The following is a 72,089-nucleotide window of genomic DNA, read 5'->3' on the forward strand; positions in this document are numbered from 1 at the left end:
TCTCCAACATTTATTGTTTCTTGCCTTGCCAATTTTTGTCATTCTAACTGGCATAAGGTGGAATCTCAAGGTGGTTTTGATTTGAATTTCCCTGATGGCTAATGATTTTGAACATTTTTTTCATGTGTCTGTTAGCCATTGATATGTCTTCATTGGAAAAGTGTCTGTTCATATCTTCTGCCCATTTTTTGACTTGATTATTTGTTTCTCATGTATTGAGTTTGAGAAGTTCTTTATACATCTTGGATATCAGCCTTTTATCTCTAGTTTCATTTGCAAATATCTTCTCCCACTCTCTGGGTTGTCTCTTTGTTTTCCTTTGTCTTTCCTTTGACTGTTTCCTTGGCTGTGCAGAAAATTTTAATCTTGATGAAGTCCCACAAGTTCATTTTTTCTTTTGTTTCTCTTGCCTTTGAGACATGTCATGAAAGAAGATGCTGTGGCTGATGTCAAAGAGGTTACAGCCTATGTTCTCCTCTATGATTTTGATGCATTCCTGTCTCACATCGAGGTCTTTCTTCCACTTGGAGTTTATCTTTGTGTGAGAGTGGAAAAGTTTCACTCTTTTGTAAATAGCTGTCCAATTTTCCCAGCACCAGTTATTGAAGAGACTATCTTTTTTCCCCTGGATGTTTTTTCCTGCTTTGTCAAAGATGAGTTGACCATAGGGCCGAGGGCCCATTTCTGGAGTCTCTATTCTGTTCCATTGGTCTATGTGTCTGTTTTTGGGCCAGCACCATGCTGTCTTTGTGATCACAGCTTTGTAGTATAGCTTGCAATCAGGCAACGTGATGCCCCCAGCTTTGTTTTTCTTTTCCAACATTTCCTTGGTGATGCGGGGTCTTTTCTGGTTCCACACGATTTTAGGATTGTTTGTTCCAGCGCTTTGAAAAATGTCATTGGTATTTTGAATGGGATGGCATTGAAAGTATAGTTTGCTCTGGGCAGCATAGACATTTTAACTATCTTTATTCTTCCGACCCATGAGCATGGACTGTTTTTCCATCTTTTCGTGTCTTCTTCCATGTCTTTCAGCAGTGTTCTGTAGTTTCTGGAGTATAGATCCTTCATCTCTCTGGTTAAGTTTATTCTGAGATATCTTATGATTTTTGGTGCTATTGTAAATGGAATCAATTCCCTACTTTCTCTTTCTTCAGTCTCATTGTTCGTGTATAGAAATGCAACTGATTTCTGAACATTGATTTTTGTATCCTGCCACATTACTGAATTGTTCTATGAGTTCTAGTAATTTGGGGGTGGAGTCTTTTGGGTTTTCCACATAAAGTATCATGTCATCTGTGAAGAAAGAGCGTTTGACTTCTTCTTTGCTAATTGGAATACATTTTATTCTTTTTTGTGGTCTGATTGCTGTTGCCAGGACTTCTAGTACTATGTTGAACAAAAATGGCGAGAGTGGGCATCCTTGTCGTGCTCCTGCTCTTAAAGGAAATGCTTTCAACTTTTCCCCATTGAGAACGATATTTGCTGTAGGCTTTTCATAGATGTTTTTATGAAATTGAGGAATGTACCCTCTATCCCTACACCCTGAAGGGTTTTAATCAGGAAAGGATGCTGTATTTTGTCAAATGCTTTTTCTGCATCAGTTGAACGGATCATATGGTTCTTGTCTCTTCTCTTCTTAGTGTGATCTATCACACTGATTGATTTGTGAATGTTGAACCACCCTTGCATCCCAGGGATGAATCCCACTTGGTCTCGATGGATAAATCTTTTAATGTACTGTTGGATCCTATTAGCTAGGATCTTCTTGAGAATTTTGGCATCCATATTCCTCAGGGATATCGATCTGTAATTCTCCTTTTTCATGGGGTCTTTGTCTGGTTTTGGGATCAAGGTAATAGTGGCCTCATAAAATGAGTTTGTTAGTTTTCCATCTGTTTCTATTTTTTGAAACAGCTTCAGGAGAATAGGTATTATTTGTTCTTTGAATGTTTGCTAGAACTCCCAGGGGAATCCGTCAGTCCCTGGACACTCGTTTTTGATCACTGCTTCATTCTCTTCATGATGAATCGGTCTGTTTAGATAATCAATGTCTTCCTGTTTCAGTCTTGGTAGTTTATAGGTTTCTAGGAAGGCATCCATTTCATCCAGGTTGTTTAATTTATTGGCGTGTAGTTGTTGATAATAGTTTCTAATGATTGTTTCTATTTCCTTGGTGTTGGTCGTGTTCTCTCCCATTTTAATCATAATTTTATTTATTTGGGTCCCTTTTCTATTCTTTTGAATAAGTATGGACAGTGGCTTATCAATCTTTAATATATATATATTATGTTAGTCACCATACAGTACATCCCTAGTTTTTGATGTAAAGTTCCATAATTCATTACTTGCGTATAACACCCAATGCAACATGCAATACATGCCCTCCTTACTACCCATCTCCACCCTATCCCATTCCCCCACCCTCTCCCCTCTGAAGCCCTCAGAGTTTGTTTCCCAGAGTCCATAGTCTCTCATGGTTCATTCCCCCTTCTGATTACCCCCCCTTTCTTCTGCCCCTTCTTCTCCTACTGATCTTCCTACTTCTTATATACCACAAATGAATGAAACCTATGGTAATTGTCCTTCTCTGCTTGACTTATTTCGCTAAGCATTATCTCCTCCAGTCCCGTCCATGTTTCAGCAAATGTTGAGAAATCGTTCTTTTTGATAGATGAGTAATATTCCATTCTATATATGGACCACATCTTCTTAATCCAGTCATCTGTTGAAGGGCATCTCAGCTCCTTCCACGATTTAGCTATTGTGGACAATGCTGCTGTGAACACTGAGGTGCATAACGCCCTTCTCTTCCCTATGTCTGTATCCTTAGGTTAAATCCCTAGTAGTGCAATTGCTGGATCATAGGGTAGCTCAATTTTTAACTTTTTTAGGGGACCTCCACACTGTTTTCCAAAGTGGCTGTACCAACTTGCATTCCCACCAACAATGTAAGAGGGATCCCCTTTCTCCACAGCCTCTCCAACATTTGCTGTTTCCTGCCTTGTCCATTTTTGCCATTCTAACTGGTGTAAGGTGTTATCTCATTGTGGTTTTGATTTGAATTTCCCTGATGGCTAAAGATTTTGAACATTTTTTCATGTGTCTGTTAGCCATTTGTATGTCCTCATTGCAAAAGTGTCTGTTCATATCTTCTGCCCATTTTATGATTTGTTTATTTGTTTCTTGTGTATTGACTTTGAGAAGTTCTTTGTAGATCTTGGATACCAGTGTTTTATCTGTAGTGTCATTTGCAAATATCTTCTCCCATTCCATGGGCTGCCTCTTAGTTTTTTTTGACGGTTTCCTTGGCTGTGCAGAAGATTTTTATCTTGATGAAGTCCCACAGTGCATTTTTTCTTTTGTTTCTCTTGCCTTTGGAGATGTGTCATGAAAGAAGTTGCTGTGGCCGATGTCGTAGAGGTTGCTGCCTATGTTCTCCTCTAGGATTTTGATGGATTCCTGTCTCACATCAGGGTCTTTCATCCATTTGGCGTTTATCTTTGTGTATGGTGTGAGAGAGTGCTCAAGTTTCATTCTTTTGCATGTAGCTGCCCAATGTTCCCAGCACCATTTATTGAAGAAACTCTCTTTTTTCCACTGGATTTTTTTTTTCTGTTTCGTCAAAGATTAGTTGTCCAAAGAGCCGAGGGTCCATTTCTGGGTTTCCTATTCTGTTCCATTGGTCTATGTGTCTGTTTTTGTGCCAGTACCATGCTGTCTTTGTGATCACAGCTTTGTAGTATAGCTTGAAATCTGGCAACATGATGCCCCCAGCTTTGTTTTTCCTTTTCAACAATTCCTTGGTAATTCGGGGCCTTTTCTGGTTCCACACAAATTTAAGGGCTGTTTGTTCCAGTTCCTTGAAAAATGTCCTTGGTATTTTGATCAGGATGGCATTGAAAGTGTAGATTGCTCTGGGTAGCATAGACATTTTAACTATGTTAATTCTTCTGATCCATGAGCACGGAATATTTTTCCATCTTTTTGTGTCTTCTTCAATGTCTTTCAAGAGTGATCTGTAGTTTCTAGAATATAGGTCCTTTACCTCTCTGGTTAAGTTAATTCGGAGATAACATATGATTTTTGGTGCTACTCTAAATGGAATGGATTCCCTAATCTCTCTTTCTTCAGCCTCATTGTTCATGTATAGAAATGCCACTGATTTCTGAGCATTGGATTTGTATCCCGCCACATTACTGAATTGCTCTATAACTTCTAGTAGTTTGGGGTGGATCCTTTTGGGTTTTCCATATAAAGTATCATGTCATCTGTGAGGAGAGACAGTTTGACTTCTTCTTTGCCAATTTGGAGACCTTTTGTCCCTTTTTCTTGTCTGATTGCTGTTGCAAGGACTTCTAGTACTATGTTAAATGATAATGGAGAGAGTGGGCATCCTTGTCGTGTTCCTGATCTTAAGGGAAAGGCTTCCAGCTTTTCCCCTTTGAGAATGGTATTCACTCTAGGCTTTTCATAGATGGTTTTTATGAGATTGAGGAATGTCCCCTCTATCCCTACACTCTGAAGGCTTTTAATCAGGAAAGGATGCTGTATTTTGTCGAATGCTTTTTCTGCAACTATTGAGAGGATCCTATGGTTCTTGACACTTTTCTTGTTGGTATGATGTATCACACTGATAGATTTGTGAATGTTGAACCATCCTTGCATCCCAAGGATGAATCCCACTTGGTTCTGACGGATAATCCTTTTAATGTGCTGTTGGATTCTATTAGCCAGGATCTTGTCGAGGATTTTGGCGTCCATATTCATTAGGGAAATCGGTCTGTAATTCTCCTTTTTGAGGGGGTCTTTGCCTGGTTTGGGGATCAAGGTAATACTGGCCTCATAGAATGAGTTTTGTAGTTGTCCTTCTGTTTCTATTTTTTGAAACAGCTTCAGTAGAATAGGTATTATTTCTTCTTTGAATGTTTGGTAGAATTCCCCAGGGAATCCATCAGGCCCTGGAGTCTTGTTTTTCGGGAGGTTTTTGATCACTGCTTCAATTTCTTCATAATTAATTGGTCTGTTTAAATCATCAATTTCTTCCTGTTTCAGTTTTGGTAGTTTATAGGTTTCCAGGAAGGCATCCTTTTCTTTCAGATTATTTAATTTATTGGCATAAAGCTGTTGATAAAAGCTTCTAATGATCCTTCCTATTTCATTGGTGTTGGTTGTGACCTCTCCTTTTTCATTCATAAGTTTGTTAATTGCGGTCGTTTCTCTTTCTCTATTCTTTTGAATAAGTCTTGCCAGTGGCTTATCGATCTTATCTAATCTTTCAAAGAACCAGCTTCTGGTTCTGTTGATCTGCTCTACTGTGCTCCTGGTTTCTTATTCATTGATCTCTGCTCTAATCTTAATCAACTGCTTTATCGTGCATGGATTAGGCCTAATCTTCTATTCCTGTTCCAGCTTCTTGAGGTGAGAATATAAAAACTGCATTTTAGATTTTTCTATTCTTTTGAGGGAGCCTTGGAGGGCTATGTATTTTCCCCTTAGGACTGCCTTTGTAGTGTCCCTTAGGGTTTGGACCATTGTGTTTTCATTCTCGTTGGTCTCCATAAATTGTTTAAAATAATTTTTGATTTCCTGGTTTATCGAATCATTCTTGAGCAGTATGGTTCTCAGTTTCCAAGTGTTTGAGTTTCTTCCAAATTTTTCCTTGTGATTGAGTTCCAATTTCAATGCATTGTGGTCTGAGAATATGCAGGGAATGATTTCAGTCTTTTGGTATCAGTCGAGACCTGTTTTGTGGCCCACCATGTGATCTATTCTGGAGAACGTTCCATGTGCATTCGAATAGAATGAGTATTCTTTTGTTCTGGGGTGTAGTGTTCTATATATATCTATGAAGTCCATCTGGTCTAGTATGGCATCCACGCTCTTGTTTCTTTGTCGCTTTTCTGCATAGGTGATCTGTCTATTGCTGCTAGTGGAGTGTTGAGGTCCCCTACTATTAACGTATTTTTATCTATTTGTCTCTTTATTCCGGTTAAGAGCTGTCTCGTGTATCTTGCTGCTCCCCTGTTAGGGGCGCAGATATTTATAATTGTCATATCCACTTGTTGGATACATCCTTTAAGAATAATATAGTGTCCTTCTGCACCTCTAACTATAGTCTTTAGTTTAAAATCCAATCTGTCTGATATGAGAATTGCTACCCCAGCTTTCTTTTGAGGTCCGTTGGCATGAAAAATGGTTTACCATCCCTTCACTTTCAGTCTGGATGTATCTTTAGGTTCAAAATGAGTCTCTTGTAGACAGCATATGGATGGGTCATGTCTTTTTATCCCACCTACAACCCTGTGGCATCTTATGGGAGCATTTAGGCTATTCACATTGAGACTGATTATTGAAAAATATGATTTTAATGATGTCATGTTGCCTGTAAAGTCTTTGTTTCTATAGATTGTAACTTTCTGTTCTGTATCACTCTTGGGGCCTTCTTACTTTTATGGAACCCCCCCTGAATATCTCCTGTAAGGCTGGTTTCGTGGTTACAAAATTGGTCAGTGACTGGTGATTCTGGCAGGTCCTTATCTCTCCATCAATTCTGAATGACAGCCTTGCTGGATAAAGGATCCTTGGCTGCATGTTTTTCTCTGAAAGAGCATTAAAAATGCCCCCCAACCCTTTCTCTCATTCCAGGTCTGTGTAGACAGGTCTGACGTAATCCTAATATTTTTGCCTTTGTACGTGAGAAATTTCCTTGCCCTGGCCAATTTCAATACTGTATTCTTGGATCTAATATTTGTGACTTGCACTATGACGTGACGTGACGTGGTGTAGGTTTGTCATGGTTGAATTTGGGAGGGGTCCTCTCTGCCTCTTGGACACGAATGCTTGTTTCCTTTGCTAGAATGGGGAAGTTTTCAGCTACAATTTGTTCAAATATCTCTTCTAAACCTCTCTCTTTCTCCACCCCCTCAGGGATGCCGATGATTCTGACATTGTAACATTTCATTGAGTCAGTAATCTCCCGTAACCTACATTCTTGAGATTGGATTTTTTTGAGCCAAGTTTCTGTTTTACCTTTCTCTTCTACCATCCCATCTTCCAATTCACTAATTTGTTCTTCTGCCTCATTTACCTGGCCGTCAGAACGTCTAGTTTTGACTGCATTTGATTCATAGCATTTTTAATTTCTGCCAGATTCGCTCTCATTTCCACCCTTAGAGATTCTATATTCTCCTTAATATTTTCGTTAATACCTTTTTCAAGCCTACACATCATCTTGACCATTGTTACTCTGCACTCCATTTCTGACCTTTTGGTTATATCCATATCCATATCCATCAGTTCTGTGGCACAGGCCACAGACTTATTATCTTTTCTTGCTGGGGGGGATTTCTCCTTCTTGTCATCCTGATGAGGAGAGGTTACAGGGATACCCAGAGCCCAAATTATTGACCAGGACCCAGGCAGTGTGCACTTGTTTTTTAGGGATGTTAGGGATGTGGGCTTCTTGATTTTTCAGCCTGCCTTCTGGGGGAGGGGCCTGCCATGCTGGTACTCAGGCAACCCTGTTTGGGTAGAGTCTCCCTGTCCCCTGCGAGGGGGGATGGGGATGGGCACAATGTGAGCTGGTATTTCCGGGCTTTTGTTCTCTGGCAGCTTTCCCTGGCGGTTTTCTGTGACTGTACTGAGAGTCAGAGCAGCAATGGCCGTATCTTAGCGTCTGTCTCAGAACAGAGAGATTGCAGTCCACTCTCCACTGAACTCATCTGGCCTCTTTAACTCTGTTTCTGTTGGTGCTGCTAAAAACCCTGCAGCCGGCTTCCCAGACCTCACTTCCAGGGCCGGCAAGTCTCTGCTTTGTGTTTCTAACACCGCCAGCTACCAGCCACCCCTGCACGGGCTCCGGAGCCTGCTGTTTCAGTTTGGTTCACAGGCACTCTGGAGCACAGGTTTTTAGTCTGGTCGCTGGTGCACTCCTGAGCTCTTGGTCTCAGTCCGATTCCAGTGAGCACACTAGAGCGCCGGTTTTCAGTTTGGACGCGCACGCTTTCCCAGGTTCACAGTCTCCTGTTCTCTCGTGCGTGCCCGTCCACAAGTCCGGCTGCTCCCCAGTGCAGGTGGCTGTCGCTTCCCAGCGCCCGAGCGCAGAGGCTCCCTCCCCCTTCTGTTTCTCTTCCGATATCTGTGCGCAGATTCACGGCTCCCCGCTTTCTACCTCAATAATCAGTGCTGAAGATGTTCAGTTGTAGAGATCCAGATGTATCTTTCTGCGTCTCAGGCTGATTCCGTGGGTTTTCTGGATGGTCTGGTACCTATCCAGCTCAGCTCAGGGGACCAGCTGAAAAAGGGGACCCCTAATCCTCCACCATCTTAAGCGGCTTATCGATCTTCTTTGTTCTTTCAAAGAACCTGCTTCTAGTGTTGTTGATCTGCTCTACTGTGCTCCTGGTTTCTAATTCATTGATCTCTGCTCTAATCTTGATCAATTGCCTTCTCGTGCGTGGGTTAGGCCTGTTCTTCTGTTCCAACTCAGCTTCTTAAGGTGAGAAGATAAGGACTGCATTTTAGATGGTTCTATTCTTTTGAGTGAGGCTTGGATGGCTATGTATTTTCCCCTTAGGACCACCTTTGCAGACCGCCCATAGGTTTTGGACTGATGTGTTTTCATCATCATTGGTTTCCATAAATTGCTTAAATTCTTCTTTAATTTCCTGTTTTACCCAATCATTCTTAAGCAGGATAGTTCTTAGTTTCCAGGTGCTTGGGTTTCTTAAAAATGAGTTTCTTCTTCTTTCCTTGTGATTGAGTTCCAGTTTCAAAGCATTGTGGTCTGAGAATATGCAGGGAATAATCTCAGTCTTTTGGTATCTGTTGAGACCTGTTTTGTGACCCAGTATATGGTCTCTTCTAGAGGAAGTTCCATGTGCATTCAAAAAGAATGCATATTCTGTTGTTCTGGGGTGTAGTGTTCTGTATATATCTATGAGGTCCATCTGGTCCAGGATGTCATTCAAAACTCTTGTTTCTTTGTTGATTTACTGCTTAGATGATCTGTCTATTGCTGAGAGCGGTGTTGAGGTCCCCTACTATTAACGTATTATTATCTGTATGTCTCTTTATTCTGGTTAAGAGTTGGCTTGTGTATCAAGCTGCTCCCCTGTTGGGGGCATAGATATTTATAATTGTCATATCCTCCTGTTGGATACACCCTTTAAGAATAATATAGTGTCCTTCTGTATCTCTAAGTACAGTCTTTAGCTTAAAGTCTAATCTGTCTGATATGAGAATTGCTACCCCAGCTTTCCTTTGAGGTCCATCGGCATGGAAAATGGTTTTCTATCCCTTCACTTTCAGTCTGGATGTATCTTTAGGTTCAAAATGAGTCTCTTGTAGACAGCATATAGATGGATCATGTCTTTTTATCCCACCTGCAACCCTGTGGCATTTTATGGGAGCATTTAGGACATTCATGTTGAGAGTGATTATTAAGAGATATGATTTTAATGATGTCATGCTGCCTGTGAAGTCTCTGTTTGTTTAGGTTGTAAATTTCTGTTCCGTATCACTCTTGGGGTCTTTTTACTTTTATAGAGCACCCCTTAATATGTCTCATAGGGCTGGCTTGGTGGTCACGTATTCTTTCAGTTTCTGCGTGTCTTGGAAGGTCCTTGTCTCTCCATCCATTCTGAATGACAGCCTTGCTGGAAAAAGGATCCTTGGCTGCATGTTCTTCTCACTTAGTGCTCTGAATATGCCTTGCCAAGTTTACCTGGCTTGCCAGGTCTCTGTAGGTAGGCTGATGTTATTCTGATGTTCCTCCCTCTGTACGTGAGGATTCTCTCCCCCCGGCCTCTTTCAAGACTTTTTCCTTGGACCTAAGATTTGAGAATTGTACTATTATGTGACGTGGTGTTGGTCTGTTCTCATTGATCTTGGGAGGGGTCCTCTCTGCCTCTTGGTTGCGAAAGCTTGTTTCCTTCGCTAGATTAGGGAAGTTCCCTGGTAGAATTTGTTCAAATATCTCTTCTAGACCTCTCTCTTTCTCCACCCCCTCGGGGACGTGGGTGATTCTAACATGGGAAGGTCTAATTGAGTCAGTAATCTCCCATATTCTTATTTCTTGAAATTGGAGTTTTTTAAGCCATGTTCCCTCTTTGTTCTTCTTTTCTATCATCTCATCTTGCAACTCACTAATTCCTTCTTCTGCCTCATTTACCCTGGCCATCAGAGCATCCATTTTAGTCTGCATTTGATTCATAGCATTCTTAATTTCCACCAGATTAGCCCTCATTTCCGCCCTTAGAGATTCTATATTCTTGTTAATATTTTTGTTAATTTTTTTTTCAAGCCTACACATCATCTTGACCATTGTTACTCTGAACTCCATTTCTGACAATTTGGTTATATCCATATCCATTCAGTTCTGTGGCACAGGCCACAGTCTCTGTTTCTTTTCTTTGTTGGGGGTGCCTCCTCCTTGTCATTTTGATGAAGTGTGGTTGCAGCAATGTACAGAGCCCAAATTATTGACCAGGACCCAAGCAAGGTGCACTTGTTCTATAAGGGCCTTAGGGATGTGGGCTTCTTGACTCTTCAGCCTGCCTTCTGGGGGAGGGGCCTGCTGCACTGATACTCAGGCAACACTGTTTGGGTAGAATTGCCCTGTCCCCTGTTGGGGGGTGGTGGGAATAGGCACAGTGCAAATTGGTTTTTCTGGGCTTTTGTTCTCTGGTGGCTTTCCCTGGTGGCTTTCTGTGACTCTTCTGAGAGTCAGAGCAGCAGTGGCCAGTATCCTAGCCTCTGTCTCAGAAGAGAGAGATCGCAGTCTGCTCTTCACTGAGCTCTCCTGGCCACTCCAACTCCATCTCTGTCAGTGTTGCTAAAAACTCCGCAGCATCCCGGGTTGTCCGTCCCACAGCCATTCTCCCAGTCCTCGCTTCCAGCACCAGCATGTCTCTGCTCTTTGTGCTTCTAACACCACCAGCCTCCCCCCGGTTCCCGTGCGCGCTCCCAAGCTCCCGGTTTCAGTCTGGTTTGAGTGTGCGCACTCCAGAGCTTTGGTTTTCAGTCTGGTCGTGCGTGTGCTCCCCAGCTCCCGGTTTCAGACTTGTTCGGGTGTGTGCTCAGAACTCCCAGTTTTAGTCTGGTTTCGCCACTGCTACCGGTCCTCAAGCCGGCCGGCTCCCCAGCACAGGAGGCTACTGCTTCCCGGTACCCGAGGCTACTGCTTCCCGGTACCCTCCCCCTTCTGTTTATCTTCCAATATCTGCGCAGATTCACAGCTCCCTGCTTCATACCTCAATACCAAGTGCCGGAGATGTTTGTTTGTAGAGATCCACATGTATCTTCCTATGTCTCAGGCTGATTTTGTGGGTGTTTAGGATGGTCTGCTAGATATCCATCTCAATTCAGGGGACCATCAGTCTCACAGTGTTTCTAACTTTACCATCACTATTATATTTGTTATGGTGCTCTGTGATGACAGATTATGACTTGCTGAAAGCTTAGATGATGGTTAGCATTTTTCAGCAATGAAATAATCTTTTATTAAAATATACAAATTTTTTTAGACATAAAGCTATCGCACACTTAGAAGACTACAGTAGAAAGTAAATCTAACTTTTATAGCTGTGAGGGAACCAAAAAATTCATTTGACTCACTTTATTGCAATATTGGTTTTATGGCAGTTGTTCAGATCCTAACCTGCAATATCTCCAAGGCATTCCTGTAGACTTCCTTATGTAATTTTGTCCACCTTCAGTAATTCTATGCCTCTTTACATGTGATATCAAAACCTGATCATAGTCCTAATTCCTCTTTCCTATGTCTGGGGTCGTTGTTGTCATTTCACTTTTACATATGTCATAAACACATAGTACATTGTGACTATCTTTGCTTTAAATAGTTATTATTAAAGAAAATATTATAATACCTCACATTTCGTCTTATTTATTTCATTTCTAGTGTCCTTCATTTCTTTCTGTAGATTCAAGTTTCCACCCAGCATGACATTCTTTTCTCTGAAGAAGTTTGTACAACTTTGTGCATGTATTTTTTGTACATTTTGATGGACTGATACCGATTCCCTTAGTTTTTCTTCCTTTAGAAAATTAAAATATCTCCTACCTTTGAAGGATGTTTTCAGTGGATATAGAATTGTGGCTTGACAGTTGTTTTTTTTTTTTTTCAACGCTTTAAAAATATCATCCATTGTCTTCCTGGTTGCACAGTTTCTGGCAAGGTTATTGGTATAATTCTTATCTTTATTCCTCTGTCTATAATCTCCCCCCTCCCCAATTACTGTGGCTGCCTTCAAGACTGTCTCCTTGTTATTGTTTTCATTCAGTTTGAATATGACTTGCCAAGGTGTTGGGGGTTTTGTTGGTTCATTGGTTTGTTTTGTATTTTTTTTTCTGTTTGATATTTTCTGAACATCATGAATCCCCTTTTGGTATATATCACTAATTTCAGAGAACTTTCTAAAATTATTTCTTCAGATGTTTCCTCTGCCCTGTTCTCTTTGTTTTCTTTCTGGGAATCCAATTATGCATATGTCATATCATTTAATGTTGCCTTATCGCTCTTTGATGCTCTATTCTGTTTTTATTTTCCACTCTTTGTTTGTCCTCTTTGTGTTTGGATTGCGTGTTTTGTATTGACCTATTTTTGTGGTCACTGACTTTCCTTGGCTGTATCACATGTACTATGAAGCCCAACAATGACATTTTCTGTAGACTCTGTTTCTAGTTATCTGGGTCTGTCCTACAGTTTTCATCTCTCCTGAAATGACACATGTATCTTGCATGTTTTTGACATTTTTTTATCAAAGCCTTTAATATACTAATCACAGCTATTCTAAAGTCCTTGTCTGAAAGCTCTAACATTTGTTTTGTTTCTAAGTCTGGCTGTGATGAGTACTTTGTCAGTTCGGGTTGGTTTTTTTTTTTTAATGCCTTTTGATATGCCTTATCGTTTTTTGTTGACTCCCTGACATTTTATATGACAATAGATACTGCACTATGATAAGTAGATACTAACTGTCCTTTTCATGTTTCTTGGTAAGCACACACTTTCTTCTGTTAGGCCTTTACTATGGGGATTTGTGTTAATCCAGTCAGGATTTGACATGGGTTTCTTATTGCTCTGGTTACCAAAGTTAGAGTATGTTAATGTTATGGGTTCCAGAGACTTCCAATACCTCTGCTAGAGGTTTTCTCTACCTCACACAGTTAGCAAGTTGGGCTTGATAACTTTTTGTTGTAAATTCTTTCTTGCACTCCTCACTGTGGGCTATTTAAAGGCAACTCTGGCCTCTACCCACTAGATGCCAATAATATCCCTCAAATTGTGACAACCAAAATTGTCTCTATATTTAGAGTACCAAATTTCCCTGGTTGACTCTGGGTAGCCCTCAGTTGAGAAGCACTACTTTAAAGATATTGGCTCTGGATCCTCTCTTTGTGCCGCTTTCCAAAGAGACTCTATCTCTTTCATCTCTCCATCTGTATTGCCTTCTACATCTATGATCCTAAGGTGCCTTTGCACACTTATTTTCGGTCACGTTTGGTTTTTTAGTGGCTAATTAAAATGACTTTATCTTCATACCAACATACATGGCGTGTAGTAGAATCTGCTCTAGATACACATGCACAGGTCCTTTTTCCTCTGTAAAGTGTACCTGCCTCTATGCAGAATCTATCTTAGTTGTTTGACTTGCTACCTCAATTCTCTAATGGTTTCAACACACGTCATTAATGTTTAGTTTGTCTAGCATTTTTCTTGCAGTAGGGGGGCAGCAACAATCTTTCCAGCTTTCCACATTTCTGAACTGAAATGGGAAGACCCCATTATCTTTATCATGTCCCTACATATCCCCCAAATATCCTTATTGGCTGTTAATTTTTTTCAGTCTGGGGGTGGGTCAAGGATGGCCCATTCTGGTGAATTTTCATACTTTACTCACCTATCATGTATAATCATTTCAAACCATTTTCTCCTAAGAAGCTAGGATTATCTGAATAGCCCAGGATTATTGTTTCACATAATATCTCCTAAATGTATTTGTCTAACATTCCTTCATGTTTACTTGCCAATTAAATGTTTCTGGGAGGGATGCTACAGATGTGCTGTTTTGTCCTTAAGTGGTCTACATCTATGAATGTATGAGATCCATGGCCACAGTTTGGTTACTTGGTTAATGTGTCAGCCAAATAATTGCCTTGTAAAGGTACTTTTTTCTCTTTCACATTTAGGAACCAGTATGTGGGGTACAACTTTGTTGGTATATGAATACTCTCTTCCCAAAAGTTTTTATCTTAGTTATTTTAGCATCTATTGATGATTATTGCTTGATTCAGTTAGTGTGACGGTGTCTTTTAAAGTGGTTATTTTCTACCTTCCCTTTTAGGTCTCTCCAGGAAAGGTAAGTCATGTTTAATGGCATTCTTGCGAATCTAGAAGGTTTTTCCCATCCCCTTGTTAGCCTCAGAGTATTGGCTACTATCCTGAGGCTTTGAGATCATAAAATAGCTATGCAAATGGGCACTGTATCCAAGTAATGTCCAGAAATAACAAGAACAACAACAACAACAAACACAAAACAGATTTCTCTTCCATCTTTCTTCTACAGCAAGAAATATTTTTATAGACTCTCCTAGGAGTCTTTGTTTCTTATTCCACTGGTCAGAATTGGAGAACATACCTTATGCTAGCCAATCAGAGAGAGGAAAAGAAAGGAAAGCTGTGATAATTTTGGATCAAATACGGCCCCCTGCTTATGGCTAGGGGTGAGCCAGAACCTCTGATGTAGAAAAGACAACATGGTTGACAAATCCTGAATTTCTAATGGGAACTGAGAAGCAGGGCTACAGGGCATGGCTGGAATACAACCATGCCAGGCTATCAGTCTGGAGGACTCTCCTTCTGCCTCACCATCTTATTCCCAGCACCACCTATGCTACTATTGTGCATGTGTGTATTAATGAGAGATGGCTTAACTCAATTCACTTTCCTTTTCCTTTTATTTCCTCAGAAACATGGATTCTACTTTTGTGCAGAATGTCCCCAGTGAGCTTATCTGCTACATCTGCAAGGACTATTTCACAGACCCTCTCACCCTTAGCTGTGGGCACAACTTTTGCACTCCTTGTCTCTGCCTCTTGTGGGACGATGCTCAGCATCCTACTCGCTGCCCTGTGTGCAGGGCAGTATCTCCACAAATAGACTTCGAAAGCATTATTTTTGCTGTGAAACAAGTTCATGCTTCCAAAGAATCAGTTGCCTGTCAGTTACCAAACTCTGCCAAGCGAGTCTGTAGGATACACCTAGTAGTAAAGGACCTCTTCTGTCCAAGTGACAAGAGCCCGCTGTGTTTGCACTGCTCCAATTCCCAAAGGCATGCCACTCACAGACACTCACCAATATTGCAGGCTGCTGAGCAGTGCAGGGTAAGTACTGCCACTGTGAAATGTGGAAGACTCTGTGTCTTATCAGGCAATGAGCAAAAGTTGATTTTTATTTTTCTTCTCTTATGCTTCAAGCAAATAGAATTTCAGAATACCATGTGCCAAGGCACTGTTCTGAAAACTAGGGATACAACACTGAAGAAACTAGACAAACATCTTTGCTCCCCTAAAGTTTAAATTCTTTTGGGCTGAGGGAGAGGAATGATGATGAGTTGAGGAGGGTGTCAGTATTTCAGTGTAACTAACAGGGTGGGTAATCTCTAGAGGCAGGGACAGTCATTGGCTACTTCTACCATGATGACAATGAGCATCTTCTAGTCATAGCAGATTTAGAAACAATGTATTCTAATCATGCCATAGAAAAAGTGAAGGCCATCATTTCAAAATTATATATGAATCAAGATTCACTTCTGAAAATTGTCCATGTTACATGTAATGTAAGTACTAGATTCCTCAGATAATCGATTGCATTTTCCAAATTTAGGAACTCCATTTTGGGTCAATCTCCCAGAGTTGACTATTAGTGTTCCCAGGAAAAACCATTGACGTATCTGCTTTCTTTACTTTTTATTTTTCTCATGTCTATCCCCTTATCACTTTTCAAGGTATCTGAAATATGCTGTATTTGGTTTTCTAGTGCTCAAATTTGTAGTTCTTTTACAGGAGAAACTTCTGATGCAAATGAAGTCTATTTGGAAAAGCAGACAGAGAAATCAGAAAAATCTAAACAAAGAGTACAACTTATTTAGAGTATGGCAGGTAAGCGGTAGGCCCTGTTTCCCTTGGAGCCATCTTGGGGCAGATACCATGGTAACTGACAGTGGAAGAATTTAAATTAAATCATAATGTACCCTGAGCAGGTAACAGAAAAAGAGCTACATATGTTTCTCTACAGGAAAACATCACCTTCAGTGCAGGATTTCACACTGAGCCCATCATGTAACTAAAAGACTTTTCCTGATTTTTCTGGATAAAGCAATATCTACCACTAATACATCATCAGGGATAAGAAACTGCACTATCCCATGACAGAATGCAGTGATCACGGGGATGGAGGTAAATACAGAGTTCTGTAGGAACTTAGCAAACTTTGAATGTTAAGAAAAGCTTCTCAAACAAGTAAAACTGAATGTGATGCTTGTATGTTAGTAGAATTTGTAATTTCCTGGGTATTGATGGCAGAGAGATCTGAGGGACAAGAAAAGTAAAGATGAGACAAACCAGACAACCCATGAAATTGTTCAAGACCTGCTCGCCGCTCCTACTGATTAGGGCATGGGGTACGAGGCAGATGGTGATTAGAGGTGTGGCTAGAAATGTCATTATGCCCAGGTCAAGAATACAAATGCCTAGCTATGGATTTTGGATTGTGTCATTTGTTGATTCATGAAGAGGAACTGAAAACCTGAATCTGAAGATGAAAACTACACCTTTCTTTTCAAAGAACTGGAGCAATACTGAAGGAGACATATAAAAAGATAATATTAGAGAATAAAAAGTCATTAAACAGTTATCTGTGCATGGTGCTATGAAAATGCCAAAGGGGAAGAAGAACATTATGTTGATCATTTAGGATGGATTTCTTTTATTTTTTTAAAGATTTATTTATTTTAGAGAGAGAGAGAGCACGGGGGCAGGGTTGGGGAGTGGTAGGGAAGGGCAGAGGGAGAGAGAGAATCTCAAGCAGACTTCATGCTGAGCACACAGCCTGAGACAGGGCTTGATCTCATAACTCTGAGATCATGACCTGAGCCAAAATCAAGAGTCCCACACTCAACTGACGGAGCCACCCAAGAACCCCTAGGGTGGATTTCTAATGAATCATTCATTCATATGAGGACCTGTGATGTGCTGCTCACTGTTCTAGGCCAACAAAAAGATGCAGGAATGGGTAAAAAGAGAAACAAATCACTGACCCCAGGAGTTTATAATCAGTAAAAGAACTTGATCCAGATATTTAAGAAGTAAAATTTATGATATATCACATTTATGAAGTGCTTGGGTAAAATGAAAGCAGAAAATGGATATAAAGAGTGCAGGCTTGGGGAACGTATGCTGGTGATGGAAGACTCATGGCCAAGGTTATATCTGGGCAGAGATCTGAAGGAGCTGGTCAGGGGTGGGGGAGATGGGGGATGAGCACCTCTCTGAGAACACAGCTTTCTGGAGCAGGAGACAGAAAGGATTAGTAACAGAAATGAGTAGGAAATAATGTCAAATGTGGAAAGAGGGTGCAGTAGTATAAGGATGAATCATATCATTTGGATTTAGTAAAAATCGGCCCTTGGCATGTTGGAATGTGTAGTTCAGGAAAGAGTGGGGAACAGAAGCAAGGAGTCATTGCTTGGATGAATAACTGAAAATTTCACCCATGGGTACAGTGGGTTTGATCACATTTGGTCAATAAGTCTGGCTTTTATGGCAATAAAAGTGCTAGCATAGAAGATAGATAAAAATAATTTTAACAAGGATGTTTAGTGTTGGTACTTCCAAAATAATTTGGTAACTCTGCATATGTTTAAAGGCTGTGTGAAAAGAAGGCGAGAGAGTGAGAAAAAGTGGCCGAATGAGTGAACTGGAGACAGACCCACAGAACAAGGGGGACAGAGACACGGAGATGTAGGAGACAGAGGAGAGGCAAGAACAAGTATGTAGGGTTGTAATCTAGACGATAATGTCTCTAAGGAGACAAGACAGGGTGGACCAGTCAAGAGGAGGTAGGTGTGGTCCTGAGGCAGGCAGAGCCAGGCTCTGGTGAAACAAGAGTGTTTTGGAAATGAAAGTAATTTAGAAAGATCGTGTGTGATGTCCTCTGTTTGCCTGAGGAAGTCAAGTGTTGCTTTTTGCTGAGAGCAGATAGTCAGTTTATGAGTATGAGCACTGAAAAAAAGGGATTATGATTTTGATATTATGAATTATATGGAACAATAAAAAATTGATCTTAAATTTCTATTTTACATGAAAATGTGGAAGTTTGAGGGTAAGTAGCTGGAAGCACTTCTATGATCTGAGTATTTGCTCCAGACCATAATTTGTATGTTCAAATTCTAGCCCCCAAGGTGATGTTAATAGGAGTGGGGGCTTTGAGTGGTGATTAGGTCATGAAGCCAGAGTCCTCAGGAATGGGGCAAGTGTCCTTCTAAAAGAGATCCTGGAAATGTCCCTTGCTCCATCTGCCATTTGAGGATACAATGAAAAGATGGCTATGTAGGAAGTGGGCTCTCACCAGACACCACACCTGCCAGCACCAATCGTAGACTTCCCAGCATATAGAATGGTGAGAAATTACTTTCTATGTTTATTTCCTACCCGGTCTATGGCGTTTTTGTTAAAGCAGTCCAAACAGACTAAGATAAGAACACTGTACATAGCACACAGACCAAAGATAATGAAAGAAGAATAAAACCATCCAGATATATGACCTAATTAAACCAATGTCATTTCAGGGTTTTGTAAATCTACGGATGATGATGATCAGGGCTGAATATCCCAAGGTATACCAGTATCTCCACGAAGAAAAGCAAAAACATTTAGAGAGCCTGGCAGTTGAAGGCAAGATAATTTTTAATCAGCTCTGGAGAAATGTAGCTAGAATGTGTCATATGGGGAAACTCCTGAGAAAGATGTATGAGGAGCTAAAGGAAATGTGCTGCAAAACAGATGTGGACCTGTTCCAGGTAAGGACGGAGGAAAGATATCAGGATGTTGAATACCAGCCTGCTCAGAAATCATTTAGGTCCACTGAAGTCTGTATCTTCTTGGACCTCCATTATTTTCCTGTTTCCAGGAAAATTCTGCCTCCTTTAACTTCGTGATGGCAGGCTTTGCTCCTCCACTTTAACCTCGAAGCTCAGGGTCACATTCACCTTATACAGAAGGAAAACTATGTAGAAAATTTCATGGAACAGATCCAGGGAAAAAAAAGTCCTTCTCAATTCTTCTACTAAGATTTCAGTTTCTAACCAACTGCAACAGAGCAGCTTATGAATAGATCATTCAATTCTGTATCTGGACTTGTCAATACACAGAAATGTGGGATGTATCCATTCTTTCTATTTTGAAATTGTAGATTTGGAGCCCATGCATCCTCATAAGAACTTTGGGGAAACCTCTGTGAATCTCACCGTAGATTAGAACAAACACAGCCAACTGTTTCTTCTAAGAACATCTTCTGTTTTAAATTTTATCATGATCATGACTTTATCAACTGTATGCAAATGTAAGACTGAGTTTCATCTTTATAAGGATAAGTAAAAGAGCAAATTGTTTTACCCAAGAAAGAAAAGTGTAGATACAGAATTTTCCAGTCCAGTCTCATAGTCTCAAACTAGAGTAAACGTATCTTGAGCTCAAAGCTAAGCCTTCCACTCTTTGTCTTCACAGGATTTGGGAGACATCGTGAAAAGGTAAGTTTGCCCCTCTATTCAAGTTGGTTTATGGTGACAGTGGTCAGGCTATTTCTGCTGAGATGGACACACACCTTTTTGTGACAAGTTTCTTTCTGTCTGCATTTAGAAATAAATGCAGTCTTATCTAAACACTTCTAGGTTTTATATAGACCACCCTTTCATAAAAGTGGGGGTTGGGAAGGATGTGGTTTTGGCTGCAAGGCTTAAAGCAGAAGTTGCCAAAAGACAATTATTTTTCCTGTCTCTAATTTTCAAAATCCTAATTATTTGAGGATTATTCCAGGTCTTCTATAGGAAGGCAAATAAGATCAGAGGGGCAGAAGGTGGAAGGATGGTGGGAAGAGGGGACAGGGAAAGTCCCCAGGAAAAAGCATCCTAGAGAGCTTAGGCTCCATATGTACCAGGCAGCAAGTTCCAAAATTTTGGCACCTATTGGATTTCGAGAACTAAAAGAGAGCGGCCATGTGGCTCCCCTAGGGAAGGCAAAGGTAGAAAAGAGATACAATTGTGAGTGAAGTGACATATCTTACTGAGATTGAAGTGGTAAGAGCAGGGTAGCTAATTATAAAATACAAGAACAACTGCAGTATTCCTCGATTTGTGGAGTTGAATTCATACCATTTGCACCTAACTGAGAGGATTCTGATGGAGCAACTTCAAGGGATTGCTTATGATACCTCTGGACATGTTAGTAAGTGGCTCTTCTTCTTTGCAGGAGTCAGTTAATGCAGCTGCACATTCCCCAGCCTGTGAACCCTCAGCTGAGCTCATGGACCATCACAGGGATGTCTGAAAGGCTTAACAACTTCCGAGGTGAGAAGGGGCACCCTGGTGAGACCTCACTATTTCCTCCAGGAGGAGATACACCTGGAGGACTTCTCCTCATTGCTCTATCAGTCTTTTCAGAGAACAGGGAAGTGGGTAAATATGAATACCCTTATAACTAACCGTATTTTATTGTTAGTTAACAAGTAAAAGCTATCTGAAGTCAGTCAAAAGCAATTGAATATGACAATTTTCTTATGATAATTTGCAGTGAGTTTAAAACAATGAAAGCACATGGCATTAAAACTACACATTAATTCAGTGTCTTTCAACCTGTAGTTGTTAACTATGGTTATATGTGGTTGTTCAGATTCTTAGATGCACCCTTAGTTGTTATTTAAATATTTATTTAAAAATTTAAAGAATGTATTAGAAACATCACAAGATTTAAAAAAGGGATAAAAGTATATTTATAAACAATAGGTACAACCAGAAAACAAATGGAACATATGATTTGTGTGTGGAGGGACAGATGTAGGTGGTGAGCCTGGCAGACAGGAGAAGCAGACCTGGGATGGGATAGGTTGGATTTGGATTCCATGGTGTATGAGTTAGAAATTCAGAGAGAGCGGCACCTGGGTGGCTCAGTTGTTAAGCATCTGCCTTCAGCTCAGGTCATGATCCCAGGGTCCTGGGATCGAGCCCCGCTTCAGGCTCCCTGCTCAGCGGGAAGCCGGCTTCTCCTTCTCCCATTCCCCCTGCTTCTGTTCCCTCTCTCGCTGTCTCTCTCTGTCAAAGAAATAAATAAAATCATTTAAAAAAAAGGAGAAGAAATTCAGAGAGAAGAAAACACTTCTTAAGAAAAAAAAGAAGGCAAATATGGATTTTCAGTTTATTTTATCTTTGCTTGTTCACATGTTTGAGCAAGGTGATCACTATTTAGGACTAACAAGAATAACAATATCATATTTTAAAGTGATATGTAATATATTTATTACTGTTATTATATTTATCTTATTTTGTGCTAGTTGATTAATGAGAAGACTTAAGCAAGTGAAGGGCCATATTGGTATTTACTTGACATGTATGAGCAGGCTCCTAAGTTTTCAATGAGCTAGTGAAAATAAAGCCAGAGGCTGACATCCTACATGTTTCTGTATTCTCAAAATTGCCTTTCATCTAGTTCTATGAATAGACATTTACTTGCTCTGTAAATAGGCAAGAAGCCCTTGCTGATGTCTCTGGATTTCCAGTGACACACTCTGTATAGTCACTTGTGATAAAGGAGTGTTCTGGAGCAGTTAGTATGGACTCTGTCATGAAAGCTAACTGTTACGTGTTCCAGAATTTTATGAGGAATTACTAAATGGTAAGTACCTTGAAACTGGCCATGGTGGGTTGGGAGTGTTCTCAAGAAACAAAACAAACTAGTTTTGTTTGGTTTTAGAGATGTGCTTGTTTGGCATTTGCCAGAAGGCTACTGCACTTGTCCAACAGAACTTTTAAATTCTGTTCTTTGACTTCGTTATTTTCTTTTTGCTGAAGTGTATCTTACATTGGACCATAACATAAGCAATTATCGTGTGGCTCTGTTTGAAGACCTGAGACATTTGCAATGCGGTCCCGACCATCAAGACATGCCTCACAGTCCAGCAAGTCCACAGTACATGCCTTTGTGGGGAGCTCAGACCTTCACCTCTGGCAAACATTACTGGGAGGTAGATGTGGGAAACTCTCATAACTGGATTATAGGACTTTGCAAGGAAACCTGGATAAATCGCAATGATATGCTGCTCAACTCTGAGGGTATCTTTCTACTTCTGTGCATCCAAGTGGATGACATCTGCCACCTCTTCTCTGCCTCCCCACCATTGCGCCACTATATCCAAAGACCCCAGGGCTGGATAGGGGTGTTTCTAGATTATGAATGTGGTATAGTAAGCTTTGTTAATGTTGCCCAAAGCTCCCTCATTTGTAATTTCCTCTCATGCTCCTTTTCTTGCCCTCTCAGACCCTTCATTTGCCATGGACCCAAATGATCAGGAACAGCTCACAAACCTGACCAAGGTCTTGGGAATTTTAATAGTTGGGGAGGGTCCTATCCTGGTGACTTCTTGAATGGGAAAAATCATTTATACCTCATGGACTTGAACTTCACCTTGCCTTCAGGAGATATATTTATATTGTTTTTTTTTAAAGTGGTGACAATGTGAAGGATGCACATTTGTCTTTTCTATCTTATTTAAATAAAAGTAATCTATATTGTGTGGGATATGTGCTCTTTTCATTTGCTATCTGAGCTTCCTAGAGGTGAAAGAATGCATGGGTGTGGAAGCTAGCTAAATGGATGAATGCAAAGCACAGAGAATTCTCCTTCCAGACAGTTCTCATCAAAAACCCAGTGTCACTATGGAATAATCTTCTTCCTCCATTTATCTGGCTAAGTCCCTCCTCCAACAGCTCTCCCTCTACTGGACTAGATTAGGTCGCATTGTAACAAGACCTCAAGAACAGCTTATTCTCTTCCCTTTGTAAAACTCACAACAGAATTCAGCTCTTTTCTAGTTTGCAAATCACAAGATGGATGGCCAATGTCAGCCTTCATCGTAGCACACTCCTAGAATGAGTCAGCGGCCTGGGGACACGAGAGATACAGCAAAATATTTGGATAAATAAATAAAGGAATGCATAAAAAATATTAAAAGCAAAGACTCCAGAACCAAAAAGTTATGATGATGCAGACACAGTAGGATAGGAAGTGCTGGGAAATATTATTGAGTAGAGAAATGAATTATGTTAATGTTCAGATTCACAGGTCAGAAATTCCTTTTAACTGAAAAGAAAAATATACATAGTGCATAATTTGACTCATTGGTGTTGCTGTAAGTATTCTCAGTAATGAGCACAGTAGTCCTGTCAAATTTTACCAGAGTGATAGTGGTTACAGATAATAAGATCTTGGTGCTTGGATACTGAAATATTTTTAAGGAAATTACATAAATAGTAAAAAAAAAAAATACACACGTGACACGTGTCTTTCTCTGCTTGACTTATTTCACTTAGCATAATCTCCTCCAGTCCCATTCATGTTGCTGCAAATGATGGGTAATTGTTCTTTCTGATGGCTGAGTAATATTCCATTGTGTATATGGACCACATCTTCTTTATCCATTCGTCTGTTGAAAGGCATCTCGGCTCCTTCCACAGTTTAGCTATTGTGGACAATGCTGCTATGAACATTGGGGTGCATATGGCCCTTCTCTTCACTACATCTGGAATAGCAGGGAGATCGGTAGGAGAAGGAAGGGAGGAATGAAGGGGGGAGTAAACAGAAGGGGGAATGAACCACAAGAGACTATGGACTCTGGGAAACAAACTGAGGGTTTCAGAGGGGATGGGGTGGGGGATTGGGATAAGCTGGTGATGGGTATTAAGGAGGGCACATATTGCGTGGAGCACTGGATGTTATATGCAAAAAATGAATCATGGAACACTACATCAAAAACTAATGATGTACTGTATGGTGACTAACATAACATAACGAAAATTTTTTTAAAATACACACACACACACACACACACACACACACACACACACATTTTGGAGGATGTGTAAACCTCAGTTCTCAACCACACAAAATATCGAATAGCCAACATTCAAATTTCACTTCAAAAAATGCTCCAGACTTAGATCTCAGAAGTTCACAAAGTAATCAGACATTAAAGTCATTCTCTCTAGGGATATGAGGTACAAAATGACAACTAGTGCTAGCACTGCAATATGATATACAGAAAGATAGTTAAGAGAGTAAATCCCAAGAGTTCTCATCACAAGGAAAATGTTTTTTTTCTTTTCCTTTGTGTAAAGAAAAATCAATCTGTCTCTCACCCTCTCTTTCTCCTTCCATCCCTTCCTCTTCTGCTCTCTTTCTCTTCTAAAAGAATCTTGAGTAGTGAATATTCTCACAATTAAATTCACTTCTGTGAAAATGTAGTAGCAAAGAAACTACACCTAGATTTTCAGAGTGTTGCCTAGGGATTCTTATTTATTTATGATATGTTAGTCACCATACAATACATCATTAGTTTTTGATGTAGTGCTCCATGATTCATTGTTTGCATATAACACCCAGTGTTCCATGCAATACATGCTCTCCTTAAAATAATGCTAAGTGAAATAAGTCAAGCAGAGAAAGACAACTATCATATGATTTCACTCATTTATGGAACATAAGAAGTAAGAAGATAGGTAGGAGAAGAAAGGGATAAAGAAAGGGGGGTAATCAGAAGGGGGAATGAAGCATGAGAGACTATGGACTCTGGGAAACAAACTGAGGGCTTCAGAGGGGAGGGGGGTGGGGGAATGGGATAGGCTGGTGATGGGTAGTAAGGAGGGCATGTATTGCATGGTGCACTGGGTGTTACACGCAACTAATGAATCATGGAACTTTACATCAAAAATCAGGGCTGTACTGTATGGTGACTAACATAATATAATAAAAAATATTATTATTAAAAAATATATATATATGTATAAATATCAAAAAATACTTGCCCCCTTTAACACCCATCACTGGGCTAACCCATCCCCTGCCCCCCTTCCCTTTAAAACCCTCAGTTTGCCTAGGGAGTCTTTGGGGGTTCTTTTGTTTTTTGTTTTGTTTTGTTTTTGAAGTGACTGGTCCTGGAAAGGACAAGGATACTATTTATTTATTTATTTATTTATTTATTTATTTATTTATTTATTATAATAATATTTTATTATATTATGTTAGCCACCATACAGTACAGCATTAGTTTTTGATATAGTGTTCCATGATTCATTGTTTGCATATAACACCCAGTGTTCTATGCAATAGGTGCCCTCCTTAATACCCATCACTGGGCTAGCCTATCCCCCACCGCCCTCCCCTCTAAAACCCTCAGTTTTCCTAGGGATTCTTTGAAGCAATCTGATGATCTCCTCATCTCTTGGAAGGTTCCAAGAACTGCTGCATACTTAACAGTTTTGTGTTGACTCCTGGCACTGGCCAAAATGGAATAAATCCTCTACAGTCTATCCCCACAGATGACAGCTAGAAACTCTGAACGGACCACCGAAAGTAAAGACTCTCTATATGAGGACTCTGAGAAGTTGAAAATAGATTGTGAAATGAGGAGACAGATTAACACTTGCGTATTTACCCATATTGGGACCGATTTTTGTGGGATTCTTGTTCTTCTTCTCTTTCCTGGCATTGACTGGATGGAAGGAAGAACATTTCTCTGAACTGCACAGCAGGTATATACGGCAAAAGCCCCAACACAAACACCCACTTTCTAGCCAAAGGACCAGGAAAAGAGGCCTCTGTAAACATAAAGTGTGGGAGAAAATCCTTTTCGTTTTCCTTTTCTTCAACCAGAGGTGCCCTGAGGTCAGCCCCAGTCACAAAGCTGCAAAAGGGTGCCAACAGGGAAAGGGCAGACATGGCAGCAGGGGACATGGGCACCTTTGCCCCAAGAAAGAGTCCTTTCTTTTTGGCCAGCGGAACTAGGGAAAGGGGCCCCTGTTGTCCCCATGTGGGGGTGAAATCTCCTTTACTGTTCAATGTTGTTACTTTGACATGAAAACATGCATGGGGGTGGGTCAGGAGAGGGGATGACGAGCTGTGCCAGTGTGGGTGCTGCCATGGGAAGGAAAAGACAGGTGGGGACAGTGCAGCAATGGGAAGTCTACCCAGGCCACCATGGGGGCAATAATCATCGATGGGACTGCCATGATGATCAGGATTCAAGGCTGGATTAGTGCCCAATTACATCACCTCATTCATCCAGTTCAGTGTTCTGGGCAGTAGCGTTCAGCCTTGGCAGTAGGGTTAACTCTGGGTGAGTCTCTGGCTTTCAAGGCTTTCTTTTAAACTGTATAGGAAGGAGCCAGAAACTTCTAATGGGGGCTGGATTTCCCCACAACCGGGGCAGTGCCCTCCTGTGTACTCTACCCGGTATTCCCTGTAGTGTGAGGATTGTCCACTCAGCATGGTGGGAACTATCGCTAGCCCTGTGTGCCCTGCAGGTATTACTCCATCTTCTCCTTGGGGAGGTTCTTTCCCTGACCTGCAAGCATTCACTGATCTGCACCCACCTGTAGACTCCAGCTGTGGGCCCTCTGTAGCTCTCTAGAGTATTGCCTCTGTGCAGCTCTCCCTTCAGCAGTACCCAGTCCTGGGAACTCCAGCCACCTTGACTTTCCCAACCTTCCAACCCTGTCTCCTCAGCTCAGGGAGACCAGTGGGCTGTCTGGGAAACTCCTCTTTGTGCTATGTCTGGAAATCTCCAGGGGGTGAAATGGGACCATCTTTGGAGTCCCCTACTTTGTTCTCTCTCTCTCTCTCTCTCTCTCTCTCAGTTTCCTCTGCTACTTATCATCAAATGTCTGAAAACCGTTGTTTTATACCACATTTATGGGCTTTTCTTATTTGAGATGGAAGAACAAATCCCATCCCTGCTACTCCATCTTTGCTTAAAACCCAAGTCAGAGGGGGAATTTATTAAACTAAAGATTCACTTTCTTCAATAGATATAGAACTATTAATTTTGTTTACTTTTATTTCCAGTGAGCTTCAGTAGTGTCCATCTTTCAATGAATTTACCATTTCATCTCGGCCGTCAGACTTGTTAACATTGGCCTTTGATGGATATTTACTTCACAGAATAATCTATGTAAGCCGGGTTTGGGTGGTGTTGGGTTGGAGGCTTCCACCTGAGTTTCTAGAGACAAGACTCTCGGCCTTTGTTGCACAACAAGGAGTGGGCCCCGCTAACGGGTGGTATGGGATGAGTGCCCCTCCATCACATCCCCATGGCAAGAAGTTAGGGGCTGAGGACCTCTGGCAGTGGATGCACGTCTCCTCTTTGTGTGTCCACTATTTTAGAAGTGGCCAACCAGGACTGCCAGGCATTGTCTAATGCCTTTGGATAAGAGCCTTCCTGATTCTTCAGAGCCCTACCCATCCTTGGTGATGCCTAAGTCCTCCCCTCTGCAGGAAGAACCTTGAATGCCCTTCCCCAATATCACCAGCCTCTCTCCACCATGCCCCAAATACCAGAAGCCAGATGCCCCTAGGCATTGTCACTTTGAAAATAAATACAGCCAAAGCCTTCAAAACTCTCAGTGTCAGCCACCTTACCTCTCTGCTATGACTGCTAAGCATTCCTTTCTTCACTGCGATGGGCAGAGGGACCCATTTCCATGGCCCCCAATCCAGCACAGTGCTGGGCTACTCTGGATGTCTAGGGTTTCAGGGAGGTGAAATTTCTGGTCCCAAGGGAGTCAGGCTGTACTAAGAGAAACTGAGACTAGAATGGGAGGAAGTGTTTTTAAAAAGGGAATCAAGTAAATACCTAGTAGTGCAATTGCTGGATCGTAGAGTAGTTCTGTTGTTAACATTTTGAGGAATCTCTGTACTGTTCTCCAGAGTAGCTGTACCAGTTTGCATTCCCACCAACAGTGTAAGTGTGTTCCCCTTTCTCTGCATCCTCGCCACCACCTGTTGTTTCTTGTGTTGTTAATTTTAACCATCCAGACAGGTGCGAGATGGTATTTCATCATGGTTTTGATTTGTATTTCCCTGAGAATGAGTGATGTTGAGCATCTTTTCACGTGTCCATTAGCCATCTAGATATCTTTTTGGAAAAGTGTCTATTCACATCTTCTTCCCATTTCTTAACTGGGTTATTTGGTTTTTGGATGTTGAGTTTGGTAGGTTCTTTGTTGATTTTTGATACTAACCCTTTATCAGATACGTCATTTGCAAATATCTTCTCCCATTCCATAGGTTTCCTTTTAGTTTTGTTGGTGGTTTCCTTCACTGTTCAGAAGCTTTTTATCTTGATGAAGTCCTAACAGTTCATTTTTGCTTCTGTTTCCCTTGCCTCTGGAGATGTGTCTAGTAAGAAGTTGCTCTGGCCAAGGTCAAAGAGGTTGCTACCTGTGTTCTCCTCTAGGATTTTTATGGTTTGCTGTCTCACATTAGGGTCTTTCATCCATTTTGAATTTATTATGTTTTGTGTGTATAGTGTAAGAAAGTGGTCCAGTTTCATTCTTCTGCATGTTGCTGTCCAGTTTTCCCAACACCATTTGTTGAAAAAACTGTCTTTTTTCCCATTGGATATTCTTTCCTGCTTTGTCAAAGATTAGTTGACCATAAAGTTGTGGGTCCATTTCTGGGTTCTCTATTCTGTTCCATTGATCTATGTGTCTGTTTTTGTGCCAGTACCATACTGTCTTGAGGACTACAGCTTTGTAATACAGCTTGAAATCCAGAATCATGATTCCTCCAGTTTTGTTTTTCTTTTTCAGAATTGCTTTGGCTATTGGGGGCCTTTTGTGGTTCTGTACAAATTTTAGGATTGTTTGTTCTAGCTCTGTGAAAAATACTGGTGGTATTTTGATGGGGATTGCATTAAATGTGTAGATTGCTTTGGGTAGTATAAACATTTTTTAAAGATTTTCATTATTTGAGAGAGAGATTGTGTGTGTGAGCTAGAGAGAAAAGGAGCAGGGGGAGAGAGGAAGAAGCAGACTCCCTGCTGAGCAGGGAGCCCAACATGGAGCTCCATCCTGGGACTCTGGGATCATGACCTGAGCCGAAGGCAGATGCTCAACCGACTGAGCCACCCAGGGACCCCGGGTAGTATAAACATTTTGACAATGTTTACTCTTCCAATCCATGAACATGGAATGCTTTTCCATTTCTTCATGTCCTCTTCAATTTCTTTCATAAATGTCTATAGTTTTCAGAGTATAGATCTTTTACTTCTTTAGATTCATTCCTAGGTATCATCGTTTTTGGTGCAATTGCAAATGGGATCAATTCCTTGATTTCTTTTTCTGCTGCTTCATTATTGGTGTACAGAAATGCAACCAATTTCTGCACATTGATTTTATATCTGTGACTTCGCTGAATTCATGTTTGAGTTCTAGCAGTTTCTTTGGTGGAGTCTTTTGGGTTTCCTACATAGAGTATCATGTTGTCTGCAAATAGTGAAAGTTTGACTTTTTCCTTGCCACGTTGGGCGCATTTATTTCTTTTTGTTATCTGATTGTTGAGGCTAAGACCTCCAGTACCATGTTAAATGTAATGGTGAGAGTGGACATCCTTGTCTTATTCCTGACCATAATGGAGAGGCTCTCTGTTTTTCCCCATTGAGTATGTTAGCTGTGGGTTTCATATATGACCTTTATGATGTCATATCCCTACTTTGTTGAGGGTTTCTATCATGAAAGGATGCTGTATTTTGTCAGATGCTTTTTCTGCATCTATTGACAGGATCATATGGTTCTTATACTTTCTTTTATTAATATGGAATATCACATTGATTTGTGAATATTGAATCACCCCTGTATCCAAGGAATAAACCCCACTTGATCATATTGAGTAATTATTTTAATGTACTGTTGAATTCAATTTGCTAGTATTTTATGAGAATTTTTGCATCCATGTTCATCATGAATATTAGCCTGTAATTCTCCTTTTTAATTTATTTAAGATTTTATTTATTTATTTATTTATTTATTTATTTATTTATTTATTTGAGACAGAGAGAGAGAGGGTGAGAGAAAGAGAGCATGAGCTGGGGGAGGAGCAGAGGGAGAGGGAGAAGCCAACTCCTCGCTGATGAAGGAAGCCCGACTTGGAGCTCAATCGCAGGACCTTGGGATCATGACCTGCAGATGCTTAACTGACTGAGCCACCCAGGTGCCCCTGTAATTCTCCTTTCTAATGGGGTCATTGTCTGGTTTTGGAATCAAGGTAATGCTGGCCTCATAGGAGTTTGGACGTTTTCTTTCCATTTCTATTTTTTGGAACAATTTGAGAAGAATATGTATTAACTCTTCTTTAAATGTCTGGTAGTATTCCCCTGGGAAGCCATCTGGCTCTGGACTTTTGTTTGTTGGGAGATTTTTTATTACTGATTCGATTTCTTTGCTGGTTATGGATCTGTTCAAATTTTCTATGTCTTCCTGATTCAGTTTTTGTAGTTGGTATATTTCTAGGAATTTGTCCATTTCTTCCAGATCACCCAGTTTGTTGGCATATAATTTTCCCTAATATTCTCTTATGATTATTTGTATTTCTGTGGTATTGATTGTGAACTCTCCTCTTTCATTCTCTATTTATTTGGGTCCTTTCTCTTTTCTTTTTGATAAGTCTGGATAAGGGCTTATCAATCTTATTGATTCTTTCAAAGGGCCAGCTCTTAGTTTCATTGATCTGTTCTGTTGTTTTGATGGCTTTCTATATCATTTACTTCTGCTCTAATCTTTATTATTTCCCTTCTCCTGCTGGCTTTAGGCTTTATTTGCTGTTCCTTTCTTAGTTCCTTTAAGTGTGAAGTTAGATTGCATATTTGAGACTTTTCTTGCTTCTTGAGGTAGCCCTGTATTGCAATATACTTCCCTCTTAGGACTGCCTTTGCTACATCCCAAAGGTTTTGGACTGCCATGTTTTCATTTTCATTTACTTCCATGTACTTTTTTAAATTCTTCTTTAACTTCCTGGTTAACCCATTCATTCTTTGATAGGATGTTCTTTAACCTCCATGAGTTTGTGGTCTTTATCAATTTTTTTCTTGTGGTCGACTTTCTTGTGGTTTTTTTTTTTTTTTCTTGTGGTTTCATAGCATTTGGACTAAAATTATGCATGGTGTGATCTTGAGCTTTTCATACTTGTTGAAGGCTGATTTGTGAGCCAGTATGTCATCTATCCTGGAAAATATTCCATGTACACTTGAAAAGAATGTGTATTCTGCTGCTTTAGGGTGAAATGTTCTGAACATATCTGTTTAGTACATCTGGTCCACTGTGTCATTCAAAGCCATTGTTTCCTTGTTGATTTTCTGCTTAGATGATCTGCTGTAAGTGGGGTGTTAATGTTCCCTACTATTATTGTATTATTGTCAATGAGTTTGTTTATATTTGTTATTAATTAATAACATATTCATATATTTGTGTGCTCCCAAGTTGGGGGCATACATACTTACAATTGTTAGATCTTGATGGATAGACCCCTTAATTATGCCACAGTGCCCCTTCATTTCTTGTTACAGTCTTTGTTTTAAAATCTGGTTTGTCTGATATAAGTATCCTACTCTGGATTTCTTTTGATATCTACTAGCATGATAGATGGTTCTCCATCCCCTCACTTTCAATCTACAGGTATCTTCAGGTCTAAAATGAGTCTCTTATGGCAACATATAGATGGGTCTTGTTTTTTATTCATTCCGATACCCTACATCTTTTGATTGGAGTATTTAGTCCATTTATATTCAGAGTGATTATTGAAAGATATGAATTTAGTGCCACTGTGTTATCAGTGAAGTTGGTGTTTCTGGTGATGTTCTCTGTTCCTTTCTAGTCTTTGCTGCTTTTGGTCTTTTTTTTTGGACTCAGAGAGTCCCCTTTAATATTTCTTGCAGGGCTGGTTTAATGGTCATGAGCACCTTTATTATTTTGTTTTTCTGTGAGTCTCTTTCTCTCTTTTTCTATTCTGAATGACAGCCTTGCTGGATAAAGTATCCTTTGCTGCATATTTTTCCCATTCAGCACATTGAATATATCCTGCCATTCTCTTCTGGCCTGCCAGATTTCTGTGGGCATATCTGTGGCAAATCTGATCTGTCTTTTCATGTAGGATAAGGACCTTTTTTTTCCCCCTTGCCACTTTCAGGATTCTTTCCTTGTCTGTGTATCTTGTGAATTTGACTATGATATGTCTTGGCAATGGCTGGCTTTTGTTGAATTTAATAGGAGTTCTCTGTGCTTTTTGGATTCCAATGTCTCTGTCCTTCCCCAGATTGGGGAAGTTTTCTCCCATAATTTGTTCAAATAAACCTTCTACCCCCTTTTCTCTCTCTTCGTCTTCTGGGACTCCTATGATATGAATGTTATTATGTTTTAAGAAGTTGCTGAGTTCCCTAAGTCTACCTCTGTGATCCAATACCTTTCTTTCCCTCTTCTTTTCAGCTTCATTGTTTTCCATAATTTTATTTTCTATGTCACTGATTTACTCCTTTGCTTCATCTATCCTCATTGTTATGGCATCCAATTGGGTTTGCATCTCAGTTATAGCATTTTTAATTTCAGCCTGACTAGATTTTAGTTTCTTTATTTCTGCAGTAAGGGATTCTCTAGTGTCTTCTATGCTTTTCAAAGCCCAGATAGGATTCTTATAATTGTTGTTTTAAAATCTAATTCAGATATCTTACTTATATCTCTATTGAATAAGTCCTTGACCATTATTTCTACTTCTTCTTTTTTTGTGGGGCAAATTCCCATCTTGTTATATTGTCCAGAAAAAAAAAAAAAAAAACCTAGATCCTAGGTGTGTTTTGGTCTGCTTGTTAAAAGAAGCTAGATCCAAAAAATAAAAGTTAATACATATATAAAAATAGTATTTTATATTGTATTATACAATATATATATAAAAAAATAAAAATTAAAAGATAAAAAGTAAGCTTGGTCCTATTTCCCCTAGAGCTGAAGCTTTGGAGCACTCTATGATCAGTACACTTGGCACATGTTGAGCGGTTTGTACTGGTCTCCTGGGGGAAAGGCCTTTTGTGCTGATTCTCAGGCCAACTTGCCCCAGTGCAAATGCACCTCCAGGATGCAGGGGGGACAGAGGTTGGTGTAGCAGCTCTGGTCTCCGCCTGGTGGCGGTGTTCAGCTCACTGAGGTTGGTCAGTCCCGGTGGGCCGGCTGTAAAAATGGCTTGGTCCACTCTGCTCTCTTGTCTCTGGAGCCAGGAGATGGTGCCTGCCACTCTACAGAAAGCCCTCACAGTTGAGCAATCACCCCTCCTGTGTCCCCAGCTCTGTCAGATCCCCGCCTTCACACTGTCTGTGTCTATGCTGTCTGCTTGCCAGGCAGTACAGCACTCCTGTGTTTTTGTTTTTGTTTTTTATTGTTATTATATTATGTTAGTCACCATACAGTACATCCCTAGTTTTTGATGTAACGTTCCATGATTCATTACTTGCGTATAACACGCAGTGCACCATGCAATACGTGCCCTCCTTACTACCCATCACCAGCCTATCCCATTCCCCCACCCCCCTCCCCTCTGAAGCCCTCAGTTTGTTTCCCAGAGTCCATAGTCTCTCATGGTTCATTCCCCCTTCTGTTTACTCCCTCCTTTCTTCTTCCCCTTCTTCTCCTACTGATCTTCCTACTTCTTATGTTCCATAAATGAGCACTTCTGTGTTTTATCTCAGGTATGGCTGTGTTTCAAAACTCTAAACTTCAGAGACCCTGGTGGCACAACCCCATGATGATCCTCTGGGGGAGCGTCTGCAGCACCGTGGCCAGTGATGGCTTGTCTCAGAAAACAGTCACGAGATGGCACAATGGTTCAGAGTTTATAGTAAATCATAGCACAAAGCCAGCGCTAATGTTTACTACCCTGTCTTTGTTCCTATGCTGGTCTGTGAGGCTGCTCAATGGTACCCGCTGGGTCTTTTGCCCACTGAGAGGCTGTATGACCTCTACCAAATACACTCCAAGCAGGGGAACTGCTTCTCTCCCCATGCAACCCAGAGGATCCTCATACCACACTGCCTGCTCCCGGGACTCTGCCCTCCTTCCTTGCTGGAGCACCACTCAGCTTGCCACGCATGACCCTGGCAATGGCACTGACCTCGGAAACTTCAAACTCTGTGCCTCACTATTTATTTTAAAAAATTGTGATATTTAAACCCTCTCCTTTTCCCCAGTAAATGGTTTTGGGGAAAAGTATTACCTAGGCAATCCCCTGCACATGTTTTCACTCTTTTCGCCCTCTCTCTCTCTCCCCCTCCTCTCTCCGAGGTCAGGCCTCTCTCCCCCTGCAATGCCGGTGGCTCTTTTCTCCCCCAAATCAACTCTCCCCGGTTCCTATCTTCCACAGGGTGGTCATGGTTTCTGCTTGTAGAAATGCAGCTTTGCTCTCTCAGTCCTGTGATCAATTTATTGGGTGTTTAGAATGATTTGATAATTACCTAGCTGTATTCAAGGGAGGAGGCAAGCTTAGGGTCACCCTATTCCTCTACCATCTTAACTCCTATCCCAAACACTTCTATCTTAATGACAGAAGGTGCTAGTTGACAGACGCTTTCTACCACTGTAGTTTCACAAAGTATATGGCACTTCCCAAGTGCTTCCACACATTTATTTGCAAACACTTCTATCTTAATGAAAGAAGAAACTGGTTGAAAGATGCTTTCAACACAGTGTAATTTTACAGAGTTAAGTATATGGCAAATTAAATTCATTTCTTAACTCTTTCCTTATTATCCTTATCTGGAGAATATAAATTATTTGTCTTTCTATTCTGCTTATAATTATTGTGAGGACTGAAAGACTAATTAATTTAAACTCCCACCATTCACTGCCTACACATGGCATGCTTTCTACAAATGCTAGTTGTTTTTTATGACATATTCTCACTAGTATTTTCATGAATTATTGTTAAATATTAAGAATTAATGTCAATTCTTTTTAAGGGTATGTCATAAAGTAATTCATGCTCAAAAACACGTTGTATGATACTGATCTTCTACAATGGAAGGAAATGAAACACAAATTACTTAAACTTCACTTCAACTTTGCTGTTTTTATTTATATTTCTGCAGTGAAAGTTTGCTACTCTCCCTTATTGTTGTATTTGTTCATCTCAATTTTTATTCTAATATACAATTAAACTAAATGAAATATAAGGATGATTAAGTGTATGATGTCATTAAAACATTAGTACCACAGAATTATATGTTCATATTGCTTCTGTTAAGCAATCCATCATGCAACTCGTCTGCCATTAAACTCCTAGGTGTTGGCTCAGACATTCTCAGACTTTTGTAGGTATCCTCTCACTAAAGGAGACATTACCAGACTTCTACAAATCCCTGAGCCACATTTGAAACTCTGTTTGTATTTATTGTATGCCAGACCTTCCAGTAAGTGAAATAAACACAAGAATATTTAGCATTATGCATATGATTCTTGATAAAAAAAGAAATGTAGTATAAGTATACTTGCTGTTATAATATTTTAATGTACCATCTCTTTGAAACTTTTAAGATTGATTAACTTTAGAACCATTTTAAATGTAATTTGTCTCTTGAGTATTCATTATTTTCTATAGCAAAAACTTTCACTGTCCAGTCTGGTACATGAAAATTTAAGCTATCTCTGACCACAGGTACCTTCATTAAAATTACTGAAAATTCCCAGATGTAGAATTATTATCTATATTGATGTCATTCTGTTTAGATAAGTATCTCTTTTGTGTCTCTGTTATAATTTCCTGAGCCTATAAATTTTGAAAGGAGTCTAATGCACATCTTTTTAAAATAATACTCCATTTAATTTTGGTTGCATTTGGTATGCTTTTTAACAGTGGTAGAGCATGTCCTTATTTGTTATCTTGTAACATCTATGAACTTACGCAAACACTTATTGAATGTCGATTATATCTTAACCTCTATGCCACCTACTTGAAATATATCTGTACATAAGGCTGGCATATCCTTCTTCTCCTATAATAGGTAAACTAGAGGAGAAGGACAATATTAGCTTGTGGACTTTACAAAGACTATAAGGTCTTCTGAGTCCACATAATCAGGAGACCTCAATTAGCCCAGAGGCTTTAAAAACTGTTCCACAAAGAAGAGATTTTAAAACCGAGCCGTGGTAAAGAAACATGCCTAAGCAGATGCAGAGCAGAGAGAAGAGAATTCCAAGTCCGTCAGTGAGAAGAAACCTGTGCTCCTGCTTAAGTCCGGTTAGCTGAGAAACCCACTCAGATATTCTTTGCCTCCAGTTACCTTAAAAAGCAAGTGAAAACACAAGACATAGAATAAGATCATTGTTTTCTAAGAGAGGTTGTTTTTATTTAAAGAAAATGGAAACAAATGTAGACACAACTACCAACCTTTTAAAAGTAATCACTGTGTTTGATAAAGGAGGAAGGGAAAGAAAATCAAGCAGGCATTTCCCCGAGATACCTTGGATAAGGCCTTCCTGACACTTGGGGTCAGATTCTAACATATCCCTCATTATGAGGGTGTAGAGCAGAGAAAAGGTTGGAGAGGGCAAGAGAAGGAACAGGAGAGGAAACTGCAAATGAGGGCGCTATTGGCCACATGCACAAAGGTCACTACACCACACTCATAATCCAGGAACACCTCCACATGGCCCAGAGGCCTTTCCACATACTGAGGCAACAGCGGGGAGGAGGTAAAGAGACTGCATTGATTGTCTTCTTTGATACAAAAAAGGAGAAAAATTCCTTCCAAGTCAAGCACCATATCATTCCTCATTGCCCAAGAATCATCACAAAATCCAAGGACTCAGTTCCAACAGTTCCCCACATCCACCTCCCAGTAAAGTTGACCACAAGCAAATGTCTGGGCTCGCCAGGTGAGAAAATATTTAGATCTTGTTGTATTAGAGAAAACATCAGGATGATCAGGACTGAAGAGGAAATGTCTCAGATCTTCACACAGGGGGATATGACAGGTGGTTATTTCATTTTCAAAAGGGGGGGCACTGCAGGAGGAAGGAAACAATCATGTTAACATACAGTGTTGAGTCCTGATAGACACTATATAATAGTGTCTGGGTTTCTAGCTTATCCCTGGAAATGAGGGCCAGGGCAATGAGATAGCTCTAGAAATCCACTGTAGGCCAAGGTCTACTGGACTGTCTTCCTAATGGGCAAATCTTTAACCATACAAAAATAGAAGAAATTTATGAATTTTCTTAATATATATGAAGAAGAGGGATATCGCTAAACTCTGTTTTTTTTTCCTCTGAAACATTTGAAATTGGAGGTCATTAGCAATTCACAGTAAGAGAAGTAGCCAGCTCATCTTCTCAGAAAATAATAATACCTCCTAATAATAATAACTCCTAAAGAGTGATCATTTTGCCTCATATTTAAGTATTTTTTACCAAAATATGCCAAGGTAAAATAAACTGAAAGAAAAATTCACATTTTTTTAGAAGTAGAAAGTTTGGTGGCTCAGTTGGTTAAGTGACCTACTCTTGATTTCAGCTCAGGTCACATGCTACGTGTGGGAGCCCCAAACCCTAGATTATCCTCCCCCATGCCTCTTCTCTCCCTCCTCCCACTTTATGCTTCGTGGAAATACCTATTTCTGCCACAGAACCCTCTCATGGTTTCAGGCCATATCCTTAATGTGTTCTTACATTTCTAAGAATTAAAATCAGGAATGGCATTTGTCTTCATGCAAGTCATGCACAGAATCCTGGCAACTGAACAGGCCTCCACAGACCCCTGTCCAACCCCACCTGACACAAAAACAACAAACCCTTTTCTATCTTTGGAGACGTAGAAAAATAGATGTTATGAAATACGTTTTATTATCATAACAAATTATGCTCCTATTTCAACATCAACAGTCTGAAACTATTAAACAATTCTCAAACCTTTAGTATAGAGGCAAACTTATCTTTTTAATGTGTCTTAAAATGCTATAAAGAGTAACACAGAGAAAGTTTTAGTATACACCACAAGATTCACAGTAGAAACTTCATTACTTATCCCTAAGGGTGGGTAAACCCCAATTCCAGCAGATTGTATCATGTATATGAAAACAGAAAGGGAAAATTAATTGTATAGATTCCCAAATTTTTCATTTCTACTGGGTCTCCATACAAATCCATACATCTTCAACAAGTTTCCTGGTCGTGGTTGGTCAGTAATTGAATATATATTAGAATTTGAGAAGGAGGTATTCTCTGGAAGTTTTTTAGCTTGCTTTTTCACAGACTTTTACAGATTTTAGCCTGGTCATCAGCATCACTGTGACAGGTGACACCCTTACCACAGTATCAGAAAGCATCATTGCACAGTCCTGAGGGAGGGCAAAGAGAATATGGACACGATCCAGGCAGCACCGTGACTCTCCATTTCTCAGTCTTTACCCAGAGCAGCTCCATGCCTGGTTTACGGCACATTTTCTTGAGGTCCTCATACATTCGTCTAAGGAGTTTTCCCGTGAAGGCCATGCTGTCCTCACTTTCTCTGAGTTGTTGAAAAATCTCTTTGCTCTCCTTTTCTATTCGCTCTAAATAACGTCTCTCTCTTCCTCGTAAAGCAAGTGATACACCTTCTGATAGCCCGGATCATCTCCCTCCACAGGTCACATAACCCTGAAGGGAGAGGATTAGTTAGATCCATACAGCCAGGCTGGTTTTATCCATGTCTTATCATCTATTTGTCTTCCAACATTTAGCAACTTGGTATATTCCTTGAAAACAAATTTAGGGACGTGTTTCTACCCCCACCCTTTTTTCTACTCATCTGGTAATTTTATTACACTAGAAGCCAAAACCTTGGCTCTAACTCCTTCCCCCAAATATTTACATTTGCATAAATAAAAGGTACTTGTGTTTCAATAATTGTCTTGCATGATATGCTAAGAACCTTCATTACTAAATCCATTTAGTCTCTTTTATGCCCAGATACTTTAGCTACAGACTGACTCTGCTTTGAGAAAATAATAACAAATAATAATTCCTAAAATGTTTCCTTCCACATCCACAAACTGCATGCAGACAAGAACCTTGTGTGTATGAGTACAGCTTAACTCTTCCTGCCCAAGGTTATATTCCCCCTTTCTTAGCTGACATTCAGAGACATTAGCTGTCCTCAGAGACATTGATCAGCAGACAGCCACCTTCTAGTATTAATTCCCCCTTCTGATCTCTTTTCACTTTATCTTACCCTACTTTCCCCCCAACTGGTAAACATCGTTTATTCACTCACATGGTTTTGAAATTAAAACAAAACATACTCGATTGACCCAATGTCTTGATTTTTGTGCTGTCTTTTTTACCTCCAACAAAATATATTTCTGGATCACAGGTAAACATTCACTAGACTCATTTATGGAACTCTCAGTCTTTCATGAAATCAGTGAATTCTCCTTTTCATTCTCCTTTTAACCAAGAACCTTCTTTGCTGAATCCACATGGTTTTTTACATGCATGTCACTAAGTTCTTTATGTCATCCTCCCTTCCTTCTATAAAACCTGCATACCCTGGGCTTCAAACAAATCACTGTCTCTTGGTTTCTCTCTAACAATTTACTTTTTCCAGCTCCTCTTTCCCAGCTGGACTTACCAATATAGGCATTCCTCAAGTTATCTTTCTATGTGAAAACTTTATTCTTTTCTTTCTAAAAACTCCTGTGTGAGATCCCTCGGCTCCAATGCCTAGAATACCCTAACAATTGGAAATGACCCTCTTGAGGCACATCTTTCACATGGGCTCCAACCTCATACATCCAACTGCCTACTGCATATTTTATTAGGATATTTCACAGGAACTGGAAGGGTCACATTTCTCAAACTAACATTATCTTAGACCAAACCATCCATGTCACCTCCATTTCTAACCTAGGTGATGTTCCAATGTGAATCAAAACCTGTCTCACCCCTTTAACATTCTACACTCAAACAAATCATATTTTCTGACATTTCTCTACCCTAAGGACTATCCCTTGAATCCTTCCACTTCCCATGATGTGTGGTCAGTTATTCCTGATCAGTTATTCCTCATCTCAATTCTCTCCTACTTGCTTCCTTGACTTTCATTTTGAAGTCTTCCAATCAGTATTCTCCCTCAACTGCAATCTGAATGAATTTGCCAAAAAAAGAATTGTGATAATATCTCTTCCTTGCTTAAACTACTTCAGACGCTTTTAATTTTATTCAATATGGTTCAACTTCTTATCATATCTTAGATAAACCTTCAGTAAAATTGCAGCTACTTATCTGTGTGCTGTGGGCCCCACTTGGATCATTCTCCTCATTACACCAGTCTTACTACATTTCAGTACTTTATTTATTTATTTATTTATTTATTTATTTATTTATTTTTACATTAATTAGATTTTCATTTTTTCTTAATGTGGAATATTTAAGTAGTTTCCAACTAATATTTGTTTATGCTGTGAGAATAATGATCTCTGCTTGAAGAGTCAAAACAAATTGACCTCAGATGAGATTGGTCAGTAAGAAAAAACGTTTTATATAGATAAGAATTTCTCACTCTTTTTTTTGTAATGCAAATATTTATTTTTTATTTTTTATATTTTGAATTTTTTAAAATATTTTTATTATATTATGTTAGTCACCATACAGTACATCTCTGGTTTTTTATGTAAAGTTCGATGATTCATTAGTTGCATATAACACCCAGTGCACCATGCAATACGTGCCCTCCCCACCACCCGTCACCAGCCTATCCCATTCCCCCACCTTCCTCCCCTCTGAAGCCCTCAGTTTGTTTCTCAGGGTCCATAGTCTCTCATGCTTCATTCCCCATTCTGATTACCCCCCCTTTCTTTATCCCTTTCTTCCCCTACCGATCTTCCTAGTTCTTATGTTCCATAGATGAGAGAAACCGTATGATAATTGTCTTTCTCTGCTTGACTTATTTCCCTTAGCATTATCTCCTCCAGTGCCATCCATGTTGCAGCAAATGTTGAGAAATCGTTCTTTTTTGATAGCTGAGTAATATTGCATTGTATATATGGACCACAACTTCTTAATCCAGTCGTCTAATGAAAGGCATCTCAGCTCCTTCCGAGCTTTTAGTTCATCTTTTATTTTTAAATTTTTTATTATGTTGTGTTAGTCACCATACAGTACATCATTAGTTTTTGATGTAGTTTTCCATGATTCCTTGATTGAGTATAACACCCATTGCTCCATGCAATATGTGCCCTCCTTAATACCCATCACTGGCCTACCCCAATCCCTCACCGCCCTCCCCTCTGAAGCCCCCAGTTTGTTTCCCAGTGTCCATAGTTTCTCGTGGTTCATTCCCCCTTCTGTTTACCCACCCTTCATTCTTCCTTTCCTTCTCCTACCGATCTCCCTGCTATTCCTTATGTTCCACAAATGAGTGAAACCATATAATTGACTTTCTCTGCCTTACTTATTTCACTTAGCATAATCTTCTCCAGCCCCGTCCATGTTGCTGCAAATGTTGGGTAATAGTTCTTTCTGATGGTTGAGTAATATTCCATTGTATATACGGACCACATCTTCTTAATCCAGTCATCTGTTGAAAGGCCTCTCACCTCCTTCCACAATTTAGCTATTGTGCACAATGCTGCTGTGAACACTGGGGTGCATATGGCCCTTCTCTTCACTATGCCCGTATCTTTGGGGTAAATAACCAATAATGCATTTCCTGGGTCATAAGGTAGCTCTATTTTTAACTTTTTGAGGGACCTCCACACTGTTTTCCAAAGGGGCTGTACCAAATTGAATTCCCACCAACAGTGTAAGAGGGTTCCCCTTTCTCCATATCCTCTCCAACGTTTGTTGTTTCTTGCCTTGCCAATTTTTGCCGTTCTAACTGGCATAAGGTGGTATCTCAAGGCGGTTTTTTTTTTTTCAAGGCGGTTTTGATTTGAATTTCCCTGATGCCTAATGATTTTGAACATTTTTTCGTGTGTCTGTTAGCCATTTGTATGACTTCATTGGAAAAGTATCTGTTCACATCTGCCCATTTTTTGATTTGATTAATTTTTTCTCGTGTATTGAGTTTGTGAAGTTCTTTATAGATCCTGGATACTAGTCTTTTATCTGTAGTGTCATTTGCAAATACCTTCTGCCATTCTGTGGGTTGCCTCTTAGATTTTTTGACTGGTTCCTTGGCTGTGCAGAAGCTTTTTATCTTGATGCAGTGCCACAAGTTCATTTTGTTTCTCCTGCCTTTGAGACATGTCATGAAAGAAGTTCCTGTGGCCAATGTCAAAGAGGTTACAGCCTATGTTCTCCTCTATGATTTTGATGCATTCCTGTATCACATCGAGGTCTTTCATCCATTTGGAGTTTATCTTTGTGTATGGTGTGAGGGAATGGTCAGGTTTCATTCTTTTGCATATAGCTGTCCAATGTTCCCAGCACCATTTATTGAAGAGACTGTCTTTTTTTTTACACTGGATGTTTTTTCCTGCTTTGTCAAAGATTAGTTGCCCACAGAGCCGAGGGTCCATTTCTGGGGTCTCTGTTCTGTTCCATTGGTCTATGTGTCTGTTTTTGTGCCAGTACCATGCTGTCTTTGTGATCATAGCCTTGTAGTATAGTTTGCAATCAGGCAACATGATGCCCCCAGCTTTGTTTTTCCTTTTCAACATTTCCTTGGTGATTCGGGGCCTTTTCTGGTTCCACACAAAGTTAAGGGCTGTTAGTTCCAGGTCTTTGAAAAATTTCACTGGTATTTTGATCAGGATGGCATTGAAAGTAGAGATTGCTCTGGGAAGCATAGACATTTTAACTATCTTTATCTTCCGATCCATGAGCATGGACTGTTTCTCCATCTTTTTGTGCCTTCTTCAATGTCTTTCAAGAGTCGTCTCTAGTTTCTAGAATATGGGTACTTTATCGCTCTGATTAAGTTAGTTCTGAGATATTGTATGATTTTTGGTGCTATTGTAAATGGAATCGATTCCCTAATTTCTCTTTCTTCAGTCTCATTGCTTGTGTATAGAAATGCAACTGATTTCTGAGCATTGATTTTGTATCCTGCCACATTCCTGAATTGTTCTATGAGTTCTAGTAATTTGGGGGGGGGTATTTTGGGTTTTCCATATAGAGTATCATGTCATCTGCGAAGAGAGAGTTTAACTTCTTCTTTGCTGATTTGGATACTTTTTATCCCTTTTTGTTGTCTGATTGCTGTTGCAAGGACTTCTAGTATTATGTCGAAGAATAATGGCGAGAGTGGGCATCCTTATCGTGTTCCTGATCTTAAGGGAAAGGCTTCCAGCTTTTCCCCATTGAGAATGATATTTGCTGTAGGCTTTTCATAGATGGTTTTTATGAAATGGAGGAATGTGCCCTCTATCCCTACACTCTGAAGTGTTTTAATCAGGAAAGGATGCTGTATTTTGTCTAATGCTTTCTCTGCCTCTATTGAGAGGGTCATGTGGTTCTTGACTCTTTTCTTGTTGATATGATGTATCACACTGATAGATTTGCAAATGTTGAACCACACTTGCACCCCAGGGATGAATCCCACTTGGTCGTGATGCATAATCATTTTAATGTACTGTTGGATCCTATTACCTAAGATCTCATTGAGAATTTTGGCATCCTTATTCACCTGGAATATCAGTCTGTAATTTTCCTTTTTGTTGGGCTCTTTGCCTGGGTTGGGGATCAAGGTAATACTGGCCTCATAGAATGAGTTTGGTAGTTTTCCTTCATTTCTATTTTTTGAAACAGCTTCAGGAGAATAGGTATTTTTTCTTCTTTGAATGTTCTCTAGAATTCCTGGGGGAATCCGTCGGGCCCTGGACTCTTGTTTTTGGGGAGGTTTTTGATCACTGCTTCAATCTTTTCATGATTAATCGATCTGTTTAGATAACCAATTTCTTCAAGTTTCAGACTTTGTAGTTTATAGTTTTCCAGGAAGGCACCCATTTCTTCCAGGTTGTTTAATTTATTGGCATATAGTCGTTGATAATAGTTTTTAATAAAGCATTGTGGTCCAAGAATATGAAGGGAATAATCTCTGTCTTTGGGTATCGGTTGAGACCTGTCTTGTGACCCAGTATATGGTCTATTCTGGAGAAAGTTCCATGTGCATTGGAAAAGAATGAGTATACTGTTGTTCTGGGGTATAGTGTTCTGTATATATCTATGAGGTCCATCTGGTCCAGGATGTCATTCAAAGCTCTTGTTTCTTTGTTACTTTTCTGCTTAGGTGATCTGTCTATTGCTGAGAGCAGAGTTTTGAGGTCCCCTACTGTTGACTTATTATTATCTGTATGTCTCTTTATTTTGGTTAACACTTGGCTTATGTAGTTGGCTGCTCCCATATTGGGGGCACAGATATTTATAGTTTGATCCTCTTGTTGGTTAGACCCTTTGAGAATGATATGGTCTTCTGTATCTCTAACTACAGTCTTCAGCCTAAAATCTAATTTGTCTTATAGGAGACTTGCTACCCCAGTTTTCCTTTGAGGTCTGTTGGCATGAAAAATGGTTCTCCATCCCTTCACTTTCAGTCTGGATGTATCTTTAGGTTCAAAATGAGTCTCTTGTAGACAGCATATGGATGGGTCATGTCTTGTTAATCCCACCTGCAACCCTGTGGCATTTTATGGGAGCATTTAGGACATACACATTGAGAGTGATTATTGAGAGATATGATTTTAATGATGTCATGTTGTCTGTGAAGTCTTTGTTTGTATAGATTGTAAATTTCTGTTCTGTGTCACTCTTGGGGTCTTTTATAGAACCCCCTTAATATTTCTTGTAGGGTTGGCGTGGTGGTCACATATTCTTTCGGTTTCTGCCTGTCTTGGAAGGTCCTTGTCTCTAACATCCACTCTGAATGGCAGCCTTGCCGGATAAAGGATCCTTGGCTGCATGTTCTTCTCACTTAGTGCTCTGAATATGCCTTGCCAGGTTTTCCTGGCTTGCCAGGTCTGTGTAGACAGGTCTGACGTTATTCTGACGTTCCTCCCTCTGTATGTGAGGATTCTCCTCCCCCTGGTTGCTTTCAAGATTGTATCCTTGGATCTAATATTTGTGAATTTCACTATTATGTGAAGTGGTGTAGGTGTGTTCTCACTGATTTTGGGAGGGGTCCTCTCTGCCTCCTGGACACGAATGCTTGTTTCCCTCGCTAGATTAGGGAAGTTTTCGGCTATAATTTGTTCAAATATCTCATCTAGACCTCTCTCTTTCTCCACCCCCTTGGGGATGCTGATGATTCTGACATTGGAATGTTTCATTGAGGCCGTGATCTTCCATAATCTACATTTTTGAGATTGGATTTTTTGGAGCCAAGTTCCCATTTTTTCCTTCTTTCTATCATCCCATCTTCCAATTAACTAATTCTTCTGCCTCATTTACCCTGGTCATCAGAGCATCCAGTTTAGACTGCATTTGATTCATAGCATTTTTAATTTCTGCCAGATTCGCTCTCATTTTTGCCCTTAGAGATTCTATATTCTCGTTAATATTTTCATTAATATTTTTTTCAAGCCTACACATCATCTTGACCATTGTTACTCTGAACTCCATTTCTGACAATTTGGTTATATCCATATCCATCAGTTCTGTGGCACAGGCCACAGTCTCTGTCTCCTTTCTTTTCTGGGGATTCCTCCTCCTGGTCATTCTGATGAGGAGAGGTTGCGGGGATGCACAGAGCCCTAATTATTGACCAGGACCCAGGCAGTGTGCACTTGTTTCATAGGGTCCTTAGGTATGTGGGCTTTTTGACTTTTCAGCCTGCCTTCTGGGGAGGAGGGGACTGCCACGCTGATACTCAGGCAACCCTGTTTGGGTAGAGTTGCCCGGTCCCCTGCGAGGGGGTGTGGGGATGGGCACAATGTGAACCGGTATTTCTGGGCTTTTGTCCTCTGGCTGCTTTCCCTGGCGGTTTTCTGTGACTCTTCTGAGAGTCAGAGCAGCAGTGGCTGTATCCTAGCCTCTGTCTCAGAACAGAGGCAGTCAGCTCTCCACTGAGCTCTCCTGGCCACTTTAACTCTGCTTCTGTACGTGCTGCTAAAAACCCTACATTGTCGCGGGTTGTGCGCCCCACAGCCACTCTCCGAGCCCTCGCTCCCAGGGCTGGCACGTCTCTGTCCTTTGTGCTTCCAACACCGGTTCCCACATGCGCTCCCCAGCTCCCTGTTTCAGTGTGGTTCGCACGCACTCGGGAGCTCCGGTTTTCAGTCTGGTCGCGCGCACGCATTGCCGGGCTCCCGGTCTCAGTCTGCTTTCTCCCGGGTGCCAGTCCGCAAGTCCAGCCCGCTCCCCAATGCAGGAGGCTACTGCTTCCTGGCGCCAGAGTGCCACAGCTCCCTCCCCTTTCTTTTTATCTTCTGATATCTGTGCACAGATTCACAGCTCCCCACTTTGTACCTCAATACTCAGCCCCGGAGATGTTCGTTTATAGAGAACCTGATGTATCTTCCTACATCTCGAGCTGATTTAGTGGGTGTTCAGGATGATCTGGTAGATATCCATCTCCATTCAGGGTACCAGCTGAAAAAAGGTCCCTACTCCTCCGCCATCTTCTTTCCTCCTCCTTTAGTTCATCTTAAATGCAGTCCAGCCACTTAGCATGCTTACTTCAACTGTACTTCTCATAAATAGGTCATGCTTGATTTTTAGATCTGACTTCAAATGTCTCTACTCTCATTTATTTTCCTTTATTGTCTTCACAATGGAGAAACAAAGGCAGGCGTGGGGGAAAATAATAAGTTCAGTTTGAGATGTGTTTAATTACTCTTCCTAAAAAGGTATTTCCCCAAATAGCCACATGCCTTAATTTCTGACCTCATGCAGATGTCTGCCTAAAATGTGATCTCTCAGAGTAAGGCTTTTCTGATAACCATATTGAAATTCAGTTTGTCAAAGCTACTTTCCTTATTTACTTTCCTACTGTATTTTTCTCAAAATCACTTAGCATGGTGATTCATACTCTAAGTTTTATATTTTGACTAGTTAAATACCTTGCCCAACTACCTCCTGAGCTCCTTGAGTGCAAGGAAATCTGTTGCTGTTGTCTATTTCTAGGTTGGCTTTGAACAGTTACTGAGACACTGTAGGTACTGGATATTTCAAGGAAAAAATATTGTAAGTTATGCCCTTAAGGATATCACCTTTAATGAAAATAGTTTTGTTATATCATCTTGTTATTCACACAGCCCAATTTTGATTCCTTTATTAGTGGTGACAAGGTTCTTTAATACTCTGTTTCTATGTTTCTATCAGGAAATCTTTACTTCTTCAAAAATGTAGCTAAACTTTTGTTTCACCTCTCATTAGTGGTGTTCAATCCATATTTTTTAATCCAGAAGTGATAGATCCACATTCCTCAGTCATTCATTTAGGTCACACTTTGAAATAACCAATGCTACATTACTAGCCACATCTCTCAACATTTCATCTCTTATAATACATGTGTTGACCAATATGAATTTTATAGGATTTCAACTAACTTTAGGATTGCTCTAGTTATTAGGTTTCAACTTGAGTGTATTTACCTGCTTGATATCCCCATGAGTTTGTTACTTCATATTGTCCAATCACTAAAATAATCAAAAAATATCCTCTACACATTCAATAATTTCTTTACTTCTAAGAAAACCTACGTTTACCTCATCTACTAATTATTGTCTCCCTTGATGATAGTTATTCTTCAATACCTGTTGGTTTGATATTATCTTACCAGAAATAACATCCATCAGCTGGTTGTTTTGATTTTAGGAAGAAATCATAACAAATTGGCATACTTCCTTATAGATGATTAGATTTGCTATTGGTTGCCCACTCATTGAAGACTATGAACATTTTATCTCAAGTATGATCACTGTATTCAAGGCTGGTGCTGAAGAAAACAGAATCCCTTGCTTACCTCCCATGTTCTGATTTTGCTGGTCTCTCTTTTTTTTATTTCTCTGGTTTTTCTTGCATCTTTTCCCACAGAGATCTTATTTGTTTCAGGAGCTTTTGCTACAAAAGAACCAAGAATGTGAGCATCAGAAAAGCTGTTATTGAAACTGTCATATCCTAACATGAAGAGGGGCAGGGAATGCAAGATAAATGATTACTAAAGAGGGCAAAGTGCCAGCGCATTTTATTGTTAAGCCCAATGTCAAATATGGAGGACTTTTATAACCACGGAGTAAACCTACAGTTGGAAACGTTGTCTCACTATGGAGGAAACTGGCCCTCAAACTTAATGTCACCAAACCATATTCATTAAATGGAAATTGTCTCAGCTTTTAATTGTCCTGTTGCTAGTTATTATCTCCTAGTATCCTATTATGTTAGCAAAGAGATAGTGTTTCTAAGTAGACTCTGTTAGATTAGGCTTCTTGCAATAGTGGTCATAGTGGACAGTAACCATTCCTAAAAATAACAGATTTGTTCACCTTGGTCTTACGCTGAATTGTCACAGTTCCAACTGTGATCAACATCATCACCATCGACTTGAGTTGTAAGATTTTAACTGTGAAAATGTAAGTGCTATAGGATTGAGACTATCTTTTTTGCAATAGCTGACCCAAGTGTCTGGCACATAATGTCAGTTAATATCTGTTCTATATGATGCATGGATGAATAAAAATTACTTTTGCTTCCTGATAATCTCTCAAATCTCTCAAATATCAGATCCTCCAGATTCAAACTTGTCTCTCAGCCATTGCTTACCCGGTATTCCTCAGCAGTCCAATCAATGGAACAATGTCTATGGGCCACATGCTCCTTAGATTTACAGCAGAGCAAACAGAGCAGATCCTTTCTAACCTCACAGAAGTTCTTTGTTTTCATGTGCATCTCACACATCTTTTCTATAGAGCTCAGTAAGTGGTAAGGTCTTGCCTGCCTGGCAAGGAATACCCGTGTCTCCAAAACAATGTTGGTTGTAAAGTCACCTATAGTGACTGGGTCTATTAAATAATTCACACATATGGAGCAAATGATCTCATTATGGTCAATGTTGGAAGCCATGTCTCTAAGGAAAGAAAAGAAGTGAAGAAAGAGGAAATGAGTTTGGCATGAGTCTTGAAAGAAGCACATATTCAAAAGCATTATAAATACTGAGAGGTATGAGCATCATTTCCTTCCTGTATGTATGGATATCCTAGCATATACAGCAGGACATGCTATGTTTTTTCATGCAACAGAAAGACAATGTTGAAGAAGAGAGTCCTCATGTTCTTCAGCCAGCATAGTGATTTGTTGAACATGGCCTTCCTGTCAGAGTTCCAGCTCCCTTGTACAATTCCAATTTTGTTCACTTATGTCCTTTCTTCTAAACAGACCTGGGAATGTAGTACAGATCCAATTGCCAGCCATGGAGTGTGCGTCATATTTCCCCAAATGCAATCATCCTTATCACTTTGCCAGTAATTGGTTAGAGGTCACTTGACCCTATTTAGCCAATGAGATTTGAAGGAAATACTATTAGGAGGATTTTGTGAAGTGGCTGCTGGCTCCTGAAAAAAAAAAAAAACACGTAAGGAAGAGTCAAGTTAACTGTTTCATGTTCCTCTGGACAGTGTTTGAATGTGAGGCATGGGACTGTCATTTTGTGACCACAATGTGCATTTACCTAGAGACTAAAACATACACCCTGAGCATGACAGAAAAACAGAACAGCTGGGTGTTTGACAATGTCATCAAGGCATTAAATTAAGCAGCTCTGGGACTGACCACCAACACATGTAAGAGAAATTGAGGAAATACAAAAATCCTCCTACAATCATCATCATGAATCACATTTTCTGGCAAGAATCACCAATGGATATGAAAATCATTGTCTAAAAACAGTATTACTCCAAAGATTGTTTGTAATAAGTGCCTCACTTTATTACCAACTAATATATTAAATTATTTATTTCAATTTTAAAAACGCATACTTTTAGTTACCATAAATTGTGACTAAATATTTTTTAATTAGTTAGTTGCTGTTATGTTTCCCATCTTTGAGAACTTGAGTGGGAGAAGCTGCATATTGGGAAGGCTTAAAACTTATCTTGGGTCCAAAATAGCCACAAAGTAAAAACTGCTTTACCAAATGGTTATAAAATCAAGCTTTAGGATAACTCTTTGAAAAATGGGTAACAATAAAGTGATGATGCCTACAGATATATTTATGAATAACAGTTTGTGAGAGGATATTTATGGACTTCTGTGTGATGAACACACCATTTTCAGTGACATGGGACGTAAAGCCTTCTACTCAAACCTGTCCATCATGAGGAGATAGTTTGAGGGACAGGGAGAAAGTTTAGATCAGCCCTGTGTAGAATGGGCTAGAACCTATCAAGAATTCAGTAGGAATATAATCATTTCTAGATTGATAACATTAATGAAAATAATACCATGAAAATGATAATAGTAGAAGCTAATACTGTTTTTCAACTCCCCTTATCTGGATTATCTGTTTTAGTCTTCTCAACAATGGTAGTAACTTTTTTCTATCTTTACCAACATTTTATAACAAGGAAGCTTGACACAGTGTGACTAAAATAAGTTACTTATCTCAAAGTCACGTATTGAATAAAACGATTGATCCCGTATTCAAATGCAGATCCTACTGACAGAAAATGAAAGGAAAGACAAAAAAAGAAAAAGAAAAACTAAATTTTAGTGTCCAAGATTAACATTAAATTAAACAACATTTAAGGATCTCTGAACTGTATTGAGAATAATCTATTATAAGATTTCATGGTAAAAAAGACCATATATTGGGTACTCAGTAGATCAGAGTTTGAAGGATGATATAAAACAAGTTTTTCTAAAAAAGGAAGTTGTTATAATGAGAAATGTATGATGTGCCAATGTGTAATTTGGAAAGAGAAGAGAGAACCATTTTTTTTATAAGTTTGTGTATTTCTTAATGATTTTATTTATTTGAGAGAGAGAGAGAGCAGGAGCAGGGGCAGGGGCAGAGGGAGAGAGAATGGACAGAAGGAGAGGGGGAAGCAGACTCCCTGCTGAGCAAGGAGTCCACCTAGGGGGCTGGATCCTGGGACTCCAGGGTCATGACCTGAGCCTAAGGCAGATGCTTAACCAACTGAGCCACCCAGGCGCTCCAAAAAGAGAACCATATGATAGTTTACCTTTGGTTACACAACCATGCGACATGTATACATGCTCAATGCACACAACCAAATTTACTTATCTCAATGCCTAGCATATTTCTTTAAGAAGATTCCCTTCTCACACTCTACTTTTTTTAAAAACAAAAAGTTGACCTACTTTAAACTAAATACTGCATACTTTTTCAGATCTTATCTACTACCTTCATTTTGAAAATTTCAAAGCAATTCAATTTATCTCTTCTATCAATCCTGATGCATTCAAGTAATTAATGATAAAAAAGAGACTAGTAATATACTCATGATTCAATCAGACTCATTATCTAGAATTCCAGTTCTCTATTGAATGGAAGTCAAAATGTTTGTCAGCAGTAAATGATGATTTTGTTTTAAAATTCATGGGGAAGAAAGGGATAAAGAAAGGGGGGTAATCAGAAGGAGGAATGAAGCATGAGAGACTATGGACTCTGAGAACCAAACTGAGGGCTTCAGAGGGGAGGGGGGTGGGGGAACGGGATAGGCTGGTGATGGGTAGTAAGGAGGGCATGTATTGCATGGTGCACTGGGTGTTATACGCAACTAATGAATCATCGAACTTTACATCAAAAACCAGGGATGTACTGTATGGTGACTAACATAATATAATAAAAAAAATTAAAAAAATAAAATATATACTTTTTCTTGACTTACGATGAGGCTACATCTGAATAAATCCATTGTAATTTGAAAATATTGTAAGTTGAAAGCACATTTAATACAACTAACCTACTGAACATCATAGCTTAGCCTCGCCTACCTTAAAAGTACTCAGAACGCTTACATCTACAATTGGGCCAAATCAACACGCAAAGTCCATTGTATAATAGAGTATTGAATAGTGGCACCTGGGTGGATCAGTTGGTTAAGTGTCTGCCTTCGGCTCAGGTCATGATCCCAGGGTCCTGGGATTGAGTCCCACTTCGGGGGGGGGGTACCTGCTCAGCAGGGAGTCTGCTTCCCCCTCTACCCCTTCCCCCTGCTCATGATCTCTCTGTCTCTCTCTCTCTCTCTCTCTCTCTCTCTCTCACACACACACACACTCTATCTCTCTCAAATAAATAAAATAAAAATAAAGTGTTGAATATCTCATGTAATGTATTGAATACTATAGTGAAGGTAAGAAACAGAAAGGTTGTGTGGGTGCAGGTGGTTGTAAGTGCATTAGTGGTCATGGTCACTGGCTAACTGGCTGACTGGGAGCTGTGGCTGCTGCTGCTGCTGCCCAGCATTGCCACAGAGTCTTAGAGCATATTGCTGGCCCATGAAAAAACCAAAACACAAAATTAAAAATGGTTTCTGCTGGGTATGAATCCCTTTCTCATCATTATAAAGTCAAAATATCATTGAGTCCCACTATTTTAAGTCCGGGACTGTCCATAAATTCATTTGGCTGTACTAACAGTAACGGGTCCTTATTTTCATGTTCCATGGATGCCAAGAGCCTTCCCCTATCTAAACTTTCTCCTATGGAAAAGTATCAGTTTCCCATAGGTCTTTCTAAACCTGACAATCTAACTCTGAAAACTGAAATCCAAGTCTGAAACTGAAAACTGAGGAGGCATTTTAAATACCCAACCTAACAATGAGTGTTTCTGGAATAATTGAGCATATTGAAGAGACTAGCATTCTATACAGACCTGTTATACAAACATGTACTGAAATATGTACATACAGATAGCATAACATGAGTACATTGGTAGACATGGATAGATGAATTACTGTCATGGACAACTAATACAATTAGCATCTATTTATTGCATTACCTATAAAACTGCAAGCTATCCAATGGCATTTGTTTTCTGTAACTCACAATTACGTATGAACAAATCAATGTACACAAAAATAACAGAAGAAAAATAATCATATTAATTCATAAAATAAATACAAACAAAAGAGATTGCATCTATATAATGGAGTAAATTTAAAGTAATGAAATCGTTTCTACTATTAAATTCTTTGGGAGCAACTTAAACACATATGGATTAAATTTCCTATTTTTAAGAGAAAACAGCAGGAGTTGCTTTCATGAATATGGAATACTCACCTGTGGATACTATTAATGGAGTTTTGCATTCTTTATCAGTAAAGTGATGCTGTTAAAATCGATTCAAGGAGTAAATGGATGCTCACCTTTCAATAGCAGTAGATTTCTAAAGTCTCCCCAGCCCAGCTGACTCCAAACACAAGGAATATGGAGGGGAATGAAGTTGGCTCTTTGCCTGATGTTTTATAGTCCCTGAACACCATGCCCATTCTCCCAAAGTGATTAAGTTGTCAAACCTTGGGAAAGGTGTTGGGTACATGATTAGATTTTTGTGGAGTGGAAGACACACCCTGATGCAGATGACTGATTGGAAACCTTCTTAAACCTACTTAAGCAAACTGCCACATCTAAACTCTACTGGGAAGCCATGGCTTGAGCTAACCTATGTGATCCATGGACCTGTTGTTTCTAAATAAATGACCCTCCTAAATAAATAAATAAATAAACCCCCAAATATAAACTTTTTATCTGCTTTTAATTAACTACATTACAACCCAATATCATGTGATAATTAAATCCACAAAATATCACAAATCTTTCAATTATGTGCATGTATTGAATAATAAAAGGAGAGGGAGGGAGAGAATATATGGGGTAGTGAGAAAAGGAGCAAAGCCTTAGGGAAAGACCAGCAAGCTATTGTGTGTGCGGCTTTAGACCAAAAGAGGAAAGTAGTAGTATGTTTCCAACCCTAATTGCATCAACCCATTACTACATACTATATTTGGTTATCTATCTGGATGTGCATTCATTCATTCATTCCTTTCTTTTTTTTAAGATTTATTTACTTATTTTAGAGAGAGAGAAAGTGTGTGCACACCCATGAGTGAGGGGAAAGGCAGAGGGAGAGAGAGGACCTCAAGCGGACTCCTCACTGACCAAGGAGCCCAATGTGGGGCTCAAGCTCATGATCCTGAGATCATGACCTGAGCTGAAATCAGGAGTCAGCTGCATAACTGACTGAGCCACCCAGGTGCTCCTGCATGCATTTCTTTCTTGATATTTCTTCAGACTGAAAGTTATGCACATTTCATTTATCAGCCCGGTGTAATCAAGCCCCTGCCCAAAAATTCCTGCTACTCCTCTGGCAGAGCTATCCTTCTACTGTTTTATGGATCTTGGCCAAAAAGGTCCATCACTACACTGTCTCATCTAGTGTCCCCCAAGCGTGAGATCCTCCCATGCAGGGGATGCTGAACCCTGGTGCAATGTCAGCCTCCCTCTCCCTTGTCCAGTGCATGAGGAACTTCCAAATCAGACCTGTCAGGCAGGTACTGACCAGTAACTTCGGATAAGAGTTCTCTGATTCTTTTGAGTGCTGTCCATTCCTAGGGATTCCTGGGTTCTGTCCAAGGTGGGAGCATCCCACACTGCACCCCAAGAGCCTGGGACAAGATCCCTGAGGGAGAATTCATTCTGGAAACAAAGGTGACCTAAGCCTTCAAAACCGTCAAAGCGCCAAACACCTTCTGTCTCCACAGTCACTATCAGCCATGTGGCGCAGTAGGGATCCCGGTTTTGTCCCAGAGTCCTGCACAGCACTTGGCTAAAGCGGGGCAGCCTCGGCTCCAGGAAGGTGTCATCCATGGTCCCACGTGTGTCTAGAAGATGCAGGATTTAGAGCCACTGAGGCCAGAACAGGAGGAAAAATGAACTTTAAAAATACACAATAACAAGGTGTGGCGGGAGCTGCAAGCATTTCTTCCAGTCTCCCCTCTGTAGCTTCCAGAATTGTTGGGAGAGTCACGGTAGAACTTCCAAGAGCCTCTGCGCCTGACCCGCTCAACTGCAGCGCCCCTGATGCCCTCTGTGGTGAGCGTGGCTCCCCGTGGTGCAAGTGCTGGCACAACAGACATCCCTGGTCTCCAGGCTCTGGCACTGCCACCCCCTGGCTTCTTGCTCACCCTTCAGCCTCCAGATGAACTTGGAAGATTGGACCCAGAGCACCCAAACCCGGCTAGAAAACCGCCCCTTACAGCCTCTCATACCATTCCCTCCTCCTCCCCCAAATTTCTCTGCTCAGCCAGGAGAGTTGCTCCACGTCATCACCAAAACTTAATATATTAATATTTAAATGCTCATCCAATGGCAGTGATTGTCATTTTAATTTTATGTCTCTAACTATGAATGAGGTTGAGAATATCTTCACAACTATTGCTTACTTCTCTTTCTCTGAAGTAATGGTTTCAGACGTTTTTCTTAGGGGGAAAGCCCTGTCTCTACTTCACTTCCAAATTGGAAGCATTCTTTACATGTTTTGGGTGCTCCTCCTTTACTAGCATTATCCCTCATAGTATTTTTCTCTCAGTATTTCACTTCCATTAGAATGTCTTTTGAGAACAGAAATCCTTAAAATTTTTGCAGTTAAATTGATCAGCATTTACCCTATTTAAATTGTGCCTTTATTTTCTTCATTAGAAAATCCATCTCGAATGCAGAATCAAAAAGATTTTCTTATATTTGCTTCTTTTAAAATGATGAAGTTGCTTTTTCATCTTGAACGTACCTGGAATTAATTTTTGTGAACTCTCACAGCATATTCACTGGAAAGTTTCTCTTTTTTAATCCATTGACAATGCCTGCCCATTCAGTCAACAATCAGGTATCCATACATTAAGTGAGTCTTAGGCTTTCTGTTTTTTTTCTGTGGGTTTTTTGTCTTTCCCCCTACTGATGTCCCACCTCTTAATTGCTAAGGCCATGAGACTATAACATCTGCCACTGATATCTCAGAATGCCTAATGATGTTTTGACCCATAAAATGATGCTCCTCGAATATTGCTAACATTCATATCTAGGACAAAATTTATATGTATGCAAAATTTATATGGATAAATATCTAGCACATATTTGCATGTAACAAGTTAGAATCTTCTCATCATACTTCCAGAATTTGAACTACACCCCCTCAAAAAAAACACCTAAAAATCTGATTGCAATGCCTTTTCTGAATAATCTTCAAGAAAGTAAATTAAGCTTGCTACTTTTTCACCTACCTATATATGGAGTGATTTCTTTCAGTATTGTCTGTTTCCTGTATTTTTCAAAATAAAGAAGGGAAGTTTTCCTTCTGTTTAAGTAGTCCACAATTCAAGAAATATGACTGTATATATTCCATGAAAATAATCTATTATCCATTTTATTTTTGAAATCCTGAACATTCCCTTTAAGATCTTAATCCCTTTTAGACTTTTTTCATTGAAAAATATTTAACCAATGCTACTGAATCAAATCGTGTCTAGTGATACCCTAATTCTCAGGTGTAAGAAATTTACTCAGGCTTCGTATCTGTAAACCGGCCTCATTTAGTGTTTCTCAAACCTGAGCATTCATCTGAATTACCTGGAATGACTGATAAACCATGGATTTCAGCCCCCCACATGCAAAATTTCTTTCTTAAGATTTTATTTGAGAGAGAGCGCACAAGCCAGGGGAGGGGCAGAAAAGCAGACTCCCCACTGAGCAGGGAGCCTGACACAGGACTCAGTCCCAGGACTCTCGGACCGTGAACTGAGCTGAAGGCAGACGCTTAACCTACTGAGCCACCCAGGCACCCCACATGCAACATTTTTGATTCCGTAGGTCTTGGGTTTGAGCCAAGAATTGGCATTTCAAACAAAACTCAGGTGATTATGATGCTGGGGAAACTGAATGAAACTTTGAAAACCATGGGCCAAGGTCTTTTTCATCCTCTATCATCCTCAACATTTCCTATCCCCATTGGTTCATCTGTGGCATTTTCAGTGGTTGATAGCATTTCTTCTAATGGTTATCCTCAATTTTTAATCACAAATGTGTGGAATCACATGTATTTCAAAACTATCTCCCTTTCAGAAATGGAACATGGCAAACAGAGTATATATTACGTAAACTGTAGCAAAGATTATTGAGTAGCATACTGCAATCAAACCCTACTGCCAATAAGGCAACCATCTCACTCATTTATTAATTGCTTCACCCATGAAATATTTGTTAAAGGCACATTGTCTCCTAGACACTCTGTTACCTGTTGGCGATACATCAGTGAACAATTTCTTTATCTCTTGCAATTTACACTATCGTAAAAGAAATAGGCCAAATATTTGGAGTTCATATAAAGAAAGGCCTATCTTGGCCCTGAGAGTCAGTGGAGATTTCCCTGAAACACAGATATTTTTTTCTTCTGAGGGTGAATTGATGTGTAAGATACACTAGATTAAGAGGTGGGAGAAGAAAAGTTCAGATTGACATGGGCATTGTAGATAACCAAGTCTGTCTATTCTGAGCAAACTCTGTGTTCCTACACTAGACCATTAAGTGGGAATCACACACTCACAAATTTTTGTAACTCCAGCATACTCCCAAGCCAGGTGAGCAACCACAGCATGTATTCTAGAAGTGGGTTACAGAGATTATTTTAATTTAAAGAAGATGGAAAAAAAGATGGAATCAAAAATGAAAGAATAGACCACTTGGCCCAGAGGTTTCCTTACTGACAAACACTGGGAAAGTGGATCGGGTACTGTAGCAATTACCCTCCTTCACACATAGAAGAAGAAACCTATCCTCAGATTCCATCAGTGGGCCATTCTTCCTTATCCAAGGATCCTTACAGACTCCTAGAGCCCATTCCCAAGAGTCGCCCACATCCAGCTCCCAGTACTGTTTTCCAGATGTGAAGTCATCACCAGTAATGTGTCTTGATCTTCTCCACACAGCAAAATAGTTAATCCTTCAGAACCCAAAGATGCATCTAGACTGTCTTGTCTACATCTCAAACTTCTCACACTGTCCAACAATTTGATATTGAGATTGGTTATTTCTTTTTTGAAGGAAAGCTCCACTGTGGAAAGAAAAGACTATTCCAGTCAAAATCAGTTTTAAAATTCTCAATCAGGATGCCGGGTCCAAGATGGCGGAGGATCAGGAGACCTAAAGTTTGTCTGGTCCCAGGAATTCAGCTAGAGCTACCAAACCATTCTGAAGACCTATGAACGCAACTGGAGAACAAAGAAAAGAGTAGCAGAAACTCTACGAACAGAAAAGCGACCACTTTCTGCAAGGAGAAGAAAAGATGGCGGAGGAGTAGGGGATCACTTTGTCAGATGGTCCCCTGAGTCAGGCTGGATATCTACCAGACCATCCTGAAAACCCACGAAATAAGCCTGAGATGAGAAAGATACATCTGGATCTCTACAAACAAACAACTCCAGTGCTGAATATTGAGGTACGAAGCGGGGAGCTGTGAATCCCCACACAGATTTTGTAAGACAAACGGAAGGGGAAGGGAACCCATGAGCTCGGGCGCTGGGAAGCAATAGCCACTTGCACTGCAGAGCGGGCTGGACTCGTGGACCAGCACCCGCAAGAGAGCAAACTGAAACCATGAGCCTGGGAATGCGCGTGTGACCAGACTGAAAACCGGAGCTCCAGAGCACTCACTGGAACCAGACTAAAACCAGGAGCTCGGGAGCATACCTGTGGCCAGACTGAAAACCAGAGCTCCGGAGCACTCACTGGAATCGCACTGATACCAGGAGCTTGGGAGCGCCCGCGCGACCAAACTGAAAACCAGTGCTCCGGACCACATGCGAACCACACTAAAACAGGGAGCTCAGGGAGCTCAGTTACCACTTACCACACGGTAACCGGAGTGGGGGGGCTGGCTGTGTTAGAAGCACAAAGGACAGGGGCGCCTGGGTGGCACAGCGGTTAATCGTCTGCCTTCGGCTCAGGGCGTGATCCCGGCATTACGGGATCGAGTCCCACATCAGGCTCTTCCGCTATGAGCCTGCTTCTTCCTCTCCCACTCCCCCTGCTTGTGTTCCCTCTCTCGTTGGCTGTCTCTCTCTGTCGAATAAATAAATAAAAAATCTTTAAAAAAAAAAAAAAAGAAGCACAAAGGACAGAGATGTGCCGGCCCCAGAAGTGAGGGCTGGCAGAGTGACTTTGGGGCGACAATCTGGGAGACTGCAGGGTTTTTAGCAGCACTGACAGAAATAGAGTTAACGTGGCCAAGAGAGCTCAGTGGAGAGTGGACTGCAATCTCTCTGTTCTGAGACAGAGGCTAGGATATGGCCACTGATGCTCTGACACTCAGAAGAGTCACAGAAAACCTCCGGGGAAAGATGCCAGGGAATAAAAGCCCGGAAATACCAGCTCACATTGTGCCCAACCCATCCCCCCTTGCAGGGGACACAGAGACTCTACCCAAACAGGGTTGCCTGAGTAACAGTGCAGCAGGCCCCTCCCCCAGAAGGCAGGCTGAAAAATCAAGAAGCCCACATCCCTAAGGTCCCTATAAAACTAGTGCACAATGCCTGGGTCCTGGTCAATGATTTGGGCTCTGAACAATGCCCCAACCTCTCCTCATCAGAATAACAAGGAGGAGAAATCCCCCCGAGCAAAGAAAAGACAATGAGTCTGTGGCCTCTGCCACAGAACTGATGCATATGGATATGACCAAATTGTCAGAAATGGAGTTCAGAGTAACAATGGTCAAGATGATGTGTAGGCTTGAAAAAGGTATTAATGAAAATATTAATGAGAATATAGAATCTCTAAGAGCAGAAAGGAGAGCAAATCTGGCAGAAATTAAAAATTCTATGAGCCAAATGCAGTCAAAACTAGAAGCTCTGACGGCCAGGGTGAATGAGGCAGAAGACGTATCGGCTAATTGGAGGATGGGTTAGTAGAAGAGAAAGCTAAAATGGAATATTGGCTCAAAAAAATCCAAACTCAAGAATGTAGGTTACGGGACGTTACTGCCTCAATGAAACATCCAATGTCAGAATCATCGGCATCCCCATGGGGTAGAGAAAAACAGATGTCTAGAAGACTTATTTGAAAAAACTGTAGCAGAAAACTTCCCTAATATGGCAAGGGAAACAAACATTCGTGTCCAAGAGGCAGAGAGGACCCCTCCCAAGCTCAACCACGACAAACCTATGCCATGTCATGTCATAGTGCAATTCACAAATATTAGATCCAAGGATAGAGTTTTGAAAGCGGCCAGGGGAAAGAAATTTCTCACATACCAAGGCAAAGGTATCGCAATTAAGTCAGACCTGTCTACACAGACCTGGAATGAGAGAAAGGGTTGAGGGGCATTTTAATAGCTCTTTCAGAGGAAAACATGCAGCCAAGGATCCTTTATCCAGCAAGGCTGTCATTCAGAATTGATGGAAAAATAAAGACTTCCAGAATCGCCATTGACCAACTTCGTAACCATGAAACCAGACCTACAGGAGTTATTAAAGGGGGTTCTATAAAGGTAAAAAGGTCCCAAGAGTGATACAGAACAGAAAGTCACAATCGATAGAAACAAAGACTTTACTGGCAACATGGCATCATTAAAATCATATTTTTCAATAATCACTCTCAATGTAAATGGCCTAAATGCTCCCATAAAGTGCCACAGGGTTGCAGGTGGGATAAAAAGACATGACCCATCCATTTGCTGTCTACAATAGACTCATTTTGAACCTAAAGATACATTCAGACTGAAAGTAAAGGGATGGAATACCATCTTTCATGCCAATGGACCTCAAAAGAAAACTGGGGTAGCAATTCTCATATCAGACAGATTGGATTTTAAACTAAAGACTATAGTTAGAGACACAGAAGGGTACTATGTTATTCTTAAAGGATGTATCCAACAAGTGGATATGACAATCATAAATATCTATGCCCCCAACAGGGGACCAGCAAGATACACAAGGCAACTCTTAACCAGAATAAAGAGACATATAGATAAAAATACGTTAAGAGTAGGGGACCTCAACACTGCACTATCAACAATAGACAGAGCACCGGAGCAGAAAACCAGCAAAGAAACAAGGGCTTTGAATGCCATACTAAACCAGATGGACCTCATAGATATATATAGAACACTACAGCCCAGAACCAAAGAATACTCATTGTATTCTAATGCACATGGAACATTCTCCAGAATAGATCATGTTCTGGGTCACAAAACAGGTCTCAACCGATACCAAAAGACGGAAATTATTCCCTGCATATTCTGAGACCACAGCGCTTTGAAATTGGGACTCAACCACAAGGAAAAATTTAGAAGAAACTCAAACACTTGGGGACTAAGAACCATCCTGCTCAAGAATGATTTGATAAACCAAAAATCAAAAATCAATTTAAACAATTATGGAGACCAATGAGATTAAAAACATAACAGTCCAAAAACCTATGGGATACTGCAAAGGCAGTCCTAAGGGGAAAATACGTAGCCATCCAAGCCTCACTCAAAAGAATGGAAATATCAAAAATGCAGTTTATATTCTCACCTCAAAAGCTGGAACAGCAACAGAGGAACAAGCCTAATCCACACATGAGAAAGCAGATCAAGATTAGAGCAGAAAACAATGAAGTAGAAACCAGGAGCACAGTAGAGCCGATCAACAGAACTAGAAGCTAGTTCTTTGAAAAGTAAATACAATTGAGAAACCGCTGTCAATACTTATCCAAAAGAATAGAGAAAGGACCCAAATTAATAAAATTGTTAATGAAAAGGGAGAGGTCACAACAAACGCCAATGAAAGTGGAAGGATTATTAGAAACGTTTATCAACAGCTTTATGCCAATAAATTAAGCAATCTGGACGAGATGGAGGCCTTCCTAGAATCCTATAAACTACCAAGACTGAAAGAGGAAGAAATTGATTTTTTTAAACAGGACAATTAATTAGGAAGAGATTGAGTGAGTGATAAAAAAAAAAGAAGCCTTCCAAAAAACAAAACACCAAGAGTGGACGTTTTTCCCAGGGAATTCTACCAAACAATCAATGAAGAAAGAATACTTACTCTTCTAAAGTTATTTCAAAAAATAGAAACAGAAGGAAAGCTACCAAACTGATGCTATGAGGCCAATATTACTTTGATCCCCAAACCAGGCAAAGACCCCATCAAAAGGGAGAATTACAGACCGATTTCCAAAATGAATATGGATGCCAAAATCCTCAACAAGATCCTGGCTAATAGAATCCAACTTTACATTAAAAGGATTATCCATCATGTCCAAGTGGGATTCATCCCTGGGATGCAAGCTTGGTTCAACATTCGCAAATCTATCAGTGTCATAGATTTTATCCAGAAGGAACAAGCCAAAAATCATATGATTCTCTCAATAGATGCAGAAAAAGCATTTGACAAAATACAGCATCATTTCCTAATTAAAACCCTTCAGAGTGTAGGGATGGAGGGTACATTCCTCAATCTCATAAAAACCATCTATGAAAAGCCTACCGCAAATATCATTCTCAGTAGGGAAAAGCTGGAAGCCTTTCCCTTAAGATCAGGAACACGACAAAGATGCCCACTCTCACCACTATTATTCAACATAGTACTAGAAGTCCTTGCAATAGCAATCAGGCAACGAAAAGGGATAAAATATATCCAAATCACAAAGAAGAAGTCAAAATGTCTCTCTTCGGAGATGACATGATTCTTTATATGGAAAACCCAAAAGAAGCCACTCCCAAATTACTAGAAGTTATAGAGCAATTCAGTAATGTGGCGGGATACAAAATCAATGCTCGGAAATCAGTTGCATTTCTATACATGAACAATGAGACTGAAGTAAGAGAAATTAGGGAATCCATCCCACTTACAATAACACCAAAAATCATACGTTATCTTAGAATTAACTTAACCGGAGACGTAAAGGATCTATATTCTAGAAACTATAAATCACTCTTGAAAGACATTGAGTAAGATACAAAAAGATGGAAAAATATTCCATGTTCATGGATCGGAAGAATTGAGATAGTTAAAATGTCCATGCTACCCAGAGCAATCTGCACGTTCAATGCTATGCCGATCAAAATAACGATGACGTTTTCCGAGGAACTGGAACAAACAGCCCTTACATTTCTGTGGAAGCAGAAAATGCCTGGAATCGCCAAGGAATTGTTGAAAAGGAAAAACAAAGCTGGGGGCATCGCGTTGCCACATTTCAAGCTGTACTACAAAGCTGTTATCACAAAGACAGCGTGGTACTGGCAGAAAAACAGATACATAGAACAATAGAACAGAATAGAGAACCCAGAAATGGACCCTTGGCTCTTTGGGCAGCTAATCTTTGATAAAGCAGGAAAAAACATCCAGTGGATAAAAGAGAGTCCCTTCAATAAATGGTGCTGGGAACATTGGACAGCTACATGCAAAAGAATGAAGCTTGACCACTCCCTCACACCATACACAAAGATAAACTCCAAATGGATGAAAGACCTCGATGTGAGACAGGAATCCATCAAAATCCTAGAAGAGATCATAGGCAGCAACCTCTACGACATCGGCCACAGCAACCTTTTTCATGACACATCTCCCAAAGCAAGAGAAACAAAAGATAAAATGAACTTGTGGGACTTCATCAAGATAAAAAGCTTCTACACAGCCAAGGAAACAGTCAAAGAAACTAAGATGCAGCCCATGGAATGGGAGAAGATATTTGCAAATGACACTACAGATAAAAACTGGTATCCAAGATCTACAAAGAACTTCTCAAAGTCAATACGCGAGAAACAAATAAACAAATCATAAAATGGGCAGAAGATATGAACAGACACTTTTCCAATGAAGACATACAAATGGCTAACAGACACATGAAAAAATGTTCAAAATCATTAGCAATCAGGGAAATTTAAATCAAAACCACACTAAGATACTACCTTACGCCAGTTAGAATGGTAAAAATTCACAAGGCAAGAAACAGCAATTGTTGGAGAGGATGTGGAGAAAGGGGATCCCTCCTACATTTTTGGAGCGAATGCAATTTGGTACAGCCACTCTGGAAAACAGTGTGGCGGTCCCTTAAAATTTAAAAATTGTGCTACCCTATGATCCAGCCATTGCAGTACTGGGTATTTACCCCAAAGATACAGACGTAGTGAAGAGAAGGTCCATATGCACCCCAATGTTCATAGCAGCATTGTCCACAATAGCTAAATCGTGGAAGGAGCCAAGATGCCCTTCAATAGATGACTTGATTAAGAAGATGCGGTCCATATCTACAATGGAATATTACTCAGCCTTCAGAAAGAATGATTACCCAGCGTTTGCTGAAACATGGATGGGACTGGAGGAGGTTATGCTAAGTGAAATAAGTCAGGCAGAGAATGTCAATTATCATATGGTTTCACTCATTTATGCAACATAAGATATAAGGTTGGTAGGAGAAGGAAGGGAAGAATGAAAGGGGATAAACAGAAGGGTGAATGAACCGTGAGAGACTATGGACTCTGGGAAAAAAATTGAGGGCTTCAGAGGGGAGGTGGGTGGGGTTTGTGAAAGGCTGGTGATGGGTATTAAGGAGGGCACATATTGCATGGTCCCCTGGGTGTTATACACAAATAATGAATCATGGAACATTGCATCAAAAACTGGGGATGTACTGTATGGTGACTAATATAACAAAATAAAAAGTATTAAAAAATCAAAAAAAAAATAAGAAATAAAAATAAAATTCTCATCCAATTTCTTTTTTTTAATAATTTTTTATTACATTATGTTAGTCACCATACAGTACATCCTTAGTTTTTGACGTAGTCTTCCATGATTCATTTTTTTGTGTATAACACCCAGTGCTCCATGCAATATGAGCCCTCCTTAATACCCATCACTGGCCTATCCCAATCCCCCAGCCCCCTCCCCTTGAAGCCTCAGTTTGTTTCCCAGATTCCATAGTCTCTCATGGTTCATCCACCTTCTGTTATCCCCCCTTCATTCTTCCCTTCCTTCTCCTACCGATCTTCCTGCTTTTTCTTATGTTTCATAAATGAGTGAAGCCATATGATAATTGTCTTTCTCTGCTTGACATATTTCACTTAGCATAGTCTCAACCAGTTTCTGAGTTGACTTAATATCTGAAGTGATACAAACTATCAGTGACTTCAAAATTTTAGAAAGGAAACATTCAAGCTTTTTGTTCTTATGAAATATTTCTTCTCTTGAAAGAGGAGTTAAGATGGTTGAGGAGTAGGGGACCCCTTTTTCAGCCAGTCAACTGGCTCAAGTAGGATAGGTACCAGACCAACCTGAACATCCATGGAGTCAGCCTCAAACACAGGAAGATACATCTGGATCTCTACAAATGAACATCTCCAGTGATGAGTATTGAGATACGAAGCAGGGAACCGTGAAACCGCGCACAGATATCGGAAGATAAACGGAAGGGGGGGGAGCCACCGCATTCTGGTGCCAGGGAGCGGTAGCAACCTGCATGGGGGAGCCGGCAGACTCACGGATGGACCCGTGAGACAGCAGACTGAGACCGTGAGCCGGGGAACACGCGCCACCAGAATGAAACGGAGCTCCAGTGTGCTCTCTGGAACCAGACTGAGAACGGGAGCTCCAGAGCTCCCAGGGGCAGCTGGCAGCTGGCAGCTGGTGGCTGGCGGTGTTAGAAACACAAAGAACAGAGACGCGCTGGCCCTGGAAGTGAAGGCTGGGATGGCGGCTGTGGGGTGCAATCCCAGGACACTGCAGGGTTGAGCAGTACCAACTGAAACAGAATTAAAGTGGCTAGAACATCAGTGGAGAATGGTCCGTGATCCCTGTTCTGAGACAGAGGCTGAGATTCGGCCACTGCTGATCTGACTCTCAGAAGAGGAACAGCAAGCCACCAGAGAAAGCTGCCAGAGAAGAAAAGCCTGGAAATACTGGCTTACAGTGTGCCCACCCCCAAGCCCCCTCGCAGGGGACATGGAGACTCTACCCAAACAGGGTTGCCTGAGTATCGGCATGGCAGGCCCCTCCCCGAGAAGGCAGGTTGAAAAATCAAGAAGCCCACATCCCAAGGTCCCTATAAAACGAGGGCGCACGGCCAGGATCCCGGTCAATAATTTGGGCTCTGGACAACCCCGCAACCTCTCCTCATCAGAATGACGAGAAGGAGAAATCCCTCCCCCAGCAAAGAAAAGACAATGAGTCTGTGGCCTCTGCCACAGAACTAATGGATATGGATATAACCAAATTATCAGAAATGGAGTTCAGAGTATCAATGGTCAAGATGATGTGTAAACTTGAAAAAAGTATTAATGAAAATGTTAATGAGAATATAGAATCTCTAAGGGTGGGAATGAGAGCGAATCTGGCAGAAATTAAAAATTCTAGGAGCCAAATGCAGTCAAAACTAGAGGCTCTGACGGCCAGGGTGAATGAGGTAGAAAACGTATCAGCGAATTGGAGGATGGCTTAGCACAAGACAAAACTAAAATAGGAGCTGGATATAAAAAAGTCCACACTCAAGAATGTAGGTTACAGGAGATTACTGACTCAATGAAACGTTCCAATGTCAGAATCATAGGCATCCCCAAGGGGGTGGAGTAAAACAGAGGTCTGGAAGAGATATTTGAACAAATTGTAGCTGAAAACTTCCCTACTCTAGCAAGGGAAACAAATATTCGTGTCCAAGAGGCAGAGAGGACCCCTCCCAAGCTCAACCACGACAAACCTACGCCACGTCAGGTCATAATGTAATTCACAAACATTAGAACCAAGGATACAGTACTGAAAGTGGCCAGGGAAAAGAAATTTCTCATGTACCAAGGCAAAGGTATCAGAATTACGTCAGACCTGTCTACACAGACCTGGAATGAGAGAAAGGGTGGGGGGGATTTTTAAAGTTCTTTCAGAGAAAAACATGCAGCCAAGGATCCTTTATCCAGCAAGGCTGTCATTCGGAATTGATGGAGAGATAAAGACCTTCCAGAATCGCCAGTCATTGACCAATTTCATAACCACGAAACCAGCCCTACATGAGATATTAATGGGGGTTTTATAAAGGTAAAATGCCCCAAGAGTGATACAGAACGGGAAGTCACAATCGATAGAAACAAAGACTATACTGGCAACATGCCATCATTAAAATCATATCTCTCAATATTCCGTCTCAATGTAAATAGCCTAAATGCTCCCATTAAATACCACAGGGTTGCAGATTGGATAAAAAGACATGACCCATCCATTTGCTGTCTACAAGAGACTCATTTTGAACCTAAATACATTCAGACTGAAAGTAAGGTGATGGAATACCATTGTTCATGCCAATGGACCTCAAAAGAAAGCTGGGGTAGCAATTCTCACATCAGACAGATTGGATTTTAAACTAAAGACTATAGTTAGAGACACAGTAGGGCACTATATTATTCTTAAAAGATGTATCCAGCAAATGGATATGACAATTATATATATGCACCGAACAGGGGAGCAGCATGTTACACAAGGCAATTCTTAAGCAGAATAAAGAGTTATATAGATAAAAATACATTAATAGTAGGAGACCTCAACACTCCTATATCAGCAATAGACAGAACACCCATGCAAAAAATCGACAAAGAAACAAGGGCTTTGAATGCCATACTTGACAAGTTGGACCACATAGATATATATAGAACACTACACCCCAGAACCAATGAATACTCATTGTATTCCAATGCCCATGGAACATTCTCAAGAATAGACCATTTTCTCAGACACAAAACAGTTCTCAACCGATACCAAAGGACTGAAATTATTCCCTGCATATTCTCAGACCACAACGCTTTGAAATTGGAACTCAACCACAAGGAAAAATTTGGAAGAAACTCAAACACTTGGAGACTAAGAACCTTCCTGCTCAGGAATGATTTGATAAACCAGGAAATCAAAAATCTATTTAAAAATTCTATGGAGACCAATGAGAATGAAAACACAATGGTCCAAAACCTATGGGATACTGCAAAGGCAGCCCTAGGGGGAAATACATAGCTATCCAAGCCTCACTCAAAAGAATAGAAAAATCTAAAATGCAGTTTTTATATTCTCACCTCTAGGAGCTGGAACAACAACAGAGGGACAACCTAATCCACGCACGAAGAAGCAGTTGACCAAGATTAGAGCAGAAATCAATGAATTAGAAACCAGGAGGACAGTAGAGCAGATCAACAGAACTAGAAGGTGGTTCTTTGAGAGAATCAATAAAATTGATAGACCACTGGCAAGACTTATCTAAAAGAATAGAGAAAGGACCCAAATTAATAAAATTATGAATGAAATGGGAGCGGTCACGGGGCGCCTGGGTAGCGCAGTCGTTAAGCGTCTGCCTTCGGCTCAGGGCGTGTTCCCGGCGTTCCGGGATCGAGTCCCACATCAGGCTCCTTGGCTAGGAGCCTGCTTCTTCCTCTCCCACTCTCCCTGCTTGTGTTCCCTCTCTCACTGGCTGTCTCTCTGTCACATAAATAAATAAAAAAAAATCTTAAAAAAAAAAAGAACTCTATTTAAAAAAAAAAGGGAGCGGTCACAACAAACACCAATGAAATTGGAAGGATTATTAGAAGCTTTTATTAACACCTTTTTACCAATAAATTAAGCAATCTGGAAGAGATGGAGGCCTTCCTGGAAACCTATAAACTACCAAGACTGAAACAGGAAGAAATTGATTTTTTAAACAGGCCAATTAATTGGGAAGAGATTGAGTCAGCGATAAACAACCTTCCAAATAACAAAACTCCAGGCCCGGACGGTTTTCCTGGGGAATTCTACCAAACAGTCAAGGAAAAAATAATACCTATTCTCCTAAAGCAATTTCAAAAAATAGAAACAAAAGGAAAGCTACCAAACTCATTCTATGAGGCCAATATTACCTTGATCCCCAAACCAGGCAAACACCCCATCAAAAAGGAAAATTACACACCGATTTCCCTAATGAATATGGATGCCATAATCTCAACAGGATCCTGGCTAATAGAATCCAACGGTACATTAAAAGGATTATCCATCATAAAAAAGTGGAATTCATCCCTGGGATGCAAGGGTGGTTCAACATTCGCAAATGGATCGGGGTCTAAGATTTTGCACAGAAGGAAAAATTAAAAAATCATATGATTCTCTCAATAAATACAGAAAAAGCATTTGACAAAATAAAGCATTCTTTCCTGAATAAAACCCTTCAGAGTGTAGGGATAGAGGGTATATTTCTCAATCTCATAAAAACCATCTATGAAAAGCCTACAGCAAATATCATTCTCAATGGGGAAAAGCTGGAAGCCTTTCCCTTAAGATCAGGAACACGACAAGGATGCCCACTCTCACCACTATTATTCCATAGTACTAGAAGTCCTTGCAACAGCAATCAGAAAAGAAAAAGGGATAAAAGGTATCCAAGTCAGCAAAGAAGAAGTCAAAATGTCGCTCTTCACAGATGACATTATCATGTCATCTATATGGAAAACCCAAAAGAATACACTCCCAAACTACTAGAAGCTATAGAGCAATTCAGTAATGTGGCGGGACACAAAATCAATGCTCAGAAATCAGTTGCATTTCTATACACGAATAATGAGACTGAAGAAAGAGAAATTAGGGAATCTATCCCATTTACAATTAGCACCAAAAACCATATTTTACCTTGGAATTAACTTAACCAGAGATGTAAAGGACCTATATTCTACAAACTATAAATCATTCTTGAGAGACATTGAGGAAGACAGAAAAAAATGGAAAAATATTCCATGCTCATGGATCAGAAGAATTAACAGAGTGAAAATATCCATGCTACCCAGAGCAATCTATACTTTCAATGCAGTCCCGATCAAAATACCGATAACATTTTTCAAAGAACAGGAACAAATAGTCCTTAAATTTGTATGGAAACAGAAAAGGCCCCGAATCACCAAGGAATTGTTGAAAAGGAAAAACAAAGCTGGGGGCATCACAATAATGGATTTCGAGCTGTACTACAAAGCTGTGATCACAAAGACAGCATGGTACTGGCCCAAAAAAGGACACATAGACCAATGGAACAGAATAGAGAACCCAGAAATGGAACCTCAGCTCTTTGGGCAACCAATCTTTGATAAAGCAGGAAAAAACATCCGGTGGAAAAAAGACAGTCTCTTCAATAAATGGTGCTGGGAAAATTGGACAGCTGCATGTAAAAGAATGAAATTTGAGCACTCTCTCACACCATACACAAAGATAAATTCCAAATGGATGAAAGACCTCCATGTGAGACAGGAATCCATCAAAATCCTAGAGGAGAACATAGGCAGCAACCTCTACGACATCAGCCACAGCAACCTTTCTCATGACACATCTCCAAAGGCAAGAAAAACAAAAGAAGAAATGAACTTGTGGGACTTTATCAGGATAAAAAGCTTCTGCACAGCCAAAGAAACAGTCAAAAAAACTAAGAGGCAACCCACGGAATGGGAGAAGATATTTGCAAATGACACTACAGATAAAAGACTGGTATCCAAGATCTACAAAGAACTTCTCAAAGTCAATACGGGAGAAACAAATAAACAAATCATAAAATGGGCAGAAGATATGAACAGACACTTTTCCAATGAAGACATACAAATGGCTAACAGACACATGAAAAAATGTTCAAAATCATTAGCCATCAAGGAAATTCAAATCAAAACCACACTGAGATACCACCTTACACCAGTTAGAATGGTAAAAATTGACAAGGGATGAAACAACAATTGCTGGAGAGGCTGTGGAGAAAGGGGATCCCTCCTATATTGTTGGTCGGAATGCAAGTTTGTACAGCCACTCTGGAAAACAGTGTGGAGGTCCCTTAAAACGTTAAAAATGGAGCTACCCTATTACCCAGCCATTGCACTGCCGGGTATTTACCCCAAAGATAAAGACGTACTGAAGAGAAAGGCCATATGCACCCCAATGTTCATAGCAGCATTGTCCACAATAGCTAAATCGTGGAAGGAGCCGAGATGCCCTTCAACAGATGACTGGATTAAGAAGTCGTGGTCCATATACAATGAAATATTACTCAGCCATCAGAAAGAACGAGTTCTCAATATTTGCTGCAACATGGATGGCACTGGAGGAGATAATGCTAAGTGAAATAAGTCCAGCAGAGAAAGACAATCATCATATGATTTCTCTCATCTATGGAACATAAAAACTCGGAAGATCAGTAGGTGAAGAAAGGGATAAAGAAAGGGGGTTAATCAGGACGGGGAATGAAGCAGGAGAGACTATGGACTCTGAGAAACAAACTGAGGGCTTCAGAGGGGAGGGGGTGGGGGAATGGGATAGACTGGTGTTGGGTAGTAAGGAGGGCACGTATTGCATGGTGCACTGGGTGTTATACGCAACTAATGAATCATGGAACTTTACATCAGAAACCAGGGATGTACTGTATGGTGACTAACATAATACAAAAAAATTTTTTTTTAAAGAATTGTTAAAAAAAGAAATATTTCTTCTCTTCACACAAAATATTACTTTCTAAGTGATTTTACTTTCAAGAGTGCCCAGGCCTAGGTGACTCCACTTCATAGCTTGAAGAAAAATTCTAAGAACGATTCTTTGAAGAGCCAGAGGAAAATACTAAGCAATTCCTGTGCTTGCCAACGGTAGAATAACGTGTCTGTTACTAAAATTCTCCCTGCCCAAATTTAAACAAAGATAATTCCCCCCCTTGCATGTTCTACAAATCAATCTAAATGATTGAGAACAGAAGATTGTTTGTCTTGCTTCATGGTGAAGTCATATGTTATTTTGACATATAAAAGTGCATTGTGTTTTGGAATTGACTAAACTGGGTCTGTTACTGAGATAGGTCTCAATTTTTGATCACTTGTAATCCTAACTTTAACACTCCCGAGTTTTACTTGCAAATTTTCATTTTTATATTGTGAACATGCTAATAAGTTCATTGACTCAAATGAAGTCAGTATCAGCTTTGTTTAAAATCAGTTGATAGTAAAAAGAATAAAATGGATAAAGGATAACTAAGATATAGGACCAAAAAAATAAGCTATTGTAGATAGAGGCA

General features: G+C 40.2%; 1 protein-coding gene and 1 long non-coding RNA gene across 2 annotated transcripts; one reads left to right on the top strand and one right to left on the bottom strand.

The window, feature by feature from the left end:
• Window positions 1-14,994: 14,994 nt before the first annotated feature.
• On the top strand, window positions 14,995-22,862 carry LOC148108783 (tripartite motif-containing protein 77-like). The gene is made up of 6 exons (XM_087868222.1): window positions 14,995-15,405; window positions 16,087-16,182; window positions 18,870-19,100; window positions 19,807-19,829; window positions 20,548-20,645; window positions 22,143-22,862. The coding sequence occupies exons 1-6, from the start codon at window positions 14,995-14,997 to the stop codon at window positions 22,634-22,636; spliced, it is 1,353 nt and encodes a 450-aa protein (XP_087724348.1). The 3' UTR covers window positions 22,637-22,862.
• A 15,118-nt stretch (window positions 22,863-37,980) lies between these two features.
• LOC148108784 (uncharacterized) lies at window positions 37,981-49,938 on the bottom strand. Its single transcript, XR_015726956.1, has 3 exons — window positions 49,448-49,938; window positions 48,037-48,134; window positions 37,981-38,789 (listed from the first exon to the last, which is right to left on the bottom strand). It is a non-coding gene; the product is annotated as an uncharacterized LOC148108784 (long non-coding RNA).
• Window positions 49,939-72,089: the final 22,151 nt, after the last annotated feature.

This window comes from Ursus americanus, chromosome 16, assembly GCF_024610735.1.
Source record: "Ursus americanus isolate L20-20 chromosome 16, mUrsAme1.1.p, whole genome shotgun sequence".
In the NCBI taxonomy this organism is placed as follows: domain Eukaryota; kingdom Metazoa; phylum Chordata; class Mammalia; order Carnivora; family Ursidae; genus Ursus; species Ursus americanus.

What these genes read in the sequence shown, in the direction of transcription:
- LOC148108783 (XM_087868222.1), top strand. Translation starts at nt 14,995, where the DNA reads ATGGATTCTACTTTTGTGCAGAATGTCCCCAGTGAGCTTATCTGCTAC. An exon ending in AGGCTGCTGAGCAGTGCAGG is followed by an intron (nt 15,406 to 16,086) that starts GTAAGTACTGCC and finishes GTTCTTTTACAG; the next exon opens with GAGAAACTTCTGATGCAAAT. An exon ending in AAGGCTTAACAACTTCCGAG is followed by an intron (nt 20,646 to 22,142) that starts GTGAGAAGGGGC and finishes TTTTTGCTGAAG; the next exon opens with TGTATCTTACATTGGACCAT.